At 42.0% G+C, this 71,494-nt stretch overlaps 4 protein-coding genes across 7 annotated transcripts; 2 read left to right on the top strand and 2 right to left on the bottom strand.

The window, feature by feature from the left end:
* Positions 1 to 14,677: 14,677 nt before the first annotated feature.
* LOC108674682 (dynein axonemal assembly factor 11) lies at positions 14,678 to 23,022 on the top strand. The gene is made up of 9 exons (XM_018162653.2): positions 14,678 to 14,877; positions 15,564 to 15,731; positions 16,596 to 16,776; positions 17,964 to 18,031; positions 18,732 to 18,842; positions 20,198 to 20,294; positions 21,110 to 21,218; positions 21,556 to 21,677; positions 22,774 to 23,022. Exons 1-9 carry the CDS (start codon positions 14,868 to 14,870, stop codon positions 22,943 to 22,945), a joined length of 1,038 nt encoding a protein of 345 aa, XP_018018142.1. The 5' UTR covers positions 14,678 to 14,867; the 3' UTR covers positions 22,946 to 23,022.
* A 3,614-nt stretch (positions 23,023 to 26,636) lies between these two features.
* On the top strand, positions 26,637 to 45,443 carry LOC108674736 (ubiquitin carboxyl-terminal hydrolase 36). 2 transcript variants are annotated; one of them, XM_018162706.2, is made up of 13 exons: positions 26,637 to 27,117; positions 30,346 to 30,526; positions 30,825 to 31,175; positions 31,619 to 31,808; positions 33,841 to 34,017; positions 34,879 to 35,023; positions 35,602 to 35,688; positions 36,187 to 36,406; positions 37,483 to 37,646; positions 40,274 to 40,399; positions 40,967 to 42,747; positions 43,026 to 43,141; positions 43,689 to 45,443. In XM_018162706.2, the coding sequence occupies exons 2-13, from the start codon at positions 30,356 to 30,358 to the stop codon at positions 44,028 to 44,030; spliced, it is 3,870 nt and encodes a 1,289-aa protein (XP_018018195.1). In that variant the 5' UTR covers positions 26,637 to 27,117; positions 30,346 to 30,355; the 3' UTR covers positions 44,031 to 45,443. The 2 variants fall into 2 exon arrangements, with proteins under 2 accessions (XP_018018195.1, XP_018018204.1); XM_018162715.2 differs by lacking the exon at positions 26,637 to 27,117 and having other exon boundaries at positions 29,178 to 30,526.
* A 5,795-nt stretch (positions 45,444 to 51,238) lies between these two features.
* LOC108674675 lies at positions 51,239 to 61,527 on the bottom strand. 3 transcript variants are annotated; one of them, XM_018162640.2, is made up of 3 exons: positions 61,070 to 61,527; positions 56,768 to 58,494; positions 51,239 to 53,325 (listed from the first exon to the last, which is right to left on the bottom strand). In XM_018162640.2, exons 2-3 carry the CDS (start codon positions 58,302 to 58,304, stop codon positions 52,352 to 52,354), a joined length of 2,511 nt encoding a protein of 836 aa, XP_018018129.1. In that variant the 5' UTR covers positions 58,305 to 58,494; positions 61,070 to 61,527; the 3' UTR covers positions 51,239 to 52,351. The 3 variants fall into 3 exon arrangements, with proteins under 3 accessions (XP_018018129.1, XP_047737565.1, XP_047737564.1); XM_047881609.1 differs by having other exon boundaries at positions 61,243 to 61,527; XM_047881608.1 differs by lacking the exon at positions 61,070 to 61,527 and adding an exon at positions 59,243 to 59,904.
* Positions 61,528 to 64,796: 3,269 nt separating this feature from the next.
* LOC108674725 lies at positions 64,797 to 68,113 on the bottom strand. Its single transcript, XM_018162695.2, has 4 exons — positions 68,057 to 68,113; positions 67,280 to 67,344; positions 66,127 to 66,312; positions 64,797 to 65,362 (listed from the first exon to the last, which is right to left on the bottom strand). The coding sequence occupies exons 1-4, from the start codon at positions 68,088 to 68,090 to the stop codon at positions 65,171 to 65,173; spliced, it is 477 nt and encodes a 158-aa protein (XP_018018184.2). The 5' UTR covers positions 68,091 to 68,113; the 3' UTR covers positions 64,797 to 65,170.
* Positions 68,114 to 71,494: the final 3,381 nt, after the last annotated feature.

The raw sequence follows: 71,494 nt of genomic DNA, 5'->3' as shown, positions 1-71,494 counted from the left end.
TCTCTGTTTTGTGCTTGATCTCTGTTTTGTGCTTGATCTCTGTTTTGTACTTGATTTCTGTTTTGTGCTTGATCTTTGTTTTGTGCTTGATCTCTGTTTGTTTTATTTTAAATTTTCCCGATAAATTATACTTTAAATGTTCTGCCATTTCCGCTGATGATTGTAATTTGCTTGACAGTTAGAGTTAATGATGAAGGCATGGCATCTGAAACATTGTAAATACGGCACATTTTTTATCGTTTTCTTTGCTATAAATTCTTCATTTGATTTTCCTTACAATTTTTTTATCATGAGAAAACCCATGGTAGTTTCCCCTAAAAAAAAAGTTTAAAATTTGTTTAGTATTAGGTGACTTGGAGCTTCATTAAAATGTTAACTTTCCGTCTACATCTGAGATTTAAATTTTCACTGCCTTAAACTTATCGACTGATCACCTTAAGCTCATATTATTTTTTGAACAGCTCTAGCATAATAATTATAATATTAGAGTATCAATGCCTGTCATGAATCAATCACCAAGTTATTGTAAAAATATATGCTTCGTCCGAAATAAAAGTTAGGCATTTTGGACTAAACCACTTAACATTTCAATGGAACTAATTTCGTAATTACTTGATGACAAATCCAAGCAATTCTGTTAAAAATTTCGAAGAAATAAAATCGGCCTCACATCATATAATATGGACGCGGTTAAGATTAAGGATAAAATGCAGAGACATTTCAAGAAGGATAGTCAATAGAATATCATCATCAGCTCTGCCATGAAGGATAGTCAATAGACTATCATCATCAGCTCTGCCATGAAGGATAGTCAATAGACTATCATCATCAGCTCTGCCATGAAGGATAGTCAATAGACTATCATCATTAACTCTGCCATGAAGCTCATTGATGCCGCGCGTGACTCGGCGATTCGTTGCGCGGATCAAGACTGAAATAATTCAACTAAAATCTCAACGATACATGCATTCATATTTGAACATGTATTCATATTTGAACATGTATTCATATTTGAACATGTATTCATATTTGAATATTTTACCACCATAAAGTTCTAGTTAGCGTCACGGGGCTCAAATTTTGAGTAGCTTGTTTATTATTCAGCACGAAGGAACGGAAGACATTTTGTCGATAAATTACAAGGGATTTCAATGCATGGATTTTCTAATAAATTATGTCGGTTGGTGGCATTCAATTTCGAGAAATAACAAATCATTCCAACGTTGAGTTAAACTCAACTTCATATGAATTTAAATTGAAATAAAAATGGTCTTTGTCTTTAATGAAGCGCGTCCTGCATTTGAGTGGACTGGTAATGTTATAATAACAGGCTAGAGAAAGGTTCATTAGGATTGTGAGTTGAATCAACCGGGATTAAATCAAAGTATTTATCAAATTGAGATTCAATCTCTTGCGGATTGAAATTTATCTTTAGTGAAATTGGAAATATGAAGCTTGACAAATTTAAAATGGGTTCTGTCTAAATTCAAGTCCATCTGCCTCTATTTAGAAATTTAAATTTTGGAACAACGAAAAACTATCCCTAATTGAATTTCCTCCTTCCAACACTGGTGAATTTTGCGGGAATTTGAATTTTACTTAAATTTTAATATACAAATTTAATTTTAAATTTCGAATTTTACGTATTATAACTTTCCGCAATCAATCTAAACCAATTCGCGAAGAAAGCATCAGAAATTCAAGCGTGAAGCTACGGCCAAATTGCAGGCAGAACGCAAATATTCTCGCGCGCCTCGAGTATTGAAGCTGCCGGGCGGCGCTCGATCCGGTGGCAGCATTCCAGGGTTGGCGCCCGTGCGCAATGGCACCGAACTTTGGGTCCTCTGAACTTAATAAGAAACTTATCGTTTTTGAGTTTCCAATTTTGAGTTCGTCGTATTTTACCTATTGTTGAACGCCTGTACATACGACATATACATAAGACATACATAAGACATGTTGCACGCCTGTACATAATTACATTCTCCTCTGAACTTAATAGGAAACTTATCATTTTTTGAGTTTTCTATTGAAATCATCAATTACGAGTTTCCGATTTTGAGTTCGTCGTATTTTACCTGTTGTTGCATTCCTCTTCATAAAGTGATTTGTATGCTTTATATTATATATTTACATGCTTCTCAGAACTAAATAGGAAACTCATCAATTTTGATCGTCGTATTTTACTCTCTCGAATGGCTCGAATTATTACACGCATGTACATAAAGTGATTTAATGCAGGTTTCTTTGAAGACCAGAGAGTATTTCTTATTGACAATTTTCTTATTGTTTTTCTCTATTCGGCGAATTATATAGGCTCTTGATAGGAAGTGAAAATCCAAATATCAGGTTTCCAAGGGACATTTTATTATAATTTTAATTTTACGACGTTTCGAATGCAACTTCATTCATTATCAAGTATAGGAAGAGTTTCGCAACAACGGAATTTGAAATTTTGAAATGACATTAGTACAAACATAGGTGGTATTATGGATACAGATTGGATTCAAAGCTTAAATTACGAGAACAGTTTCAACGTCCTGACAAATCCGGTAGTTTGTAAATTAATAGCTGGAGACTCCTGCTTGATGATGAGAGCCTCAGTTATGGCCAGTCTCGTGGCGTCTGGGCATCTCATGATGATTCTGGTGTGGGTCTCCAATGTCGCGCGAGTGAGGGTCTCATTATGAGACTCTCTCATGATGAGACAGGGGCTCTTGTCTCTTGTAATGGGCTCGACTAATGTTATTTACAAGAAACTAATGTTATTTACAAATATTCCTGCCACAAAGAAGGTTGTAGACTTCTCCAGAACGTAAATTACATTGGTTTGACCAGCACGACTTTGAGCCGCCGCCTATCATGCCACCTCCAGACCGGAGGACCGAAGAACCACATGAGGGAGGCTCATAATGAGACCCTCACTCGCGCGACATTGGAGACCCACACCAAAATCGTCATGAGATGCCCAGACGCCACGAGACTGGCCATAGCTGAGGCTCTCATCATCAAGCAGGAGTCTCCAGCTATTAATTTGCAAACTACCGGATTTGTCAGGACGTTGAAACTGTTCTCGTAATTTAAGCTTTAAATCCAATCTGTATCCATAATACCACCTATGTTTGTACTAATGTAATTTCAAAATTTCAAATTCAGTTGTTGCAAAACTCTTCCTATACTTGATAATGAATGAAGTTGCATTCGAAACGTCGTAAAATTAAAATTATAATAAAATGTCCCTTAGAAACTTTATATTTGGATTTTCACTTCCTATCAAGAGCCTAATTCGCCGAATAGAGAAAAACAATAAAAAAATTGTCAATAATAAATACTCTCTGGTCTTCAATGAAACCTGCATTAAAGAACAGCTTCTGCCAAACTACACACACACAAAAAAGTGATTTTTATGCTTTATATTATATTTTTAGATGCTTCTCAGAACTTAATAGGAAACTCATCAATAATGATCGTCGTATTTTACCTATTGTTGCACGCCTGTTCATAAAGTGATTTATATGCTTTGTATTGTTTATATACATTCTAATCAGCATTTCTTTTTCAACTCAAATTACAGTAAGCAACTTTTTGTATGTCTAGCCGTTTATAATTAGACACTCTAACTCTCACAAGAAATAGACACTCTAACTCTCACAAGAAATAGACACTCTAACTCTCACAAGAAATAGACACTCTAACTCACAAGAACGCTGGACTTAATCTTGAGATAATTCAAAAGTGCAATACCTCTATGCCATTTTTATATACATTCTAATCAGCATTTCTTTTTCAACTCAAATTACAGTAAGCAACTTTTTGTATGTCTAGCCGTTTATAAATAGACACTCTAACTCTCACAAGAAATAGACACTCTAACTCTCACAAGAAATAGACACTCTAACTCTCACAAGAAATAGACACTCTAACTCACAAGAACGCTGGACTTAATCTTGAGATAATTCAAAAGTGCAATACCTCTATGCCATTTTTTTCTCCTCTTCAATAAAAGTAATGACACTGAACATGATTCAATCAGCCTGACTGAAGCAACGATTTAAATACAACACAATCCGATAAGATGTCTTATAACTGATGAGATGACTAACATCATTGGTAGATAGCAAAGTTTTCGCTAGACGGCATGGGGCCCATCATTTGATAATAATAATTGTAAAAGAATAATAATAGATACATTTTTAAATAGTTTAATAAATATAAAAAATAATAATAATAAGATAATAACGCTTTATTACTTCAGATATCAGATCAGTAATCGTCCGGCAAGCTCATAAATTATTAGAAGAGACAAGATTTCAGAGCCTCCCTTCCAAGTACAAGTCGTATGAATTTGGAACTAATGATAAAGCAGAAGTAAATAAAGTAGATACGAGACATTGGCAAATAATCTCAGTCAAGCAAAAAACTTGCGCAAAATAAAAATTTTCCTGATCACGTAAAAAGTCCGCTGAATAACCACGGACCTACGTGCACGTAACGGTGACAGTTGAGTCAAAGTTTGCTAACAGCCTAAACGAGGAAACATTGATACCTTAATCATGTGTAGTAAACGTATATATACGTATTCTGTTTATCTTACAATACTGACAATGTTCATTATTTTAATGTTAGATTAGCTACAAATTATGCCACTATCAAACGAAATAATGACATTGAACCTGTTAAAGCAGTAGGAAACAAAGATATAAGAAATAATGGTAGCATGAGGCAAAAGTTTCCTCGTGTTAATGTCCGCATCAGGGCGAACGACTGAGCTATACCGCGCACTTCTAGCCTCATGCAAGGTCTTACCAAATCAGGACTCTATACCCTATAGTGCCTAATTTGTAAGATAACTTCACATATTAAAGTTAGTAAATTTCCTTAGATCTAATAGTTGGATAAAATGTTTACCAAACTACCACATAAGCATGAATACAGATTTCTTTTGATCATTGTCAGAGAATCCATGACGGAACTTTCCATGAAAAAAAACATAATTTTATTCATAATTTTTTTCAGAATTCATCTATCCTTCTATAGAGACAACGGTGATAAAATAACTTTCGTTGAATACTAATAAAATTAAAATGCTTCTTACTAAAGTGATAACATTCACTATGCTTGCAGCGGTCCAAGAGACTCGCGCCACGTCTATTATGTATAGGTCGGTGCCTGTGCCCGTGTCCACGCTTCTTGACATCGGCGTGGCATCGAAGGCCATCTCGACCACGCGCGCCTTCCGCTGTGCTCTCAGCGCCTCCTTAGCCTCCTTCCCTACCTTCTGCCTGCTCAAAACAAGCGGCGATTGTTTGATTCTGAACGCCACGTACCCGGCCTTGTTCAACCGAACTTATAACAACGATGACGATTACAACTGCTACATCCGCACAGATTATCCTCGGCTGGCTGGCGTGTGTGAGTATTTTGAATTTCATGCAACTCTGATTTCATGTAGTCTTGAATCTGTTCAATACTTAAATCTATTTCCCGTTGATACATTAATACGTCGGTCCATTTTACGCCTCTGTATTTGTTACGTATTGCAGGCAGTACTGTAAATTAACACAAACATTTGATAACTGAAAATTTCCTTGTTGCTTTCTGTGTTAAAGTTGTTAGTCTTATTGGAAATATATTTGATAATCACATTAATGTATGTAGATCATAATTTTCACTTAGCAAGCAATTTACCCTCTGACAGCATCGAAATAAATCCACAATGCATGGACGTTCAACCCAAAGATGGTTTAAATCCACGTGTTGCACTCAATAAGGCGTTGCGAACCTCTTACGGTCTCTAAATACGATATAAATGACATACAGATTGATTTATTTCAGCCTTTGCGATCTCTATGTTTAGGTTATATAAGAATAAATAAAGTTAGAATTCGAATGTATTGCGGGATGCAATATGTAACTAGTGAACATAAAATTAATTTGTCGCGTGTAGGTATTTATTCTTTGTTTTCTATATATTTTTAAGGATCACGAGCTCTATCTCGAGAACCTTCTTCTAGTTCTCTCTTCACGCATCAGTTTTGTCTTAGTTCTCGATTTGTCAATTAGTAGCTTTCTCTTGTGTCCAATTTGCGAGTAATTGTTCCGAGCTTCTGATTTGTTGATTTTCAGTTTTCAATTTCGTTTCGGATTTGTTAAGACTACTTGTTCTGATTGGTTACCTATATAGTTTGCCGTTAATTTTAAATTTATTAAAATTTAGTTGCTGCGTTTAGACCCCGTCCAGCCTATAAGCTTTGCTTGATAAACCGAAAGGGATGCTTGTTTTAAATAACTTCCGGTCATTGGTGGGCGTGACGAGAAGACCATCCGAACTTTTGACGTGACATTTCTGGTCATTTCGAATACCTGAGACTAGTGCGCGTCAGTTTCTGGTCAGAATCGGCAAGGAATCTGGGAGCAGAATTGTAGCAGTGAGTTGTGAGTTCGAGACCGCAACAAGCTGTGAATGTTCTGCGATGTCAAGAATCGGCGACAGGCCTACGGCCTAATAAACGCTGATACAGCTACATTACATAATGTCAGATCCTGGTTTTTATACAGGCGGAAACTTTCAAATGCGGGGAGCTTCGATGTGATCGTTCTTTGTTACAGGCTTTTTTGACCAGGACACAAACTCTTTCCTCAAACATGAAAATTTAAAAACATCAGGCTGATTATACGCACCTTCATATTTAATAACAAATTGTTGCAAAACTCTTTCTATGAATTCCGCAGTTGTGGTCTTGCCGTATGGAATTGAATTGGATAAAATAGCTAATAAATTATTTTATTTTTTAAAAAGTTGTATAAACACGAATAATACATTTTATAGCATGTACAGTTTAAATTTTATCCATCATTTGCTGATGGACCAAATTTAATCCTCTGCTGCAAATTGAATCTCAAATGTTTGACTTAACAGTAAAAAAAAATTAAATTGTCTCAAACATTTCTCTGTGCCTTTCCTCCAGCCCAACCCTGCCCGGCCTCTTTCGACTGGGTTGAGGGCGTCGGTTGTGTGGTTGTGGTTGAGAACCAAGTGCTGTATGGGGTCGCCCTTAAATCGTGCCCTGGAGGCTCCCAGCTCGTCTCTTTGTACCACGACAACTTGAGGAAACTTTCAGACTACGTCAGGAAAATTTCAGTACTGCCAAGTGAGCAATTATGCTATTAATATTCTTATGAATACGCATCATATTAAATAGAAGATTACACTTTAAAAACTATGTTAAATTTGATTTTGAAAATTAATTTCCCGTTCCTGTTCGTTCTTATTTGATTAGAGAAATTATCGTGTGTTTTCTATTGATATCTTCCATATTATATAGCACTTGCATTCCCATACGACAGCTAACATAACGGGCCACATATGGTACCACGTGGGGGTTCACCGCTACAACGGCGTGTGGACTTGGCGGTCAGGCCAAGTCATGTCCGGACTGCCTGGATCAGTAGGCTGGAGACCCGGAGACCCAAACGATAACTCTGACTGTGGATTGTTGCTGTACAGCTGGCAAAACCTGGATGGTGTAGCGGACACTACCTGTGCGCGGCCTGCACGGTATGTGTGTGCTCTGCAGTGACTCCAGGTACAATGAGCACCTCGTGGTCTGTGATGGTTAATGCACCTCATGGTCTGTGGAAAATGTGGCGATGGGTAAAACAACATTAGATTGGTAGTTGGTAAAGTAATGCAGTGATGACACGTACACTTGTACGGAGATGACCGATTTAGTGGGGCTTTACTTCAATGCAAATTGGCATGGTGACTTAGATACTTAATTACCTCTTGCAGCGATGGAGGAATAACAGTTACAAAAATCTATTAGAACCAAAAATGCAACGCAGTGATTGTGGAGGAAATAACGCAGTAATAACAACTGCTAGCTGGCAGTAAGCTACTGTTAGTCAACGCAGGCCTGGTGACGCAGTGTTAGTGCAGTAAGGGAAATTACCGTGAATTTAACGATAATTGGAAAACAGTAATGTAGTATTTGACGATTAAAATCAGAGTTTGCAAATTGCAATGATGCGCTTGGCTCTCCTGAGCGGGATCTTTTTAAGAGTTACTATTGAATCACAAAAAATAACTCCTCAGTTTTCTTGTCTAGCCTAATGTGCAAATTATCTGAAGAGTTGAGAGTAACAACTATGGATAGTTTTGAGTTCAATTCCACGAAAGGAGACCTAAGCTAAACGAAATAGAAATTACCATCCGAAATGGAAGGAATATGACGACCCTTGTAACACTAATTTCTATCATTACTTTTCGGTGCAACAAAATTTTCATGTATTAGTGCATCGATGTAACATGATCAAGTAAAATAAGGTGTCTGTGTAGTAATCTAAGTTCTTATTTCAAGAGTCCGTGTTGCTGAATATATCAGCTTGGTTGAGGAGCTCGCTATCCGTTTTGACAGTTCACATACGTATTACTTCGCGCGTACAGTTTCAATATTTGGATGTAGCAACTTGTAAGGAAGACGCAGAGTTTAGTATAGTATAGTATAGTACAGTATAGTATAGTATAGTATAGTATAGTATAGTATAGTATAGTATAGTATAGTATAGTATAGTATAGTATAGTATAGTATAGTATAGTATAGTATAGTATGGTATAGTATAGTATAGTATAGTATCTTCGGCATTAAAGAATAGGCCTGGATAAGCCTGTCGCCGATTCTTGTACTTTTCTTGACTAGACTGGCCTTTTGATCAGATCTTTTCAACGGACGGTAGATTAAAAATCGCTTCTAGATATCAGTTGTTCCGTAGGGTACGAGGCATTTTAAGACTAAACATATGCTCATGCAAGGCCTTGTCTAGTCTCTTCTTGAACGTTTGTCTTGAAGTTTGTCGATCTTCGACAGCTCATGTCAATGCCGAGGCTGATGCCTCAGCCGATATCTTGGCGTTTTTTGGACGCCAGAGTGCAGGATGTTATTACAATGCCTTCACCTTCATGCATTCCTGTATTCGTTTGAGCTTGCTAAAATATTTGATATGCTATTACGAGCAGGCGTCATTAGAATTGTATTTATGGAATTGTATGTATTGTATGGAATTGTATGGAATTGTATGAATTGTATGTATTGAATTGTATGTATTGACATCATAAGCATCACTTCAACACTTGTATAACAGCTTCCGCATTGTGTGTATTTGATGAAGTTTCATCAAAGAAGTCAAGATAAGTCGCGTTTTATATGGTACACCACATGCTTTTTTTGTATCATCATGTGATGCAAGCATGTGATGGTACATCACATGCTTTTATATATAGTGCTTCATCTGCGTTTATGGTATTGCCAGTTTATATGGTACTTCACATACTTTTATGGCATTGCCAGTTTATATAGTACTTCACATACTTTTATGGCATTGCCAGTTTATATGGTACTTCACATACTTTTATGGTATTGCTTGTTTTTATAGTACTTCTCATGATTTTATGGTATTGCCAGTTTATATAGTACTTCACATGCATTTATTGTATTGCCAGTTTAAATAGTACTTCACATGCTTCTATTGTATTGCCAGTTTATATAGTACTTCACATGCTTCTATTGAATTGCCAGTTTAAATAGTACTTCACATGCTTCTATTGAATTGCCAGTTTAAATAGTACTTCACATGCTTCTATTGTATTGCCAGTTTATATAGTACTTCACATGCTTCTATTGTATTGCCAGTTTATATAGTACTTCACATGCTTCTATTGTATTGCCAGTTTATATAGTACTTCACATGCTTTTATGGTATTGCCAGTTTATATAGTACTTCTAATGCTTTTATGGTATTGCCAGTTTATATAGTACTTCTAATGCTTTTATGGTATTGCCAGTTTATATAGTTCTTCACATGCTTTTATGGTATTGCCAGTTTATATAGTTCTTCACATGCTTTTATGGTATTGCCAGTTTATATAGTACTTCTCATGCTTTTATGGTATTACCAGTTTATATAGTACTTCTCATGCTTTTATGGTATTACCAGTTTATATAGTACTTCTCATGCTTTTATGGTACTACTAGATTATATAGAGCCCTTTTAAGGATTTATATCAGCATTTTTGTAGCTACGTACACCGAATTTTAATATATTGATTCAATTTTCTCTATTCACGTTACTTGCTATAAAATGAATGACCATATTAGGGGTAGAAATTTACACAATAGAGATGTGGTAAACTTAAGATTTGTGCGCGTGTATATATTTGAATACATTGAAAACTATTAAAATTCATTCAATATTTCATTACATTGGAAGAGTTAATTGTTGGAACTTCGAAATTTTCGCTCATGGTAAATTGCTTACCTAAATACCTAACAAACTGAAATTTTAGTTTGTATTTTTTTTTTTTTTGTTCCTATACAAATGTACATTTTTGATGTTGAGAAAGACGTTTCAATAAACGAGTCAGTGGCGAACTCACGTGGTAAATTTCCGAGCAGATGATTACCCCCAGGCAGGGGTAATAGGGTACGATGTGCAATATGAACGTTTATTACCTCGTGGGTATAGATCCAAACATGAGTAATAGAGTAGAATGTGCAATATCAACGCTTATTACCTCGTGGGTATAGATCCAAACATGAGTAATAGAGTAGAATGTTCAATATCAACGTTTATTACCTCGTGGGTATAGATCCAAACATGAGTAATATAGAGTAGAATGTGCAATATCAACGTTTATTACCTCATATTACCTCATGGGACTGAAACCAAGTGAAATTTTCGGTTCCATAAAGTTTTGAGGAGATGCTGCCTCATACTCGCTACAGATAGAATTGTTAGTTACATGTTACACTTATACGAGCTTGTTTCTAATTCATTTTTCAACGCGAGCTCGTTTGTAATTCCTTATTCAACACGAGCTTGTTTGTAATTCCTTATTCAACACGAGCTTGTTTCTAATTCCTTATTCAACACGAGCTTGTTCGTAATTCATTATTCAACACGAGCTTATTTATAATTCCTTATTCAACACGAGCTTGTTTGTAATTCATTATTCAACACGAGCTTGTTTGTAATTCATTATTCAGCTAGAGCTTGTTTCTAATTCTTTATTCAACACGAGCTTGTTTATATTTCTCCAGCAATTTCCTAATCTTGTAAGTCACATGTAGCAGCAATATGTTTCAATGTTTTCTGGACAGACAAAATAAGATAGGTATTATTGGCCGGTTGTTGCCGGGTCGAGTAGCCTTGCTTCTCTGCGTGATGCTGTTCCTAATTAAGTGGAGCTCGTTATATTTCTTTAGATATGATTATTTGTTATGTTAGTTTCAGAGATATTAGTGTTACACTTTGAATTGCTCATGTATTCAATATATTTTGATATGATTGCAATTCGCGCTCAAATGAGTCGTCTCATATATGAAGCCATATTGCTCTCGTCTCAATTAGACTAATTTGCATATGCTATAGACACTTTTTGCATTTGCACTCTAATGTAGCGTGTTCACCTAAAAAGTCACTCTAATGTAGCATGTTCGCATAAATAGTCACTCTAATGTAGCGTGTTCGCCTAAAGAGTCACTCTAATGTAGCGTGTTCACCTAAAGAGTCACTCTAATGTAGCGTGTTCACCTAAAGAGTCACTCTAATGTAGCGTGTTCGTCTAAAGAGTCACTCTAATGTAGCGTGTCTGCCTAAAGAATCACTCTAATGTAGCGTGTTTGCCTAATGAATCACTCTAATGTAGCGTGTTTGCCTAAAAAGTCACTCGAATGTAGCGTGTTTGCCTAAAGAGTCACTCTAATGTAGCGTGTTTGCCTAAAGAGTCACTCTAATGTAGCATGTTTGCCTAAAGAGTCACTCTAATGTAGCGTGTTCGCCTAAAGAGTCACTCTAATGTAGCGTGTTGCCCTAAATAAAATATAATTGTATTTTCTTGGACAAATAATCATGTATTTACGCAAAATATACATACTCCCATCTTCACCTCTCTTTATTTCCGCAATTTCGTGTCTTAATTGCAATGAAGAACCCAAATTTTGTAATTTTAAATAACATAACATAACATATAGTGATGCCGGCGCTGAAGTGTAGGCCTGATGTGGCCTGTCGCCGATTCTTTTCCTTTTCGTGCCTTGTTCACAGATCTAAAATCGTGTCATTTGACCGTATTTTTTCATGACTGACGAAAGTTTGAAATAGCTACTAGACTTCCACCGGGTTCGATATGGTGCTAGGCATTTCAAATCTGAACATATAGTTTTCCATAGCTTTATCTAGTCTGTTCTTGAACGCGTTCCTACTTGGAGCGCCAACGATGTCATCGGGGAGGCTGTTCCACATGTCGGTGATTCGAAGCGGGAAGTTGTCCAGCTAGGAAGCTATCTCTGAGTTTTTTTTTTTGAAAGCACGGTAAATCATGAAATTTTCAAATGAATGAAAAATTTTCTGAAGTTATTGGCCATGAATCAGTTTGGAACAGTTTTCAGGTAAGACAGGTAAGAGTGCTGGAAGTGAACGAAGTTAGCCCGGACACTTGGTAATCCGTCTTGCGGTTCTGTAAGTACAACTGTCGTGCCATGTCATATCTCGCACGTAAGTCATCCCTCGTTACCAGTGAACATTCAACAGTGACATATCAATAAACATACGAGATAGTGAAGCTTCTTCTCTAAGTTATTTAGTTGGCCATAACACTGCATTTGTAGAAAACTTCTCATGTCAAGATCGTCATTCGGTCGTCAAGATGTCATGATTGAGGCGAATTAAACAAATTTTATTTCTGAAATTAGTTAGTAACGCGTTACTGGCACATAAGAAGTAACGCGTTACTGGCACATGAGAAGTAACGCGTTACTGGCACATAAGAAGTAACGCGTTACTGGCACATGGCACATAAGAAGTAACGCGCTACTGGCACATAAGAAGTAACGCGTTACTGGCACATAAGAAGTAACGCGTTACTGGCACATAAGAAGTAACGCGTTACTGGCACATAAGAAGTAACGTGTTACTGGCACATTAGAAGTAACGCGTTACTGGCACATACGAGCCAGTAAGGAGCTACCAGCCGTACTGATTCCATAGAGTTTCTCATAAAAGATGGCAACCGAGCTGAAATGCAGCAACAATTTATTGTTGTTAACGAATTCAAATTAAAATTTACAACAACGGAATTATTATTCGACCAACTTGATGGTAAGAAAATCACGCAATATTGAGCATAGTCATTTTACCCAAGATGACATTAATGTAGATTGTGAGCGAACCAATGCACTGTATGGCTTTAATTTCAAAATAATGAATCTCTTGAATACATTATAAAAGTTTGAATGGCTGTATTGAAATAAAAATTCTGATAAAGTTATATTGTTTCATGCTCACTCTCTAGCTGAGCTTTTAACGGCTCTATGTAACTTTTTACCGCATGTCGTTTAGCCCTGGCCAAGCCTGGAAAATTTTAGATTTTCCACTCAAAAACGTATATTTCAATGTGAGGTCTAAAAAACCTCATCGTCCTTGATCGCCTAACAATTTATTGACCTCTTGATGGTATATGTATATGGTATATGGTATATGTTATAAGGTATATGGTATATGTTATATGGTATATGGTATATTGTATATTATATTCATCAGCTACCTGGTGATCGATAACGACTCTTAGGTCAGAAAGTATATACAAGTTCGTATCCCTAATACCATGTAAAATATGTAAAAATCTACCATGTAGTCAGTGTATACACAACGGCGTCATGGTCGTGATAAATATTGAATATTTTATTTTGCCTACGCTATTGAAACTCTGGCTGGCGCACAGAGCGAATATGAACTTTTTAACCATTGGTCAAATAAATGTCTATTGTAGTTTTTTTTACCAAGATTGCATGTTTTTAATAGCTTTAATTGAGTGAGTTGGTGGCCATGGCAGCGCGTCGCCGCGAGACGCTGGCTGCCATGGCAACGTTCGACGCCCAGTCTATTTAGGACGGGTTCCTATAGCAACTGATATCTGAGGGGCCAGTCACTCAATTACTATCACTTATATAGCAACTTATATATATTTATTTGGAGCCCGAAATATAGCTATAACAGACAAATAGTCCAGTCACTGCTTCGTATTGATAATAGAGGGAAATTATTCCGTGACAAAAGGTTCATCAAGAATTGAGAGAAACTCGAGAGCAATCGAGGTTACCATTTCAATTATGCTGTAAAGTGTAAACCATCAATTATTGACGAATCTTGATAAGGTTGTAGTTGTCCTAAAGGATTCCAAGGCGATGTAGGATCAGTACACACGCTCCTCGGCACCGATGGTTGCTCTAAAAAAATTACCGTTTATAATGGAAGCACGAAAATAGATTTTTTTACCCCTGATAGAGAACCGATTATTTCTCTAAAACTAAAGAATATGTTTTTGGTTGAGTAATAAATTGCATATAAGCAGATTTCGTTGACAACCAGAGAATTTGTTTAGTGACGAATTTCTTAATCGTTTTTTTCTATAAATCGAACAATATTTTTTGTTTGCACTGGTAAATCGAAAATCAGGGTACTTATGGACATTTTTAATTCGTTAACAACGTTTCGAATGTGTCAATCATTCATTGGCAAGTTACAAGACGCATTTAGCGATGAAATTTGGATCGACATAAGTACTAAATTATATAAATAGGATCCTGCTCAAAAAACCGAATTTGATTATAAATAATTACAGAATCACGATAATATGACGATGAACAGCATTTAAAACACCTAAAATTACCCGAAAAACAGTCTCAATGTTCTCACAAACTTCCTAACACTGTTCAAGTAAAGCGTGAAGCGTACCTTAACTTGATTTTATAGCTAATAGGCAACTGCCGTAACCGTGAAGAGACAGCAGCTCAAAGTTCTTTTTCATCACTATGGTGAAAGGTGAGTTTATTCTATAATTTTGTCATCGTCGTAATACAAGCATATCGGTCTTTAAATATTTTTATTTTTATTCAACGCTTATGCCAGTTTCCGCCCCGCACCGATTTTTCTCTTAATTTTTCACAACTTCAACATTCTCTACGGCTGTTGTGGACTTCGAAATTAGCTCACGAGTACAGTTCAAGTGTGTTTTGCATGAGATTGTGTGTTTTGGTATAACTATTCCAGTATAACTATTCCAGTACTAGAGCAATGAATTTGCTTTAGTTTTTGAGATTCTTCTCTTAACTATAAGAAATGCACGAATTACTTACTGGTGCATACTATATTGATATTCCGACACGTAAGAGAACGGTTCTCACATCGTCGACGCAGTAGACAAGTCGTTGGCACCTGGGACGTGTTGGTCGGTCCAATGACCACATTATTTTAACGTGTTTTAACATATTACTTATTGTCGCGTTTCAATATATTGCTCATTGCCATGTTTTACTATATTACTTATTGCCGTGTTTTGATAGGTTACTTATTGCCGTGTTTTGATAGATTTCTTATTGCCGTGTTTTGATATATTACTTATTGCCGTGTTTTAATATATCACTTATTGCCGTGTTTTGATATATTACTTATTGCCGTGTTTAGATATATTACTTATTGCCGTGTTTAGATAGATTACTTATTGCCAGTGACGCTGGAGTTGCTGCGGCGCAGGTCTGAGCACAACGACGGTCTGGTGACCAGTCTGGAGGAGCTGGCGCTGCACCAGCTGGGCATCACAGACCTCGGCCAACTGCCGGTGTGGTGTCCCAGACTCAGGATACTCCTGCTGCAGGGCAACCTGCTCAGCCACCTGGGTAATTATTGCTGCTGCAGGGCAACCTGCTCAGCCACCTGGGTAATTATTGCTGCTGCAGGGCAACCTGCTCAGCCACCTGGGTAATTATTGCTGCTGCAGGGCAACCTGCTCAGCCACCTGGGTAATTATTGCTGCTGCATGGCAACCTGCTCAGCCACCTGGGTAATTATTGCTGCTGCAGGGCAACCTGCTCAGCCACCTGGGTAATTATTACTGCTGCAGGGCAACCTGCTCAGCCACCTGGGTAATTATTGCTGCTGCAGGCAACCTGCTCAGCCTCCTGGGTAATTATGGCTGCTGCAGGCCGCACAGTTGCTAATTACTGTCAGGAGAACCAGCCCAGCGCCTATACTTTGAAAAAAAAGTAAAGAGATCGTATGTTCATCAGCCAATCATTGACGGCCTTTCAAGCCAAATCCACCAATCATAGTGAAGAAAATAGAGCGTAAGTACTTACGTTCACTTAGCGAGTTTTGAAAGTATAGGCTCAGGAGCAGCGGTAATGCTTAATTAATGTGTCAAGACAGTCTGCTCATCAACCTAGACCTTTGTTCTGCTATTTTACTGCTGAAGAGAGGCGCTTCCTCAGCAGCCTGAATGATCCTTTTGTTTTTGCCAGTAACCAAGGACAACTTGTTATGTGGATAAAAAAAATGTATATTTCATTCCAGCACGGTCGACACAGATGTGTTGATTATGCGAAGTAGGATGTGCCGGCAAATATTTATTCAAATCGCAGTTACATATGAATCCCTTCTCATCCACATAGTTTCACTCTACAGTTTATTATCTAGGTTTTATCTCTACAATTCTCCAGCCGTAAATAAATATCGAAGATTCTGAACTTGTTGTTCACATACAGGGAAGATCGGGCGGCTGAAGGAACTTGTGTATCTGAACTTAGCCTTGAACAACTTGGAGCTGCTGCCATCAAGTTTATGGCAGTGCGAATCTCTGAATAAACTTGACCTCACCGCCAACTTCATCAGAGATCTTCACCACACAGTGGGTGTGCTACAGAACCTTCCATGCCTCACCGAACTGTGAGTGATGACTTCATGGCAATAACTGACATCGATAGCTTGTATTTTCGCTTTTTAGCGAATTTTCTCTTTTATGGAAAAAATGCACTATTGTGCTCGCCATGTCCATCCGTCCGTCTGTCCGTCCGTCCGTCCGTCCGTGACTTCACGTTTTCGTCGACGAGAAAATTATATTTTTTTAGGTCTTGGCTGCCACAGTTTATTTGGCGCTTCATATTGGTATGAAGAACAAAGTTACGGCATATGTAACATAATTGAAAACATTTGCATAACATCTTCTGGAAACGGAGGATCAGGCCTCTGTATCCCGTTAATGAGAAGCTTTGATATATTAAAGCAACACACATATCATGGGACCGGAAAAGGATTTTTTTTGAAACATGCTCCTTTATTTACCGATTTTATTCAATAATGGGTGCTCTGTGGATTAGGTAATATTCACTCGGGAAGATATTGGTCATGAGTTGTATCTGTTCAAGATACCAAAAGATTGAATTGTGTTTAAATAATAACTTTCGCCTGGATTGGCATTTGGCGTTGTAAACAGTGTTTTTATTAAAGTATTTTTTTTGTGGTATTTGGTGATAGAAGCTACGGGATTACTCCTAAGCTTCGATCGTTTGGAAAAAGTCTGTGCGATCAGACTTATATTTTATGACAATTACGATAAATCTTCTAACAAAAATATATAAAAAGTAATTTTCAAAGAGCGTAACTATATTATATTGGTCTAAACTATTGGAACATTGCCGAGTATTATTGATTGAATTGTATAGTTTGTTCAACATACGGTAGTGACGGCTGGTAAACCAACGACCCATTTATTAATAATAATAATAATAGCGGTTTCAGCGTTTATTAGGCCTTAGGCCTGTCGCCGATTCTTAACATCGCAGAACATTCACAGTATTTTGCGGTCTCGAACTCGCAACTCGCTGCTACAATTCTGCTGTGCTTAACCGCCCGGCCTCCTCGCCGATTCTGACCAGAAACTGGCGCACAGAGCTGGGATCGAACCCGCGCCTCTCTGCTCCAATCTTGGTACTGTGAACTGTAACCACTGGGCCACCCTGCCATCATGTTTAACTTCTACAAAGCATACTAAGTAATGAGCTCGTCATCATTTATTAGTATATGGGAACTTTTAATGATATTTATTGTTGAGCATATTTGTCCCCTCTATATAGATACCTGATGGGCAACCCTGTGAGCTCCTACGAAGGCTACAGGAGCTACGTCGTCGCTTCTCTGCCAGGTGGACAACAACTAGACACTATCAGCTGGCGGGAACTTGAATTTTTCTTATCATTAAATTCAGATTCAAGTTTTTATAACCTAGTATATAGTTGTTATCACTAAATCTAACGAGTAAAATGACCACGTTTTTGTCTATGAGTCACATTGCGTTCATATCGTTCGTGAGGGAAGTTGTAGTATCTTGAGGAACCGAAGAGAGGCGAAATTTTGTGCACTCCACCTAGAGACGATAATCGTGATATACGTTATTGTGAAGATTATTATTAATAAGAAATCTTGCAGTATTTATATAAACTGTTGAGCTTTCGGCCTTAGTCAGGGCACATTTTGTGATGCCATGCCCCATATCGGGTCTAACACTGGTAGTCAGGGCACGTTTTGTGATGCCATGCCCCATATCGGGTCTAACACTGGTAGTCAGGGCACATTTTGTGATTATTACATTCCATTTAAATAAGAGTTTATCAAATCAGATCCCCAATTGAGTGCGCTCCTTGCTAGACGAGTCATAACGTCACCCTCATGCAGGACTCAGCGACATGGATGGCGTGCTAGGTGATAATTGCTGGTATTATTGGCTTTATTGCAACTATATATTTGTCCACTTTAGGCCACATGAGACATTTCTGGCACTGAAAATTGCTTCGAGTCGTATTAATGAGATTCATAAGCAAGATAGAATAATTTTCCTCCCGCAGGTCTCCTCGAGCTGGACGGCATTACCATCCTGCGCCACGAGCGCATCAAAGCCCTGCAAGAACGCGAGGTCTCGGACGCCGCAGTCGCGCGGGGCTACAAGACTGAGAGCCGTGAGTTACTTCCACTTTGGCAATCTCGCCAAAAAGTTGCCACTAAACCAGGCCCCATACTTTCAAAAAAAGTTAAGAGATCGTAAGTTTGTCAGCCAATCATTGACGGCCTTTCAAGCAAAATCCACCAATCGTAGACAAGAAATTAGAGCGTAAGTACTTACGTTCACTTAGCGAGTTTTGAAAATATACTTTACAGGACGATTTTTAGAGGCTGATTTTGCCCGGCCAGAGCCGAGGTTTTGCCACCACCAGTTTTAGACAGACGCATACTTCAGTACCTCTCAAGATGTATCACTGGTGAAAACTGAAACCTAAATGTAATTCAAGGCTAATATAATTTGTTGTACGTGAAAATTGTTTGGGTCTCATTTAGTGATATTCGTGTGTGTTATTCCATTCCTTCAAAATGGCAACGTGTACACAAATATCTCCGTGCGTCAGCAGCTAAGAAGGAATTATCCGAATTAAGATCTTCTTCGGTTATGTTGTAAAGCTACGGATGTGAAGACGTATAAATTCAAGCATGTTATTGCGTTAGAAAAAGATCCTATGTACTGTATTTGTCCACCCTCCTCAGTAGAAATATATTTTAAAAATTATACGTTGCTAACAACATGGCAGGTCTATTTATTTTTCGCGTAGTATGCAGATTTTCACGCAAGGATGCGGATTAATAAATGATGTTTACCGTTGCGATAACTTGGACCAAACTGACACACGTAAAAGCAACTCTAATTAGGGTTAAACTTCAATTTCGAGTATTCTGAACTATTTGACCCAAGGATAGATCTGGCAGGGTTGAATATAAAATAAAACGTGCAAGATCTCCGATCGAGCTGTGATTATTTGAAGGCCATTGTAGAAGAATTTTTGAGCCGGGGTGTCCCGAGTTCTGCCATGCTGAGATAACCGTGAAATATAGGGCGTTAATTTAACGGTTAACTGTACGTACTCAATTGTACTACATGGCTTCCGAACTGTCGGCGAAGCGCGCAGGTTAAACTAGAAAATGTAGTGTATTCCAATTTTGAATACATAGCCTTGATTCAGTACTTGGATTCTAAATAGCGTATATAGTGATTCATATATAGAAGCCACGGAATGTGCATCCCGACAATCCGAAGTATCCAGCCTGGTATCTGAATTCTGCTGAACTGACTTCGCGGTGAACACAGTAAAGGATAATCTATTTAAAACTTCAACATAGTTATGTCACAACTTCAATTTATATTTCAATATATCATAATTTTTATTCATACATATAATAATTCATAATTATGATAATTCGTAATTACTACTCTAATTAATAATTAATTGATTCATAAGTTATGAATTAAATTGTACATTTGAAGGCTCACGCGCACAGCAAAAGGCCGCTCATGAGAACTTACGTGAAGCTGCAGCCCAGATGAGCGATCATTCTGAGGACGACGAGGAGTTCAGCGTCAGGTAAAACATTCTGATGATAACTCGAGGTAGGAGCTGTGGTGGTGCAGTGGTGAGAGACTCTGTCTCTCGCACCCAGCTCCCGGGTCGAGTCCCACTAGGACAAGTTCTTCCGGGAAGCTCAGCTCATGGTCAACTCAGCCATTCATCCAACTCTGGTTGATAAATGAGTACCTGGCTTGTCCAGGGTGTTGTGTAATGCAATCAAAATGGTTCTGGCGGGTCAGGGAGCCAGTGATGGTCGTAGAACTACCAGTGGCACCGAGTGCCCGGAAAAACTGACCTATCACCCCCCCTCCCCCCCCCTCTCTAGTCGCCACTGCCAGGATGGGCAATTACAACAACAACAACATAACTCGAGGTCCGTGACGCATGAGTTCAAAGTCATTCTCACTCAAAAATTCACATGCAAGAAGTAGTAAATAAATGCAAACTTGATTCTGTTATGATTATTGAAGAACATATTAAGCTCACTATTTTTTGACTCCAATTAGTCCTGCCAGAGATTCACCATCAGACAACTCTTATTTTTCACGGTATTCACTAATATATCGATAAATTTGATCTAGTAATGATAACATATAGAAACTTGAAATGATTCAGCTTGCATAACTGGTCAGTATATTAATTGTAGTATGTGAGGTGTGGGCACTATGAGTTGGAGCGAGTACAAGCTACTAACTTCTGGAAATGACGTCGTCAGGTGGAGCCAGGAGGCGACTTATCTTAGTGAATGACTAATGGTAAAGTTATTGCCAGGTGGAGCCCTGAAGCGACTTATTATTTCAGTGAATGGCTAATGGTAAAGTTATTGCCAGGTGGAGCCAGGAGGCGAGCGACCACTGCCCTGAGACGCGCCTGTCCATGCACGAGGAGCTGGAGCGGCGCAGGCGTAGACAAGCAGAGAAGGACGGACCGCCGGTGAAGGTGGGACGACAGGCCTCAATGTTGCTCGAATCTGGTCATTTTTGTACGCATTTCAAGCTTATTTAAAAGATATGAATAAATGTGTCTGAATTGCTCACTTTAAAACAGATTACTTTTGAATTATGCATGAGTACGATAGATTTAACTTTGGGGAATATCGATCTCAAAATCTGATAAGTTATCACTGTGGAACACAAAAAGCATTTTAGTTTTGGTATGTTATTTATGTTACATTTCCTGATAAAAACGGAAAATTTATGTCCGCTTCTTTGGAATTTCAAACCCAACAGCTTAGAAATTAAAGTAACAGGCATTAAAGAAAGGCTGCCATTTCCAGAAAGAAGTGCGTCTGTATGCCAAAGATGGGCGGGCTCTGAACGTCAACGAGGCTAAAATTAATTTCAAATTCACAGACGACGAAGAGCACAACAACTACAAGCTGGAAGTGCACACCTACAAGTGGGTCTCAAAGTAACAATTATTGCATTCTATTTATGAGCGTCGTTTTCAGAATAAAAATCTAGTTTCTATTTGGTAAATTGTACTGTGTTTTGGCTCCAATTTAATTCAATTTTTGTTCTACCTGCATCGGGTCTAACGAAGTTTCGCCTAATTCATTTGTTCGAATTCTAATACTGCTCGGAAGTTGTTTCGGTTTCTCTTGCAAAACATTTAGCAAATGTATCATCTTAGCTTGAGTATTGTGTGTATGTGTGACATACTGCTTTAAGAGAATATCGCCATAGGTCTTCAGCCAATATTTAAGAATGCTCGATAATAAGCAGTCAGTTCCGCATCTGGACCGGTCCCTTCCTAGCCTCTACGACATAATCCATGCATGCTTCACCTACTCAAACCCTTCTTTCAGCCAATGACTGGCTCTCCCTTCTCACTTGCCTCGCCTCTCTAGCTTCCTGCGCAAATTAGGTTAAATGAAGTATTGCTCAGGTTTCATTTTTGGAGGAAAATTCTTGCTAAGTGTGAAGGTTAGGCCAGGTGCAGTGTGACCATGTTTAACTTAAGCTTGCTTTAGTGACGGAACGCGCTGCAGCGGAAATGAACATATGGAACGCGCTTTTACTCCAACGCGCTTATACGGAAATGAATAGGAACTAAAGTGAAAACTTTGGCTAAGTTGGACTTCGACATGCGCCTCGCTCATATCAATAGTTCTGCAAGCAACATATTTCTTGCTTTTTTTATTTGCCCCACACACTTGGTACATACAAGTTTGGCTGGCTATTTTCATTCCCTTCATCGCAACCACCTATTGCAGATTTGCAGCTACTACCACCAACTATTTAGCCCCCTCCCTGCAACGCCGTATGCCATGACTCGCTACTCAACATGGACTCAAGTACATTTCCATATCCTGTGGTAATTAAGCTACATCTCATACATCCAGCCACATAGCTACACCTACTTCCTTCATCCAAAGACACATGGGCAAATCAGTACACCCTTTCTCCTTTGCGTAGGTTCCTGGACCCGCTATAACCACGTTTTCTCACATGAGGACCAAAACCTATTTTCCCCGTCACCCTCTTATCTATAGGCACCTGGACCCATCGCTACTGCAGTGCGAGGTGCAGCCGCTGCTGGTGCGAGTCGTCGTCTGCGGAAAGACCCTGCAGCTCGTGTTGCCTGGTGAGGTGCGTTGTCTGGAAGCCACAGCCCAGCGCTCTAGCACCACCGGACATCTGCTCGTAGTCATGCCCAAGGCGTGAAACGCCCCAATCATTTCTTCTTCTAATAATTTGTTTGGCAACCAACTGCTGCTGTCCCGGTGGTTATACAACTGAGTCTGTTGTCGTATTCTGCTGTTACGGTCTATAATTATTAATTATTACGCCAGCTAAAGTGTATTGGCTGCCTCATAATAAACCATTCCAACTTAATTAAGGAGAACTTATTTCATCTTTAATTGCTTCAAATCTCTTACATATTTGTTTGTGTGTTTGATGCCTGGTGCAGAGAGGGTTAGGACAAAACTTCAAATTTGATTTTTAAATTTACATATGTAAAATTATTTAATGAACAGCAAGTAATTTTTATATACAGGGTGCATTATGAAAGTAATAAGCATTTTCTGGTGGATAACATTTATTGATCGTAATTTGTACATATGTTCAATATTCTTCAAAATACATTCCTCCTGCATCAATACACTTGCGGAGACGTGTTTGCCACGCCTGAGAGGCACCCAGATTAACACCTCGACGGGAATGCCTCTCAGGAACGATGTAACATGGTGTTGGATGTGGAAAAGGCTGAGTTTACAGTTTTTCCTTGCGGTACAAACTCACAATGGACTATTCCTCGGATGTCAAAGAAGACATTGATCATCGTTTTGATCGCAAAACTTCGCGCGCACGATCCACGTTCTCTTCAGTTTGGGTTGTTGGGCGTCCAGAGCGGGGTTCGTCGGCGACCTCCTCCCGGCCCTCCCTGAACGCCTTGTGCCACTTTCCAGATTGTGATGTTGAAATGCATTCGTCGTTGAAGGCTTCTCGCAGCATCTGGAATGTTTCGGTTGCATTTCTTCCAAGCATCACGCAAAAATTTATGGAGTATCGTTGTTCCAGCTAACGCTCCATCGCGCTATGTTACAAAAGTCGAAAACACACTTCACGCGGAGGCTCGCTTCTCCGCTCATACTGTTCGAACTCAACTTACGACCGGATGCACTACAGCACTGAAAGGGCATATCCCCCACCACATTCCCCAGCCGGTTTGACCGCGCTGCCATCTATCGTCGCGACACAATAACATCATGCTCATTACTTTCATAATGGACTCTGTATATGACGGAATAAAGATTTTAGTTGGTGTTGAAAAAGCATTAGATATCTTCGACCTTGGAGTCCGTAGTAGCCCCTAAAGTCCTAAACAGAACGCTGGTTTTGCAGGTGCGAAACTTTTCTCGACCTCTGTTTCATGTAAGAACTTGGCCAAACTTCAGAGAAATTGCATTGAAGGAGAAATTAACTTGCGTCAGAATTCTATATATCAAATATCACAGCTGAGCTGTGCTAGATGAGGCATTGAGGAGATGGTAACACCACGCGTCTTAAACCTAACTTAAAAAATAATTAAAATGAGCTGCAATTGATAGCCCGTGCTCCAGAGCCCCGATGAAATATATGAAAGAAACGAGTGTACAAGCAGGAGAGGTTGTGTAAGCAATACTTCTGCAAGTAATACATGTGAAAATAACTCTTGAAACAGAAAATAATAGGTTGAGTCTGCGATTGATTTCTGTCACGACCGCTGTTAGGAGTTTTCGGCCGTTTCTTCTGCTCTTCTTTTAAGCAGCAAAATATATTTAATATTGACGAGATCATTTTTTTACATATAATATTCATAACTCAAAAAAAATTGAATAAAACATAAGACTCATTGTGTTCAAGCGAGTATTTACAATGAAAACTGTAAATTTCCTGGACCTATGCTCCTTATTTTTTATTTTACAGAACGCAAGATGTCTAGCAAATCAAATCTCGAGTAAATTTTCACAAGCTACTTACAATTACAATTTAATTTCATTTCAAATTTCAATGTCAATTTTCAAACAGATAAATGTCCTAAATTTTTTCAAACCAAGGGTTGAGTTATGGTTTGTACGGGCCTACAAGTTTGTTGTCCGTCCAGTGTCAATCAAGGGGCGCAGCCGGAGGCCACAAATTCTACTTCTAAATAAGCCCTGGAGCCAACGCCTAGCTTCACCATGAATTAACTTTACTCAGCCTCAGAGCTAGAAGCCGCGCAGATTGCTCCTAAACTCCATAATTCAGACAAGTGACTCACTGCCAAAAGAAAGTAACGCAGTAGGTCTTCAGTCAATGCTTGTATGCTGGCTCATAAGCAGGCAGTTCCTCATCCGGCTGTACCCACTCCGGCCTAACCTCTTCTGGCCGAACCTATTCACGCTGTAGTGCATCACAACCTTCTTGCAGCCAATGACTGGCTCTACCAGCACACTTGAACTGCCTTTCTAACTTTCTGCAGCCAATGAGGTTAGGTTAGGTCCTCTCAAGTTTGTTTAGGGTGGAGAAATGTTGCAACTTGTTTAGGTTAGGCTTGGCGAGGTTAGCCCGGAAGAGGTTTGGCTAGGTGTTGTATGGTCCTGCTTACCTTTGGCACGCTTATTTTATTGCTGTGGAAATCCGGCGCTATGGCTTTGAGCACTTGACTTCATAGGATGTTATGCCATCTAGCGTTTTTACCTACGGAAAATAATATGAACTAAGTATGAACTTTGGCAAAGCTAGCCTCCGGCATGCGCCCCTGCTTGGTATACTAATGTTTATATCTTGTATACTATAATACTTATAATATATCTTGTATACTTATGTTCAGATTTGAACGAAACTATTGATACCAATTCTAATTATTTAACAGGGATTTTCAGTGTGTTCATTAGTTGGGACATGAAGTTGGGAGATATTCCATGCTCACTGAATATTGGAGACCGGCCGGTCTCTTGAGAGGTGATATCATCGTTAGGCTCTATTGAAAATGTATGAGAAGTTTCATCGAACTACGTTTACTAGTTTGGTAAATATTTTAGGCTCGCTGAACCTAGGAGACCGGCCGGAAACGTGCCCGGTAGGTGGCATGAAAAGTGTCGGCGGTAAAGGACCGAATCGACACTTCAGCGTACTCGAATGCAAAACCTAACTTCACGTTCAACTCTGCCAGGCATAAATCTATCAATACTGAACGGATTTCATTCAAATTTGAAAAAAATAGGTAGATATTATCAATGCGCTGTGGATGGAATTATTTCAGATTTTTACATCAATTCTTTTTTTATTAATACGGAAAACCTAAATTCAGTGCAACTTGAAGTGTCGAATCGGTGCGGAAAGGTCGAATTCACGAATATCTTTTCAAATATTGGAACCAAATTTTTTTTACATTTTTACAAAATCTTTCGTTTATGGAAGTGAAAAGTTATATATAGTATTCTGCATCTGCGTGAAAAATATGTATGGTTTCCATATAATGTCGGGTTAGGAAGGTGTTCATAAAGAGTTAGATTCCTTTAAATATTCCTATTTTGTTTCATGAAACACTCAAATTCGAAAAAATAATCAGATCCATATTGCATGATAATTTAGCAACGAGTTTTACCGACAATTTTTAGATTTTAATTACATTTTTCAACAAAATTTTTCATAAAGTATATACACAAATTGTATATATATATCGGATTAAGTGCTATCAAATCGGAATAAGTAAGCACATATGTTCACAAAATAATTGATTATTCAGCTTCATATGTCCCCCCAATAAAGCTTTATTCGTCCATGTATGTACAATTTGTATAGATTTTGTCTAACTTGTGTAAATGTAAAAATAGTATGAATTTCATTTTTGCATTTTCCTATTTTATGCGCCCTAGGTTTCGGAACGTGTTTATGACCACGAGAATTTTGTGTTGCATACTTGCCGCGCGTGGTTTTCAGTCTTGTAGTAATCCGTACACGGAAGCAGTACTAGTATGTGAACCACATACCTATTGCTCTGCACGTGTTCACCTCATCACCTGTAATGTTTTAAATAATTTTCAAATTAGGTTTTAAGACTTGAGAAAAATTTGTTGAGAAATCAAATGAAATTCAGTGCAAAAATGGGAGAAACCATATCTAATGATAATTAATCTAATCTCTGGGCTCTGGCCTCTGCTGGCTAATTTGAGCTTAGTTGTAACTTGTATGAAATAGCAATTGTCTGAAAGTCGTAGAAATTATTGACTTGTGCATCTAACATGTCAATACAGTGGTACTTTAGTGCAACAAAATGCTTTGATTGCTTTCCATTGTTTAAAAATATTTATTCATTTCAAGTCTTCTTATTTGGGGACACTTAAATTTTTGACCACGTCCACTGCTTGGTAAGTATATACGGCAAGTAGTACCTAGCCAGTAGGCTTACCATTGTGATGATGGTTCTATTATACTTCTATAACTTCCATTATTTGTAATTAGGTAGCTAACATTCTGTCCAAATCCAATTGCCTGCAACATTTCTAGCTATATCAAAGTTGTGAAAGTACAAATTTATCACTTCAAGTTTGAAAATTTGTTACTTGTTAGTAGCCTAGGCCCTAGAGTCATTCATAGTGGCCAGTGGGTTAAAAATATTTTATAAAACAGTTTCTTTTTAATTCCCTCATGGCTGATCCACTGATGATTAGACAGGGTATAGACTGTGAGAGTGTGAGTTACTGTGATAAGTGTGATTTATTATTATGATCACTATTCACTATCATGACTGAGTAGGAGTAGCTAGGGTAAACGCGGTATATTCCGACACTTTAAGGACGCATCGAAAAATGAAAAACTATAAAAAAAAAACGTATGCGTTACGTAAGTTCTGTTGCCTTCACATGACTCTCAAAACACTTCACTACGCGTCAGCAACGATGAAACGTCACAAAATGTTTCGCATGGAACTAAAACAAAGCTTAATATAAAGGAAAAACTAGAGAAGTGACGGAATTACCTACGATGTCGGAATATACCGCGTTTACCCTATGGCCCGATTGGAAAAAACGGGATATCAGACGAACTAGTACGTTTGTTAATGAACTCTGCAGGATGTTTAGGCTGCTAAAATTGTCTCTAAATTCCGCAGGAAGCTTAAAATATAATTCTAACTCAACTCCATCGCGCAATCCGGGAAACGAAATCCACAGAAAGTTCCAAGCGAGAGCTATGGCAATTGGCATTTGGCAAGGCAGCCAAGCCTGCCAAGGCCAATGCGGCAATGCCTGATCATCATCGCCCTGATGATTGGCAATTTGGCACAGACTGCCAGTGCCAGACTGATCACTGATATGTGCATTCTGTTGGAACTTGGAAAGTTGGAATATGGATATGTCTGGCCTGCAATTTTTGTGCTCAAAGTCAAAAATAGTTTTCAATGGACTGGAAAGTAAATTTACAGGTCCAAATTACAATAAACAACTTGTGTTGAAATTTGAAAAATGCTGAAATTGCACATTTTTCTGTATGAGTTGCAATCTTTCAAATTCATGTAAGTTTTACTATTTGAGTTGAGTGCCACACTGAGGATGATGTATGTTTTTGGTGAATTTTCCCGCGCATTTTCACTTTTTTAAGCTATTGCTGTGCACAGTTGGCGCAATGTAATGAAAATTGATTCTCTTTGCGCACATGTTCGCGCAATCCCGGCCATCAATTCTACGTGGTTAAAAAATTAAAAATGTGACCCACAAAAAAAAACTATTATTCAAAGCCTGTCAGAGTACCCCCTCCAATTTTTTTTATTTTTTGGTTAAATAACTCCAGGTTTTGATGCATTGTAGTAGAACTCTTCTAGTTACATATGCAAATGACAAATTTTAGGGAAGTGTCATAGTTTGCAAATGGAGGGCGCCGCCCCCAAATGGGGTAACTTAGACCACCTAATGTCAGCCCTGACGGGGTAACATAGACCGGCTTGGAAGTTAATATAAAATTACCATATATAACATATTTTATGTTTGACAGCCTATTTATGTTTTTTCTTTATGTTTCAGACTCTACAGAGTATTATATATGGTAATTTTAACTTAATTTCCAAGCCAGTCAATAATACCCCATCAGGGCTGCCATTAGGTAGTCACATTTCCCTTATTATGGGGAGGTGCCCCCCATTTGCAAACTATGACACTTTCCTCAAGTTTGTCATTTGCATATGTAACTAGAAGAGTTCTACTACAATGCACCAAAACCTGGAGTTATTTGGAGTTATTTTACCAAAAAATATAATTGATTTTACCACCCGGTCTAAGTTACCCCAAGAGCTGGGGTAACTAAGACCACCACTTTTTTTGAAATTACATAAAGACTATGAGAGGCAGGAGCCAGCAATTTATGGTGAGTGAAGCTAGAGTATAGACCTGTATTTTGCATATTTCAATTCAAGTTTAATTTAGCTAGTAAAAAAATGGCATCATTTATAATAAAAAAAGTGGTCTAAGTTACCCCATTTTACGATAGCCTTAGGAACTCTTCCTGCAATGTTCAAGTTTTGTTGAAGTAAATAGTTCCTTAGTCTTCAGAAGCTTTTGTAGGCGCAAATCTATTATCTAGCATCTACCCAACAGCCTAGAAAGTGAATTTTGAATTTGAATTGTATTAGAGCAGTTAACTTGTATTTAACTTGACAATAGTACAGAAATGAATGCAATACTCTACTCATTGCAAAACTAGTTTTTAGAGAAGTACAGATGGTGATATATGGTACTTGCAGCCACAGCAAAATAAGTTATAAACAGGCATGCACTGCTGCTCCAAAACATGATGCTGTGCAAGCTAAATGTATCAAACAAAATCTTCATGTAACATCTGCACTTCACTCAATAACATATGATTGGTCTTTGATAGTGGAATAGTAATGTAGCTCTAACACAAACTGGTGGATGTGATGAGTCATTTTGGTCAGAGATTTACTGAACATGGAGTTGTCATATGGCAGCTTGGAAGTTGGAGCTTGCCCCCTATATGTTTAAACTTGCTTTTGCATTGACCCAACCTAAACAGCATCACTGTCAGTGGTATCTTCTCCTGCTAGTGAAGTGATGATAAAGAATGAAAGTATGGGTGATGGTGTACAAGATAGAAAGATGGTTCATTAAAGAGGTCATTTTGAATAAGATGGTAAGGGTAAGGTTAAGTTAGATAATTGAATAGCATTTGGAGGCTTAGACAAAGTATCTGAATGACAAAACTATCATATCATTGTCATTAGTAATGATACTGAAGGTCAGTGGTCAAACTCATTCACTGTAAGTCATGAGTGGATCTCCAATTCCTTTTGGATACAGATTTAATTTATAACTGTAGCACTCTGTCAGCACACCTGTGTCGTAATGACCCTCATTGTTTCAATTGTAATCAATATGTATTTCTTATAAGTGTCTGAGTTATTCACAGTCATAGCCACACACATATTTTTAACAGTTTTATAACTTTATGATGAGCTTATGATAATGATGATACAAACATACAGCTTGTCATGTGCCAAAGAAATTCTTGATTCTAAATTTGATCTGAATGTATCTTATTAAGTGTGTTGCCTTGTAGACATGCACTTAAAAGTTCCCCATGCTCAGGAGATAAGGAATGCCAGCCTCATACACTGCGGACGTGTCAGGCATTGCAGCTGCACTCGAGAGCAACTTCAAGCAGCAGCTGCACCGCGAGGCAGCCAGCGGAACATTAGTTCCAAGCAGCAACAACTCACAGGAAGATGCAGTCACTGATTCATGGGTGGACCAGATACTAGGCAATGAGGTGGGTTATCCTGTGACTAATGATTGAGTTGTTTGTGGTGAGTGTAGTGTGATGTGTTCACAATGTTATGATGAGGTATACTCATGTGTATATGGTGTGAGCTCAGTAGCTAGTTGGGCATCTGAGCAATGTGCTCTTATGAAGCACTGCAAAAGATAAATGTGAATACTTTTTTATTCAGTGAGTTTTTTTTTCTAATAACCAGTTATTCACATATTAAATACAATTTCCAATGTTAATGTTCAATTCCCTTATAATAATTTATTATGATGGAATTGAACATTTATTTTTTTCTCAGTTATTCACCAAGAAGATTGAGTACACGTGCCAGAAGGAACAGCAGTTCAATCGCCGCTGGTCTCTACCCAACCTCATGCATCTCAAGAAGGAAACTTGCCCCCAGAATGGGGTGCTATGCAACAACAACTACAAGAAAAATAATATACAGACTCCAGGCAAGACAAATAACAACAATATCATAAAGACTGGTGACATGAATAGAGTGTGCAAGAAGGATGATGAGCTGGAGGAGCCACGGACAGTGCTTTACAAGAAAGAGCGAGTACGCCTTGGATGGCTGCGGCCACCCACCCACCACTCCGGCCTGGCTAACCTTGGCAACACCTGTTACCTCAACTCATCCCTGCAGGTGTGTGGGGTGTTGGGTAGCCTGCTACCTTAACGCCTCCCTGAAAGTGTAAGACAGTGGATAGCCTGATACCTCAATGCATCCCTGCAAATGTGTGGGTTCCTTAATCAAAAAGACTATGGTTAAGCCTGTATAAAAGCTGATGATGCAAAGCATGATGTGGGGGGCAGGGGTTGTATGTAGAAGAGCTGTGTGGGGTGCAGGGGTTGTATGTAGAAGATCCCTGTGGTGTGGGGTGCAGGGGTTGTATGTAGAAGAGCTTGTTGCAGGGGTTGTATGTAGAAAAGCTGTGTGGTGTGGGTTGCAGGGGTTGTATGTAGAAGAGCTGTGTGGTGTGGGGTGCAAAGGTTGTGTGTTGGAACCTAAAGGGACAAAACGAACTTCTGCAGGTGCTGTTAAGGATTCAAAATTAAGCCCAATTCATTACAAGTTTAACCCTACAGGCGCTCTTCCACATCCCTGCACTGGGCAACTGGCTGGAGGAGGAGCGTGGTCAGCACCTGCAGCAGTGTCAGCAGTCTGGCATCAGCGCCTCCTTCTGCTCCCTCTGTGCTGTCATCTCCACCTACGTGCTCACACGTCAGCCCAGTCAGCAAGTCATCAAGCCCAACCTCATTGTCAGCAAGCTGAAGTGTCAGTATAGTAAATAATAATCAGCAGTTCAGGTGTTGTAACAATGTCAGGCACCTCGCCTCTCAGCAGTTCAGGTGTTGATACAATGTCAGGCACCTCGCCCCTCAGCAGTTCAGGTGTTGATACAATGTCAGGCACCTCGCCCCTCAGCAGTTCAGGTGAGGCACCTCGCCTCTCAGCAGTTCAGGTGTTGATACAATGTCAGGCAGCTCGCCTCTCAGCAGTTCAGGTGTTGATACAATGTCAGGCACCTCGCCCCTCAGCAGTTCAGGTGTTGATACAATGTCAGGCACCTCGCCCCTCAGCAGTTCAGGTGTTGATACAATGTCAGGCACCTCGCCCCTCAGCAGTTCAGGTCANCAGTCACGTTCCCCTCCCGTTTCAGTCACGTTCCCCTCCCGTTTCAGTCACGTTCCCCTCCCGTTTCAGTCACGTTCCCCTCCCGTTTCAGTCACGTTCCCCTCCCGTTTCAGTCACGTTCCCCTCCCGTTTCAGTCACGTTCCCCTCCCGTTTCAGTCACGTTCCCCTCCCGTTTCAGTCACGTTCCCCTCCCGTTTCAGTCACGTTCCCCTCCCGTTTCAGTCACGTTCCCCTCCCGTTTCAGTCACGTTCCCCTCCCGTTTCAGTCACGTTCCCCTCCCGTTTCAGTCACGTTCCCCTCCCGTTTCAGTCACGTTCCCCTCCCGTTTCAGTCACGTTCCCCTCCCGTTTCAGTCACGTTCCCCTCCCATTTCAGTCACGTTCCCCTCCCGTTTCAGTCACGTTCCCTTCCCGTTTCAGTCACGTTCCCCTCCCGTTTCAGTCACGTTTCCCTCCCATTTTAGTGACGTTTGCCTACCGTTTCAGTGACGTTCCCATCCCGTTTCAGTGACGTTCCACTCCCGTTTCAGTGACGTTCCTCTCCCGTTTCAGTGACGTTTCCCTCCCGTTCAGTGACGTTTGCCTCCCGTTTCAGTGACGTTCCTGTCCCGTTTCAGTGACGTTCCCCTCCCGTTTCAGTGACGTTCCCCTCCCGTTTCAGTGACGTTCCTATCCCGTTTCAGTGACGTTTGCCTCCCGTTTCAGTGACGTTTGCCTCCCGTTTCAGTGACGTTCCCGTCCCGTTTCAGTGACGTTCCCCTCCCGTTTCAGTGACATTCCCCTCCCGTTTCAGTGACATTCCCCTCCCGTTTCAGTGACGTTCCCCTCCCGTTTCAGTGTCGTTCCTCTTCCGTTTCAGTGACGTGCCCCTCCCGTTTCAGTGACGTTCCCCTCCCATTTCAGAGACGTTCCCATCCCGTTTCAGTGACGTTCCTCTCCCATTTCAGTGTCGTTTCCCTCCCGTTTCAGTGACGTTTGCCTCCGGTTTCAGTGACGTTCCCGTCCCGTTTCAGTGATGTTCCCCTCCCGTTTCAGTGATGTTCCCCTCCTGTTTCAGTGACGTTCCCTCCCGTTTCAGTGACGTTCCCCTCCCGTTTCAGTGACGTGCCCCTCCCGTTTCAGTGACGTTCCCCTCCCATTTCAGAAACGGTCCCCGCCCGTTTCAGTGACGTTCCTCTCCCGTTTCAGTGACGTTTCCCTCCCGTTTCAGTGACGTTTCCCTCCCGTTTCAGTGACGTTCCCCTCCCATTTCAGTGACGTTTTCCTCCCGTTTCAGTGACGTTTCTCTCCCTTTTCAGTGACGTTTCCATCCCGTTTCAGTGACGTTTCCCTCCTCAGGCACCTCGCCTCTCAGCAGTTCAGGTGTTGATACAATGTCAGGCACCTCGCCTCTCAGCAGTTCAGGTGTTGATACAATGGCAGGCACCTCGCCTCTCAGCAGTTCAGGTGTTGATACAATGTCAGGCACCTCGTCACTTAGCATTCCGTTGTCCTAGCATCGGCTTGTCGAGGTCTAGGAATAAAATTTATGGATCTTTTTTTTCAATTCAGAAATAAAATCCTTCTGTTCTGTCTTTCTCAATCCATAATTATTATGTATAAATATTGCTATTAATATGTCCTATATTTTCTGTATTTTGTCAACATAGTTAAGCGTTCTATGTATTGCAGGTATTGGCAAGACCTTCACGCTGGGCAGACAGGAGGACGCCCACGAGTTCATCAAGCTGCTGCTGGAGCACATGGAGCGCTCCTACCTCCTCTACAGGAGAGCCACCAAGCTGGACCACCTCTCCCGTCAGACCACGCCGCTCAATCAGATATTTGGAGGCTACCTCAGGCAGCAAGGTGGGTGCCTCTGCCCCTCATCCAGATATTTGAAGGATGTCCTCCGTTTCAGTGTGACGCTTCAGTCACACTTCTAACTGTGTCAGCTTATAACTGTGTCTAACTAACCATTTGCAGTGTCAGCTTCTTGTTATTTGTCCACCACGGCGTCATCCCGTTTCAGTGACGTTTCCCTCCCATTTCAGCGACGTTCTACTCCCATTTCAGTGACGTTCTACTCCCGTTTCAGCGACGTTCTACTCCCGTTCCCCTCCCGTTTCAGTGACGATCCCCTCCCGTTTCAGTCACGTTCCCCTCCCGTTTCAGTCACGTTCCCCTCCCGTTTCAGTCACGTTCCCCTCCCGTTGCAGTCACGTTCCCCTCCCGTTTCAGTCACTTGACGTTTCCCTCCCGTTTCAGTGACGTTCCCCTCCCATTTCAGTGACGTTTTCCTCCCGTTTCAGTGACGTTTCTCTCTCTTTTCAGTGACGTTTCGCTCCCGTTTCAGTGACGTTTCCCTCCCATTTCAGTGACGTTCCTCTCCCGCTTCAGTGACGTTTCCCTCCCGTTTCAGTGACGTTCCCCTCCCATTTCAGTGACGTTTTCCTCCCGGTTCAGTGACGTTTCTCTCCCTTTTCAGTGACGTTTCCATCCCGTTTCAGTGACGTTTCCCTCCAATTTCAGTGACGTTTCCCTCCCATTTCAGTGACGTTTCCCTCCCATTTCAGTGACGTTCCTCTCCCGTTTCAATGACGTTTCCCTCCCGTTTCAGTCACGTTCCCCTCTCGTTTCAGTCACGTTCTCCTCCCGTTTCAGTCACGTTCCCCTCCCGTTTCAGTCACGTTCCCCTCTCGTTTCACTTACGTTCCCCTCCCGTTTCAGTGACATGCCCGGCGTGCGGCCACGTCTCGACGACGTTCTCACATTTCCAAGACCTGGTGCTGGACATACGCTCCTCCGCCAGCCTCGACCAGGCGCTCGACCAATACTTCCGTCAGGAGACTCTCGACGCCCACAACTGCTACAGGTGCTGTTGACAGACTAGGGCATCTGTTGACAGGGGCTAGGGCATCTGTTGACAGGGGCTAGGGCACCTGCTGACAGGGGCTGTTGCACCTGTTGACAGGGGCTGGCTGTGGGTTCGAGCCTCGGGAAGCTCAGCTCATTTCTGGTGTCGCTAGTGAGCGGTGCTTGCTCATCGTCGAGGGTGATGCTAGCAGCGTGGCCTAGGGCTGGTATCCCTAAATCCCTAGAACTCTAGCAGGCTGCAATTCTAGGATAGTGCATAAAGTTACTTTACTATTTGGAGGGAGACATGTCCCTTTCCTGCTGTGATTTGTTGAGATGTCTTCCTCTCCAGAGTGTGATTGGTTATGTGATGGCCTTTTCAATATACGCCATGTGTCTTTGGTCAATTAAAACCCCGCTAGAATTCTAAAATGAACTCTGGGTACCTGTTACCTGGAGGATCTTAAGGGTTTTATTTGCCTTTATTCCAACAACCGCCACAATAATTTGGGTACCTGTTACCTGGAGGATCTTAAGGTTTTTATTTGCCTTTATTGCAACGACCGCCACAATAATTTCTATGCTCTATTGTCACAGGTGTGAGCGCTGCAAGAAGAAAGTCCCTGCCACCAAGGGCTCGCTGATAGAGCGCCCGCCCAACGTGCTGCTGCTGCAGCTGAAGAGGTGGGGGTGAAGGGGGTTCTGGACTAAGGCGCTGGGCGGGGACTCTGGTGGCTTGACAGGGAGCTGGGGCGTTCTGGAAATTTGGGGTGGGGTTTGAGGGGTTCTGGGGGGGGGGCTGCTCGAGTGTGAGTTGAGGGTTTGAGTGGGAACTACGCTTGGGTGGGCGCTGGGATGAACTTTGGCTTATAATGGGAAGAACTGGGGGAGCTTAACGTTCTGCTGGCACCGTTCGGCTTAACGTTCTGCTTCAATTAGGTGGTGATCTTAGGGACTAATGTCTCGGCGGGTGTGTGGCTGTGAGGGCGTGGCACCTGATAGATGTAACTCTCTAATGATCTAGTTCATTACCTCCATAACCTCTTACCCTCATGCCCCTCACCACCCTTCATTGCCCCCCTCACCACCCTTCATTGCCTCCTCACCACCCTTCATTCCCCCCCTCTCCCCCTCACCACCCTTCATTGCCCCCTCACCACCCTTTACCACCCCTCACCACAGGTTCACGTTCAACGGCTGCAAGATCGGCAAGCACATCAACATAGACCGCGTAGTGGACCTGACGCGTTTCCTGACGCGACGGGGGGGCGGCGCCCCTGGGGCGTTGAGGTACCGCCTGGTGTCGATGGTGGTGCACTTGGGAGGGTCGCAGCACGGGGGGCACTACATCGCCTGTGCTGAAGGAGGCGCCGGACACATGCTCGAGTTCGACGACTGCTCAGTCAGTGGCTGCTCACATTCTCTTACTTTGTTTCCTGAGGCTTTTTTTTCCTACTTCGAACGTTATTTTATTGTCAGTTATTTCTCCTTGTTTTCTGTCTGGTGAAGCTAATACCTCTTCCTTGTGGAGTTAATTAGCTTTGTTTCATTTACTTTAGCAATTATTCCCTCTTATTCTCTTCTTGTGAAGTTACCTAACTTTGTTACATTTACTTCAGCAGGTATTCCCTGTTGTTCACTTTAATTTTTCAGCCACTCTTCCCCATTTCCAGCTTGGCAGTTGTAGCCGACTTGTGCTCGTTGTAGCCGATCCTGAATGACAGCGTTTGACAAGTTGGTTGTTGTTCTACGTAGAACTTTTCCCACACTCTCAAAACTTATTTAGGTATATACATATTGTGACCTAAGTACACATAACAAACTAAGTACAAGTAGTGACCTTGTTTCATGTAGGGGACTAATTACTCGTAGCTGCCTTAGCAAATACGGTGGCCTACATAGTCTTATAGGCGAATTTCCATCAGAGTGCCGTCAAACTCTTCACTATTTTTGACACCTATTTTAAAGGCCCCAGGACACGAGAAAAATCCACTTTTATCTGGCCTTCAATAAATAGCTACCCATTGTAAGTGTTATTAACATGACAGATCCTCTGACTTGTTCTACATTCATTCATGACACATAACAATATTAAATAAATAAAAAGACCTCAACAGACATCTTCATTCCAAAGTCCATATTATGATTTATGCAATGTCACCTAAAGTGCTGATTACCTTTTTTGTCTTTCATATCGAATCTGTATTTGAGGAATCTTCTTCACATAGGTTAGAAGTGTCAATTTTATTATAGTCATGTATCAACTCTATGTTTAGCATCAGTATCAATACTACTGTTGCTTTAATCTACTTTTACTGTAGTACTCTCTCCGAGTGAATATCAGGAAAAAGCACATTGGTCTTAAAAACCCGTACTTTTTCAGAGAGATTCACATGTACAATGCTGATTGCTGGCGAATCAAATCCCTCCAGTTGGTTTATAGGCACCGTGTTGACCACAAATATCCCTCTTCCCCAGGTCCGTTCTGTGGGGCTACAGTCGGTGCTGCTCCGCAACCCCTACATCCTCTTCTACGAGCTCATCAAGCAGCCTCAACAACCCCAGTCTTCTCCAGTGGGCAGCAAGGACGTCGTGCGTCCCTGCAACAACGCCACTCTAACCAGGCCCATCGTCCTCACCAGGCAGGTGGCCCCAGAGCCTTTTTAGAGCCCCAACATGCTGGTCCAGGCCAGGGTTGGCGATTTTTTTGATTTTTTTAAAAAAATCAAAAAAATCAAAAATCAATGATTTTTTTGATTTTTTCATGATTTTTTTGATTTATTTGATTTTTTTGATTTTTTCAGCTTTTTTGTATTTTTTGAGGTGTTATTTTTTATGTTGCAATTATAAGTCTATTCATTAGCTTTGTCAAGTTTGTATGGAGCAAGGTAATGAGCTAAATATTGACCATTTAACTGGCTTCAATATGCAAAAACACTTCAGGAATGCAGATCTTCTAAACATTGAACAGTCACATAACAGATAGGTAGCTGATAGCTCAGTGCACAGCACTATCAATAGATCCACTAGTTTTATGTCCTATAAATCTACCAGACTCTACCCTCTATACACACCGACTAGTAGTGACTGTAGCTGATAGCACAGTGCACAGCACTATCAATAGATCCACTAGTTTTATGTCCTATAAATCTACCAGACTCTACCCTCTATACACACCGACTAGTAGTGACTGAGTGACTGACTGCACTATTCCCATTTAATTCAGACAAATAAACCAATACTAAAAATAAACTGAACGATGACCAAACAAACCTCATACGACTTGAAACGAGACTTAAGTTATGAGAAAAGCTAACACTGTTTGAAATAAACATGTGCACAATTCAAATATTTTATATCCATTCACTGCATTTAATTATTTTATATATCGTCTTATAATTGTAATTGTTTCTAGTTTTAAATTCACACATTTAACGATTGAAATTAAATATTTCAATTAGAATACTCGTATTAGGGTGGAAAATCTTTCTATTTGCCTAAAAGTTCAATACAATCTCAACCTCTCAATGTACAGGGTGGAGCAGAACCGATTGAGTAGTTTTGAGGTAAAATAAAAGAGTAATGGAAGTACATAAAGAAGAAAGTTTATTTTCCTAGAGGTTAGCATAACATACCATTTAGAATACTTATGTTTCGAAAACAATATCTGGAAGATGGGGGCTGTTAGCTGCAACACACTGTTGGGAGTCGTTCTCAGAGGAGGGAGTAACCTTAAGGGGAGCGTCTACCCTAAAATTGAAAATTTTTACTTTTTCGGTTTTTATACTAATTTTAAAGCTGACATTCTGCCCTATCCAACGGTACCACTGCCATCTCTCTACGTTGATCTATGATTTCACGACATTTCATGAAAGGGGGGCGGGTGGGGGAGTTCTTTAAGTAATTAGATAGGAACTAATTAGCTGCTGAGCTCTTTAAATATAGTGTCCACTTGAGTTGTGCTGCAGTTACGTGTTTAGTCTCATCTTAAAGCTGACATTCTGGCCTATCCAATGGTACCACTACCATCTCTGTACGTCGATTTTCACGTACACGACACTTCATGAAAGGGGGGCGGGGGGAGGAGTTCTTTCAGTTATTAGATACGAGATAATTAGCTGTCCACCACTACAAATATAGTGTTTTTGTGAGGTCTGACTCAGTGTGCCTCCGGGCTTTGTAGTTAGAGATGCGCATGTAGTTGCTCCCATCATCCTTGAGTGGAATCAAGCTCCAGAAACGTTTAGTTTGGAATCTATGCTACATTGAGCGCATATTGTGGCGCGCGCGGGACTTTGTCGCGCTCTCCTCAACATTCACACTTATTGTCACGGAAAACCTATCTCCTAGAGTTTTGAAGCTACAACAATGAGACATATACCATTCGATTTGCAATTGAAATATCTAGAGATTCGTCGTAGCTTTTTTTAAATTTCATTATAGTTTCGAAAATATTTTGAAAAAAGGGAAGGGAAATTGGGGAAAATCGAAAAATTTTTGAAAATTTTGGGAAAAATGCTCCCACATCCACAAAAATTCGAAATTCGAAAAAAGCTACGACGAATCGATAGATATGGTCCTTACGCATCGAATGATATGCGTCTCGATGTTGTAGCTTGAAAATTCTAGGAGGAGATAGATTTCTACAGTACCCCCTTTTTTGGCCGTTTTCTAAGAATTTCACGTTTTCTTTNTTATGAACCCTCCTTAGTGCCCCAACATGCTGGTCCAGGCAATTATGAACCCTCCTTAGTGCCCCAACATGCTGGTCCAGGCAATTATGAACCCTCCTTAGTGCCCCAACATGCTGGTCCAGGCAATTATGAACCCTCCTTAGTGCCCCAACATGCTGGTCCAGGCAATTATGAACCCTCCTTAGTGCCCCAACATGCTGGTCCAGGCAATTATGAACCCTCCTTAGTGCCCCAACGTGCTGGTCCAGGCAATTATGAACCCTCCTTAGTGCCCCAACATGCTGGTCCAGGCAATTATGAACCCTCCTTAGTGCCCCAACATGCTGGTCCAGGCAATTATGAACCCTCCTTAGTGCCCCAACATGCTGGTCCATGTCATTCATGGTCTACTTAATGTTCCATCGTGATTGTTTAGGCCGTTCGTGAAGCCTGGTTTGAGTCCAATATGTTCTACATTGAAATCATGTTGTTGTGCACCTTAGTTATGATGAAATTGACAAAATATTGCGTTAATGACGTCTTAGTCCCTATCGTGTTTTTATGTGCCACTTGTTTATTGAATTTTGTATTTTCAGCAAAATTAATTGTAAAAAGTCATCACCATTGAGCAACGGAACCAACGACTTGGGTGAAGTCGTGCCAAGAACTCCTACCTCACCTGCTGCAGCTTCTGTAGCAGTCTTACCTCCTCCCAAACAAAGGTCGGTTCATTGCAGCAATGAACTTAATTTACAATTGTGTCTAATGGCGAGTGTTGGTGCATCAGTCCAATATCAGGTCACTCATTAATGTGCATTGTCTTGCTGACGGCAAAGATCTGAGAGTGTATGGTTTGTATCAGGCTTTTTTGCCCTGTTCTGAAACGCGAGTGGTTCTGTCATTGAGTGGTGAGAGCGCCATTCACTGATGGCCTCTGCAATGCTGCCCTTCAATGAGTGGTGCTTTCACCGCCTGTGAGTGGTGCTGTCACCGCCTGTGAGTGGTGCTGTCACCGCCTGTGAGTGGTGCTGTCACCGCCGGTGAGTGGTGCTGTCACAGCTGGTGAGTGGTGCTGTCACCGTCTGTGAGTGGTGCTGTCACCGCCTGTGAGTGGTGCTGTCACCGCCGGTGAGTGGTGCTGTCACAGCTGGTGAGTGGTGCTGTCACCGTCTGTGAGTGGTGCTGTCATGTGTAACGTTTGCTGTCATGTGTGACGTCTGCTGTCATGTGTGACGTCTGCTGTCACGTATGACGTTTTCTGTTATATGTAACGTTTTCTGTTCTTTCAGAGAGCGCATCACATTTGACATGAAGGCAGCTCCCCTCGCCCGAAACAAAATGATCGTAAGAACCAACGTCCCGCTGCTCAACCCCAAACTCCTTTCCTCCAGTTCTGCGACCTCCTCATCCCCGACCTCGTCTACTCATTCTCTTTCTTTAGCAGTTTCTAATACTTCTACGTCCCTCATCTCCTCCACCACTCCTTCCACCACCAACTCCTCCTCAACTCCTTCCACCTCCTCCGTTTATTCAGCTTCCGCTTCCTCCGCTCTTCTCGCATCCTCCTCTTGTGTTCCTTCCATCTCCACCCACACTCCTTCCACTTCCTCCTCTTCCACCCCTTCCACCTCCACCTCCTCCAAGACATTCAGCCCTCCAGTCAAGAGCTGCAACTCCGTGAGCAAGCTTAACTCCATAGGTTATTTACTGTCTACTCAAAAGAAAGTTCTGACTTCAATAAAAGCCGTCGATGCAGTAGAGAACAAAAGCCTGGTTCCCTATGTCGATGATTCGGATGCTTCTGAGAATGATGATGTAAGCATTGATGATAAATGCCAAGTTTCAAGTTCAGAAAAATCTCAACCTGCACCGAGTGCTGATGTTTCAAGGCTTCCCTCTAAAGATGATAAAACTCCCAAGCTAACTTGTACTAAACAGAAGAACTCTCAGGTATCCTCCTCCAGTTCTGCCACTCCTGTGAAGATGAACCAAACGTTGTGCAAGAATCAGTTATTAATTAGAAAGAAAATCCAGAGTAATTTCACTGAACCATATCCTGAAACTCAGACTCAGGTTTCATTGCCCATGAATGGCAAGGTCAAGTCAAAGACCAAAGCAGAAGTGGTGAGCTCAAGCAACAAGACTAGCGATGGTTGGGTCGTGTCAGACTCCAGCGACGACGGCAGTAACGCTTCCAACTCCTCAACCTGTTCAGGGAGCACTAACTTCACAGTCACTGAAAACCGCCCTACAAACGTCGCCAAGAAGATCGTAGAGTCGGCGGACTGCAATGGCTGGAAGGTTACTAAAAGAAAAGAGATTAATGATAAAGATGTTAATCAAACTACACAGCCTGATAAAAACGGCAAGGCGTCCAAGGGCCTCATGTCTTATATTTCGTGCATCTCAGGTACTGAGGACTCCCCCTTGAATGCCTCTGAAAACAGAGGGTCTGCAACTGCGACCAAAAAACCTCATGCTTTCTCAAACATTCTAAAAAATTCTCTTTGTAATGGAACAAGTACACAGTCTCCCGCCAACACTTCAGTGAAATTGAAATTAAATGGCTCCAAAAAGCTTATTCATTGTAACGGCACAAGCGGGTCTTCTCTTTCTGAAGAAGGCGCTGCGCCTTCTATGTCTAATGGTGGTGGTATTTTGGCCTCAATTAATGGAGATTCTACTGCTACCAGTAATGGCACCAGTATTCCTGCTATCAGAAATGGTGTCAGTTCTTCCACTAATGGCGCTGATGGGTCATCACCCTCCTCCCATAGTATAGACAAAAGAAAAAGCGGCGATGTTAGCACGAGAAACGAAACGGCGGCCTGCGTTCACCAGGACGCCCCTGCCAAGACCAAGCTTGCCTGGGACCGCCACGTGAAAGGCGACCTCGCCTACACCCTGACGAGCCACAGAAACAAACACGACACACAAGACGACAAGAGCGACGTGCAAAGCAGCAAACACAAGGCAGCACTGCAGGTCGTGTGGCATCCCGAAGGAGATGAGGGCGAGCGCGCTCTGCATGCGCTTAAGTCGTCCTCCTCCTATGTCTTTGGCGCTAAGGGTGAGTCTTGACTACGTGTAGGTGGGTCTCGACTGCTGATAAGTGGGCCTTGGCAGCGGTTAGGTGGGCCTTGGCTGCGAGTAGGTGGGTTATGAGCTTTTTTAGGAGCTCACTGCTGCGTGTAGGTCTTAGGTTTCTGAAGCCTTATGTCGCTTGCAGGGAAGTCATTGCTTTCATTATTTTAAGTTACTGAGGCACGGGTGTTGGGTTACTGTGGCACGGTTGTAGGAGTTACAGTAAGCACAGCAGTAAGACTTCATTATTTAATGCCTGTGCAGTGAGCACCTGGGACGGTGGGGACAGCGAGCTGGACGTACAGAAGAGCCGCGACGTGGCGGCGGCACTGAGGAGGACGGAGCATGAGCGCTACAACGACCAGCTCGACGAGGAGCGGGTGAGTGCGGGGCAAACGGCGCGTGTGGTGGCAGGAGGAGTGAGGCGGGGCAAACGGCGCGTGTGGTGGCAGGAGGGGTGAGTGTGGGGCAAACGGCGCGTGTGGTGGCAGGAGGAGTGAGTGCGGGGCAAACGGCCGGCGCGTGTGGTGGCAGGAGGGGTGAGTGTGGGGCAAACGGCGCGTGTGGTGGCAGGAGCAGTGAGTGCGGGGCAAACGGCCGGCGCGTGTGGTGGCAGGAGGGGTGAGTGTAGGGCAAACGGCGCGTGTGGTGGCAGGAGGGGTGAGTGCGGGGCAAACGGCGCTTCTAATGGAAGAATTGTGCCCCCATGAAACGCTGTTCTATTGGAGTGTTGCTCTTCATTTCCCGCTTTTTGGGGTATTGCAGTGTTTGCAAAAATTCATGTTAAAGCTCTCACTCGGGTAAGGTCTTTATCGAGCCGATAACAACCTAAACAAGTTATCATTTTATAAGTTGCTGCAACAATGCAAAACATGAAACACAATATAGCCACACTTTTTCATACTAAGTTGTTTATTTGTTGTGCAGCAGCGAAAGCGCAAGACGCCCTTCGACCTGGAGGCGACGCAGCACAAGAAGCGGCGTTTCGACACCTACGTCCGCCACTCCGCCGTCAGTGACGGCGGCGGCGGCGGTGGGAATCCCAATCTCATACGGTTGGGTGGCGGGGCTAATGGTAATGGCTGGAACGCTGGGTACGGTGGCGACAAAAAACGCTTCAATGGCGGATTTCATTACGGCCATGGCGGCGGCGAGTACCGGGGCTCCGGTAGACGTGGTTTTGACGGTCACCGCAGAGGCGGCGGTCGACCGTGGCGGGGTGGCGGTGGCAAGAGGTGGGGTGGTGGGCCTTTCAACCTCAGGCGGTGAGGCGCTTATAAGCTCAGCGTCAGGAGCTGAGAGCGATTTATTTATTTGCTGACGACATTTGTTACGAGAGGATGACAGTCGTCTGTGTCTTGCTGTGTGAGGCTCACTGTTGCTGTGTGAGGCTCACTGTCTTGCTGTGTGAAGACCGTGTGAGGCTCACTGTTGCTGTGTGAGGCTCACTGTCTTGCTGTGTGAGGCTCACTGTCTTACTGTGTGAGGCTCTCTGTCTTGCTGTGTGAGGGCCGCGTGAGGCTCACTGTCTCGCTGTGTGAGGGCCGTGTGAGGCTCACTGTCTCGCTGTGTGAGGGCCGTGTGAGGCTCACTGTCTCGCTGTGTGAGGGCCGTATGAGGCTCACTGTCTCGCTGTGTGAGGCTCACAGTCTCGCTTTGTGAGGGCCGTGTGAGGCTCACTGTCTTGCTGTGTGAGGCTCAATGTCTTGCTGTGTGAGGGCCGTGTGAGGCTCACCGTCTCGCAGTGTGAGGGCCGTTTGATGCTCACTGTCTCCCTGTGTGAGGCTCACTGTCTCGCTGTGTGAGGCTCACTGTCTTGCTGTGTGAGGGCCGTGTGAGGCTCACTGTCTTGCTGTGTGAGGACCGTGTGAGGCTCACTGTATTACTCTATCGCTCTTCTGCGATTATGATTGCATTTATAGCGAGTGTTTGTAGACGCGTATCATCTCTTTCTATTAACTCAAATTAATTTAATGTTCAGTTTTTTATTCTTTGCTTCATTGTTGACGTTTTGCCCCACGTGTGATACATTTGTACAGTTCACTTCACCTCCCTGGTGCTACTTTGTACATAGCTGCAATTATGTTCGTACGGATAAACAGACATTTAAATGGAGGGTAACTATGTTTACTATGTAGAAAAACATCTTGTGCCCTGACACTAGTGTATACACTCGGCTATGTAGGTACTGTGTACACTGTACAGGCCTCTTATTTCAGGGTAACGATGTAGGCACGAGTGTTACTTCAGGTCACGTGTGTTATTTATTCTAGGCGTCATCGTCGTTACCAGTTGTTACCGTTATCATGTCACTTTTTAATAGCTTCAGTTTCTACGGATAACTTTGTAAATCAACTTTGGCGGAAACTTCTAAGAAGTATTGCAGTTTGTTGCCATTGAATCGTTTGGTTGTATAGTTCATATTGATTACTTTGAAGCGAGTGTCCACTCATGAGGTGATAGTATCAGCAAGTGTGCGCTGTGCGCGTTGAAAGAGTTTCTGTGAAGCCGGTGCGCATAATGACTGTACAATACAGTGTGTTCAGTGCCACCAGGCTGTACAATGTGACATGGCTTTACAGTCACTGTACAGCGCCAGAGGTTGTATAGTCACGGTACACTGGAAAAAGGCAAACTATATTTTGTACACCCAATGCCTGCTCGAATAAACGTGCATTGTAACTTTTGTTTCTTTGTGATCGTCCTTATATAGGCGCAGGTTGCGTGTAATCCAAGTTGGATATATCGTCTCAGCGGCGTGTCACACTTGACGGCTCGCATCCAAACAACGTACGGTATTGCATCTAATAACTTTACCTTACCCAATCATACTCAACAAATATATGGTAATAAATCCCTACAAATCGTAACGTCTGACCAGTTTTAACTGACAAGCGGCGAGTACGGAATGCGACCTTTGTTATCGACGGTCCATGCCAGAATATTGTAATGTAGACTATCCTTCATCGGGTTCGTTTTCTTCTCGCGGATACTTCAAACGTTAATGAACGCGAACAATTTACCTAACATAACATAGCGATGTCGACACTGAAGAGTGGGCCAGTTGTGGCCTGTCGCCGATTCTTGCACTTATCGTTCACGGAAGATCCAAAAGCATGTCCATTGACCGGTCCGGTATTTTTCAAGACTGTCGATAGTTTGAAATAGCTACTAGACTTCCACCGGGATATGGTGCTAGGCATTTCAAGTCTGAACATATATTCTTTCATAGCTTTAGTCTGTTCTTGAACGCGCTTATACTCGGAGCGTCAATAATGTAATCGGGGAGGCTGTTCCACATGTCAGTGACTCGGAGAGAAGAAATGTTGTCGCGTGGACGAGTTGCAACGCAGTTTTTTTACTTTACTGTCGTGGCCCCTGGTGTTGGTTCTTGTTTCAAATTATTGTAATCCTTCTTGGACCTTGTACAAACTATGAATATACTTCAATGAGGTTCCCACGCAGACTTTGAGAACAGAGGCTTGGAAGCTTCGTAATCTTTACTCTTTTTTCATAGGACCTGCCCTTCAAGCCTGAAATTATCCTTTTTGCACGTCTTTGAGCGCTATTAAATTTTTTTCCTTTTCAAGTCTCGGTGACCACTCGGCGTTTCCAAACTCTAGGTTCGGGAGCACGACAGCAACTAACAACCGTTTCATCGCTTCTGCATCTAGGAACTCGTACGAGCGTCTGATCAGACCAAGAAGTTTGTTGGATTTATTAACATGCGTTTCAACATGCTTAGAAAATTTCAGCTACTTATCGACATAAACTCCGAGATCTTTTCCCATACTAGAATTTTCAATCATTGCTCTCTCGTTGCAACCATGTCTTCTCATACTGTAATCTTGCTGTTCATTTTTCTTCCCGAGGTGAAGTACTTTACAGTTTACACTTGTCTGCATTAAAACGCAGCTTCCACCTATCAGCCCAGTTAACCAAACTGTCGAGATCATCTTGTAATTGCGCTTTATTTATCGCATCCTTCCCTGTATTATAAACTTTTGTGTCGTCGGCATACATTGAGCACACGCTGGACACTACTTCTGGTAGATCATTTATAAAAGTAACGAACAAAATAGGCCCCAGGACGCTTCCTTGTGGCACGCCACTGCGCACTGAATCCCAGTCTGATCACGGTTCCGTTAATACTGACACGTTGTCGTCTTCACTCGTCTATCGCTGATCCATTGGAGTACGTTTCCCTCAATTCCCAAAGACTTCACTTTACGTAACAGCCGCTCATGCGGAACACTGTCAAATGCTTTGGCAAAATCGAGGTACAATGCATCCACTGGCTCCCTTTCGTCCAACAGGCGAGTCCAATCGTTCAACGTAGATAATAAGTTAGTGGTGCACGATCTACCGGCAATAAAACCATGTTGACAATCTGATAGATGGCGAACAGTCAAGTAATCAATAATCCTATATCTCACAAGTCACAACAGAGTCAATTATCTTACAAACAACACTTGTCAGACTGAAAGTGGAACGTGGAATTCGACGATAAGTTTTCACACTTCTCTTTTTATGTGAGCAGATGAAGTTGTGAGAATGGGTACAGGGGTAAGTCCTCCGACCAGAAGACCGGCGTGCGGCTTCGGCAGTGACTAAGTGTTACTACGAACAGCCTATAATGTTACATACTAATGAAGCCTTCAGCCTCCAGTGGTGAGGCTGAGTGGCACCACTTATCGACGCCCATCCCATGCTTAATTCAACCATGGCCCATGGCCCATCCTACGAATGTATTTCAGAATATAAAAGTTATTCCTTTGATAAAGTCGTTTTCTTAAGTAGACTCGTTCAAGAAAAAAAGTTTTATGGTTAACAATTTTATTTATTGACCTATCCGTGTACTTTGCGAGAATATAATCGCTGACCTAAGGTTTACTCTGCCTGCAATCTCGCTCCACAATGTCATTTAATTGCATCAATTTTGACATTTACTACCAATTGTTTCATTAACTTGGTGGTTGGTACTTAAGGCTAGGTATTTTTTTGGTTAACTTTGGTTTCAACCCATCATTTACGGACAAAAATGCTGGGCCTCTACGTCGGTTAGGTTGGGCGCTATAAATAATAATAATAATAGCGGTTTCAGCGCGTCATAGGCAGTAGCCCTCTCCCCGATTCTTAACATATAGAACATTCTCAGTTTGTTCCGGCCTAGAACATGCAACTCAGCTCCAATTTTGCTGTGCTTAAATGCCCGGCCACCACACTGATTTGACCATAACGCTGTCGCAGATAGCTGGTATCGAACCCACAACTTACTGCACCAATCCTGTTACTCTGAAATGTAGTTACTGGGCGACCCTTTCTTAAAATATAGTCACAACTGGCTCACTAAGTCCTCGATGAATAGCATATGCAAGACGACATTGTGCGCCATAATCTCTGGCGATGGCTGCAGTTTCTGAACAAAGCGTGTCGGAGTAGACGCTATATTTTATGAATGAAGCTCGCTAAGGAATACGGGTGCAGAATTTCAAGAATAGCAACAACATATGTAAAGAATTTTTGTAGATAATCTCGAATATTGTCTGAGTTTATGATGAATATATCTGGTGGACCTTCCTGAAACAGAACCTCTTGAATTGATTTATATGGAAACATCACTCAAGTAATATTAAAATATCAACAAGAAGGCAAATAAAAAACCAGCTCACAATATCATATATTTTTTAGCACAGTCATTATGTTGAAATGTTTCTACTGACTGAATGTTGATAAATGCCTCCATTTACATTGTGTTAATAAATGCCTTCACGTATAATCTAATTTTGCACTTTCTTTATTACACCCGTTGGCTTAAGACAATGCCTAATACGCCCATTGGCATTGACCTTCTTGTTAGATAAACTACTTGTATGACACGACAGCTTGCTGGAACATGTCCTCAGTGGTGCTGCAGTACCCTGAGGTACACGCCCCACTGGAACATGTCCTCAGTGGTACTGCAGTACCCTGAGGTACTCTCATCTAGTCAATCATCGATCCTGTAGTCAAGCGTTTATAGTCAAGTAGTCAAGTCAATTATGTATAGTCTGATAAAATCTTTGCTCACTAGTCAGCCTTGACTATCTAGTGAACTCCTTACAGCTCACTAGTCAGCCTTGACTAACTAGTGAACTCTTTACAGCTTTCTAGCCAACCTTGATTATCTAGTGAACTCTTTACAGCTCACTAGTCAGCCTTGACTGTCTAGTGAACTCCTTACAGCTCACTAGTCAGCCTTGACTAACTAGTGAACTCTTTACAGCTTTCTAGCCAACCTCGATTATCTAGTGAACTCTTTACAGCTCACTAGTCAGCCTTGACTGTCTAGTGAACTCCTTACAGCTCACTAGTCAGCCTAGACTATCTAGTGAACACTTTACAGCTCTCTACAAAACTTAGCTACTCTCTTCTTTCTGCCTAACTCATGGAACTCATTACATTAGGTTAATCCTTAACTCTACCTAACTTTATTTAAACCTTTACCCCTGGTAGGGCAGTAGGAACGTTTTCTAATTAGTATCGATTGCTGAACTCATTTATTGTATATTAATATTGTGTTCATCCATGAAATAAAAAAGGTTTGGCTAAAATTGGCTTAGTAAGTCCGTGACAAATTATTAATTTACACAAATTCTGTTCAGAATTTTAGGCTGAGCCTAAAATTCTGACTGCCAAATCATTTAGCCGACATCTTTTATATTTTAACGCTGGCAATAGCTACCGTGCATACCTAAATATTTTAATGTCTGTAGTAGTGGTAGAAGTAGTGGTAGTAGTAGAAGTAGTGGTAGTAGTAGAAGTAGTGGTAGTAGTAGAAGTAGTGATAGTAGTAGGAGTAGTGGTAGTAGTGGAAGTAGTGGTAGTAGTGGAAGTAGTGGTAGTAGTAAAAGTAGTAGAAGTAGTGGTAGTAGTAGTAGTAGTGGTAGTAATAGAAGTAGTGGAAGTAGTGGTAGTAGTAGAAGTAGTGGTAGTAGTAGATGTAGTGGTAGTAATAGAAGTAGTGGTGGTAGTAGATGTAGTGGTGGTAGCAGAAGTAGTGTTTGTAGTGGCAGTAGTGGTAGTAGTGTAGTAGTGGCAGTAGTAGTAGTGTTAGAAGTAGTGGCAGTAGTGTAGTAGTAGAGTAGTGGTAGTAGTGGTAGTAGTAGAAGTAGTGGTGTAGTAGTGGTAGTAGTAGAAGTAGTTGTGATAGTAGTGATAGAAGTGATAGTAGTGGCAGTAGAGTAGTAGTGGTACGAGTACCGCAGGAGAGAAACCACTGCCCGAAAAGATTATCCCGAAATGCCACTTCTGAATTGTGGTTGGACGTCGGTGCTCCGGCTAGTAGCGCAGGCATACTCGCAGTGGAGGATATATAGGTTATTAGTACACTTATTAAGCACATACATCGAGCTTACATTCAGCTGCAACAAGTCGAACAAAATATGTCCACGAAGCACATGGCAAACCTGTACACGTCTACACAGTACTTGTAAACACAGCACATGTCAAAAATATGCGAAGCAGGCTTATAATATTATTGAATTACACTTCATCTATTTGTAGCTTAGCACATTCTATCTAATTTCAGTTTAAATTAGTTACTCTTAAGCATGGTTGTATTGTTATTGTTGATGTAATTTCACTCATTGTCATGAATAATTTGATTGTATTATCAAATTGATACAAAATATTAGTTAGAATTTTTTTTTATAATTTTACATAAAAAACAAGCTTTGTTTTAAACGAAGTTATTTCTTTGTAAAATTTATGTACACAATTATAGATACCTACCAGAGTAGGAGAGTAGGATAATAATGATAATAATGACAAAGAAATGCGCGATGCCCTGTTAAAGGCACCGCGATCCGAGGCGCCAGAGAGACTACGACAGCATATCTTACCACTGGTGACCTCAACCTTGCCCCAACGCATTAACTGGGTTGCAACCACTACACTCCTGCAGAGACAACACTCCACCGCATAACAGATGTCATAACCGCTATTTGTCGCAATATCACAGCATAATACGGGTTGTAACACCTACGCTGTTGCAGAGACGACACTCCACCGCATAACACATGTTATAACCGCTATTCGTCGTAATATCACAGCATGACACGGGTTGTAACACCTACGCTGCTGCAGCATCGTAAAGCTAACTTTAAACACGGGTAGGAATCTCTGGCCGTGTCGCTATTATACATGTTAAGACCACCTGGGCCCGTTGTAAATGCTTCCATGTTCTACATTAGCGCAATTTCTGACACTAAGCAGTCTTGCCCAGCCGAAGAGTTCTTTGCAAACGGGCCAACTTAGTTTACCAGTTTAGTTTAGTCACCAGTCACCATAAAACGATAAAAAACAAGATTAGTCAGTTCCCCCTTACTGCATGTGGCACCATAATAATATCAGTGAGTTACCCTTACTGTTTGAGACATCATAATAATAATTTTAGTGAGTTACCCCTTACTGTTTGAGGCATCATAATAATAATATNAATAATATTGGCGAGTTATCCCTTACTGCATGTAGCATCATAATAATAATATTAGTGAGTTTCCCTTACTGCATGTAGCATCAGAATTATATAAGTTCGTAACCCTTTACCTTTACTTCATGTGGCAAGCTAATAATATTAACGAGTTACCCCTTTAGAGCGTCTTCGAAACAAACTTTACTTTTTGCTCCGTTAACCTGCTACATATAAATTCTTAATTATGATGTCGATTTATTTATCATCAATTGTGAGACATAAAAAAATTGAAAAATGTTAACAAAATACTTTTTTCTGAATGCCCTTTATCAATCTGCTTGACGTAGTAACATTAACCCAGCTCTGTATTTATTGGATTTATCCACTCTGTGAGGCTGAAATGATAAATAAATTTCATCATCACGTTCATTGTTACTCAGATATTTATAGAGGGCCTGTAGCTAGCTGTGTTTCTTCCTCTCGTACAATGATTATGCATAATACGCTAATCCCACACAGTAATAATACGCTATTTCTATACAGTAATGCTATAGTGTTATATTACGAAAGTTACACCGCGTTAATCGAAGTAACGTAAAACGCGTGGGACGAAGCAACGTCAGCTCGAGTTTATCTGACGGAACAAATTCGCGTCATATAATTATAACGTCTTACAATGGCAACGCTTCGTTATAAAGGTTAACGCTTCCTCATACAATGGCAACGCGTCCTCGTACAATGGCAGCGCTCCGTTAAATTGGACTGCAACTGCTCGCCACACCAGTAACTACGGGCCACACCAGTAACTGCTCGCCACACCAGTAACTACGGGCCACACCAGTAACTACGGGCCACACCAGTAACTACGGGCCACACCAGTAACTGCACGCCACACCAGAACTACTGGCCACACCAGTAACTGCTCGCCACACCAGTAACTTCGGGCCACACCAGTAACTGTACGCTACACCAGTAACTGCAGGCCACACCAGTAACTACGCGCCACACCAGTAACTGCAGGCCACACCAGACACCTGTAACTTTATGTGAACTTAATTAACTTCTCTTCAGCTTTACCCGCTTCTTGAAAAACTTTACCAGCATACAAAATCGATGCAATTGATAGTGTAAAAATTCAGAGTTCGTAGATTTCGTTTTTATTTGTTGACTTGTGGCGGCGGTCCTTGGATCTTGAGGGCTTGCTCGAGCTGTACTGTGCCACTGGCAGAGCCTTGGACTGGGAGTACATGTTGTAGGGCGGCAGTACATGTACCCTCACGTGCTCTGTGGTGCTACGAGCAGTACTTGTGGACGCGTACCCTGCGTACAACTCCATGGGCGTCTCGCTCCTGCCCCTGCGCGCCATACTGACGGTGGTTTTGCAGCAGCAGTAGTTGAAGAGCTGGTAGTAGGCGTCCCTGAAGGGCCGATGTACCGCGTACAGGAACCCGCATGACGAAGCAGCGATGGATGGCAACCACGTTAAACTTCCCTCTGAACTTCCCCACCAGTCCACTGCCACGCCCCCCGCCCAAAGCCCTCCTGTGATCACCCCCACTGCAAGGTTTGTGGCGACCAAAGCGAGGTCTTTCTGTGGACATGTTTTCTTGAGAGCGATGTTGGCCTCAGAAGAGTCTTCCTCTGAACACCGTTTGTTGGCAGGTACGGAGCTGGGGGTGTGCAGGAGGGTATGTGAGTGAACAACCACCATCATCAGCAATGGGATCACTACCAGAGGCACCCCCACAACCGCTGTCATCGAGGCCTGTGTAGCCAATCCCGAACTCAGTACACAATGAGTGGGCCCAAAGCCACCCGCCCATTGGGCTGCGGTTAGGCTGAAGGCTGCACACCAGGAAGCAATGACCATGGCCACCAAAACCCCTCCTGGCAGTGGTCGAGTTGAGTGTTGTCTTGCATGGTTCTCCCAAGCAAGGCACGGCAGTGTTAAAAGCGCCGTATGGGCAGCCAGAATAGTGAGCACCCACGCAGGCTTGCACACCGGGGAAGGGTGCGTCCAGCCCGCCAGCAGCTCGATCAGGTCCGTGGGCAGCACCCCTGCCGTCACCAGCAGGCACGCCACCATCAGGTTCGCCAGCAGGATGTTACCTGCAACACAAGTCATACCGTAAAATTCTATAATACCTTATGATCAATCACTCCTAACCAGACCCAATTCTTTGGATGTAGCCATTCCCTTCTCTCACCCTTAATGGTGCTCTGATGGGTACATTCGTGTGAGTAGTCAGTCATATCAAAGTTCCAGCATTTGATTATCGTTTCAAAGTTTCAGTCATTATTCACTGTACAGTCGTTAGTCACTGGTACTGTGGTTCTAGTCGTTGGTCATCGTGTCCAAATACAAATCGTTGGCCACCGTGTCCACCCAAGTTCAAGTAGTTGGTCTCCATATTCACGTTCCAGTCGTTGATCACAGTGCCCAGGTTCCAGTCGTTGGTCAGAGTATCCAGGTTCCAGTCGTTGGGCACAGTGTTTTCGGGTAACAGTCGTTTGTCACTTTATTAAGGTTAGGTCGTTGGTCGGAAATATGATCCCTATTAGGATCGTACAAATCATCCAAGTCACACTACTGGGGTCTAGTATAGGACAGCACTTTCATCGCCAAGCTGTAAACACTGCCTACGGCCGACATTGCAGAATATTTGCAGCTTGCCGGGCTTTGAACTCGCAACACGTTAGCTGCTACGTCCTTGGTTCCCTTGACCACTGAAAGTGCGGTATTCACATTACAGTCGACGGAATTGTCATCATGCCAAATATGCTACAAAGGTGAGAATGACGCTGCGTAAATAAGCCACTTCCGTTTAGGAGCGTACATAAGTGCCAAAAGTATCAGCTTTGATACATTGATAGGATCTTGCACAGAATCAGCACCCCAGACGTAAATGGGGTGCATACTCTATACTAGAACATTACTGATGTGCTTATTCACAGGGCGAATTGAATAAAACAAACAAATTAGGTTGGTTAGGTTGATAACAAGGTAATTAGGTTAGGTTGACTGACACCTTGTTTGTCAACCTAACCTATTTATGTTAGGTGGACAAACCAGGTCATACTGGGGTGCTTATTCTTTACAATATCCCATTGATAAAGGCCTTAGTGACAGTTGCAAGTGCCAGCGCCTTTTTGTCGACCATTAGTGTCAAATATTAGCGTCAGCCCTTAGCATAAACTACAGGGTGCGGCAGAGAGGACGGTCGGTTTTAAAAACGTCATAAAACTGTACATTTTTACTGAAAAACAACTTTATTGATGCAATCAGATTCACAAAGAAATAGCATTTCACACAGTTAAGTGTGAAAAACAACATCTGGCATGTGGTGGCCGAAATTGTTGATGCAGGGCTGCAGGCGTTCTTGAATGTTTGCGTAGACTCCCTTCAACACCGCTTTCTCAACTTGCGCGACTTCCACGCGAATTGCTTCCATTAATTCGTCCAGAGTTCGGAGCTTGTGATGTCCCCATCAGAACTCTAGCCTTGAGATGTCCCCATCAGAAAAATCGCATAGGGATAAATCTGGGGACCGAGGAGGCCAATGAACATCGCCAAACCTGAATATAAGACGACCAGGGAAGAGAGGGCGGACGACGTCCATTGATGATCTGGCTGTGTGGGCGGTCGCCCCATCCTGCTGGAACCACACACGTCGGGCTGGAACACGACGCCGTCGTAATTCAGGGACAAAGAAGTTGGTCATCATTTCTGTGTAGCGCTCTGAGTTCACTGTAACAGCACAACCATTACCGTCTTCAAAGAAGTAAGGGCCAATGATGCACGTTTGCGATGCAGCACACCAAACCCTTACTTCTGGGCTGTGCAGCGGTCTTTCGTGTAACTGTTGCGGATTCTCATTAGCCCAATAATGGAAATTCTGCTGGTAGACCATTCCGTTTAGGTGAAAGTGGGCTTCGTCACTCATAAACAATATGAGGTGTTGAGCGGTGTTGGAGGGAGTAACAATTTGTGCGGTGTTAGAGGGAGTCTACGTAAATTTCATGAGCGCTGACAGCACGTACTGCATCAACGATTTTGGCCACCACATGCCAGATGTTATTTTTCACACTTAACTGTCTGAAATGCTATTTCTTTGTGAACCTAATTGCATCAATAAAGTTGTTTTTCAGTAGAAATGTACTGTTTTATGACGTTTTTAAAACCGTCCGTCCTCTCTGCCGAACCCGGTATTTGTGTTGGCATCAAGCATCAGCCATTAGCCAATCTTGTAGTCGTCCAAATAATGGATTAATAGAAATAAATAAATAACCCCTGATGCAATATAATAGACGAGCTCAGAAAAGAAGAAAAAGAGCTCAAAAATGATGAGACGAACTGTGCCAATGGTATCATGCAGGCGTATACTCGAAAGCTGCGATCGTAAGTTCGTGGTTCGTCGTAACTTCAAATTACTGTATTGCAATGCACTGACTTTTCTGCTCTTCTACTGTAGTTTCCTGGCTATTCGATTCATAGTGGCTAATAAGTAATATCAGAGACGACAAATGCGCCGGATACGCAACACATCATCCTTCACTGTAAACATCTCGGCCAAGCAGCTCTTTTCGAGCTAGCCGTCAATCATAGATCATTAGAAAAACCAACATTATTTGGAACTTTACGATCGCCATTAAGCCATGTCAGTATGTAGAATTTAACTTGAAGAAATCCAGTAGAACATTCAATTTTGAGTGAAAAGTACCTCAGTTTGTTCACAGGAACCTGCCTCTGCCGGAACTGGGGAGAAAGTAACAGGTAAAACACAGTGGTAGAGAAAATATCAATTCAACAAAAGCAATTACTCCATGGTCTCCTAGTGTCCAGTCACCCTCGCCCCATCGATTGCTGGAAAGCTCAACAGTAAAATTCCAGTATAGGTCGAGTTGTCCTGCTATGGTTACAATAGTTTAACACCGCTTTGACTGATTGACTGAAGGGTCTGTCCAAGACAACTTATCCCGTTCAAATTTCAACAAAATAGAAAGTGCTGTGTTTGAAATATCAGTCTCTGGCCAGAGACCGCTGTGGTTAGAATGTTAGCTGGCTATGACAACTTTCCCTGCCTGGGTCCCAACAATATAGCAACTGCAGTGACTGAAGTATCAGCCTCTGTCATATTGCACTGTCTGGGTTCCAACAATAGGACGTTCACAATAGAGGAAGTTGTTCCTGCTAACTTGTCCAGCCTGATTCCCAAAAGTATGGCAAAAAAATTAGTAAGTACTTGCCTCTGTTAAACTTCCCCAGTTTTAATTAATGAAATATGGCAAACACAATATTGAAAGTTCCAAAAAGATGATAACCTCAGAGATATAAATACCTTCGTCTCTTAACTTGCCTTGGCTGGGCACCGCCAGGAAGACAACTGTTACGAGAGAAAGTACCGAACCTCTGTCAAATTTTCCTACGTGATTTTCAACAATATGAAAAGTACAGTGCAAGAAAAACCTGCCTCCGGCATTCGCTCAGCCTATGTTATAACGATATGACAACACTCGAGGCAGTAGTACCTGCATTTGTGCGGAAACTCACCCGCTTTTCGTAAGCTGGCCTCGGTGATGAGGGCGGCTATGGCAAAGATGTTGCCCACCGTCCCGAGGGCTGCCATGGACACTACGACGATCAATTGGCCTAACCTATCCCACTCTTTTTTGGCTTCTTCGTCATCCTCCTCCCCACCAGGAGAGTCTTCTCCGTGCTTCCCTTTTTTTCTAGGGAAGATAGGATCGTTGATTTGTGTCTTTTGGGGTATGGTGATCTGCTCTTCTTTAGTCTTCAAAAAAATGAGTCTCTCCTCTTCTTCTTCAGGGTCCAGAGTGGGGATGCTGTTCTGTGAGATTTTATTATTGAAGTTAATTTCATTAGCATTCTCAGCATCTATTTCCCCATCTTCTCTCACTTGCGAACGTTCATTGCCACGAACGCTATGGTGCAAAGTGAAGTTAACTACATCGACATGCCTGCTTCTTAGCACACCACTCCAGATGTCAGTTGGACGGGTCCTATCAACATTTTGATTTCTGGAGTTATATGTTCTTGCATCTCTGTCCAGGTTTGCAAAACCATTCATCTGACCCTGCGATGAGAGCATCGATTGCTTCTGCGTATCTTCCAATGCCCGCGCATGAAAAAATTCACGGTGAGCTAAGAAATCCTCTAATGCAGATGAATCTTCAATCCGTGAATCAGCGTTACCTGGAACGTCAAGCTTGCCCAATTCATCCCCAGGACTCCCCTCAGATTCGGATGGCAGGTGTTTGTCAGGATGGTAACCAGATTTAAGTTCATCCATTGAACGAGCCATCGAGCTTTGGAGTTTTTGAGTTTTGATGTTTTTTCGGACTTCAATATTGTTCCTACGAATATCTTGAGAAATTAACGCAGGTAATACTTCATTTGGTTGTAAGTCTTTAGTACTTTTGATCGTTCGAATGAAAGGTACCAGTCTAGGTGTACTCCAGTTGCTGGGACTAACCTGAGTCGGTGAGTAAGGTTCTTGAGATGCTGTTTCGTCATCGAATACGATAGCGCTCTCCCATAGCGAGTCGTTGCTCCCGATGAAATTAATAGTTGCTTTTAGGGGTATAGAAATACTTGATGTTTCGCTAGACTTATGAGATAGACGTTTCAAAGCTACACTCTCTAAGGCAAGTTTCTGCCTGTTAGGCTCGATGGAGGGCAACAGCATGGCAAAGAATTGGTAATATTGGACACCGTGGGAATCAAGGGTCGGCAGCTTAGGTTGTAAGTGAGGTTCGACGGTGGACATCTTTGCTTCGTTGTTACGTAGCGTACCTCTCCTGTGTGTGTTGTTGTGTTTTCTTTTGCGTTTGTGGTGTTCAGAAAACAACTTGTGTTTTCGGCCATTTTGCCGGCTGACCAAACCTCGTCTGGTACCAACGTTGTGACATCCCGAATTGTTCCTTCCACCGCTCGACGAGCAGCCTAATCCAAATTGCGTGTGGTTAGGAACAATGTAAGAAGAGGCTAGGGTGGACCAAGTGGGGGGAATGTTAGAGATTAGGAAGGGGGCTACCGAGGAAAAGGGTTGGCTTGTCCACTCCATCATCTCGGGTACAGCATCACTTGCCGCTAATAACCAAATCTCCGTTCAAATTGAGGCAGCTTGTGGTTTTCTATGAAATTCCACAAAGAATGCGAAGTATAGCAGCCAGTTTGAATGTCGTGGTCTAAAGTCGCGGTCTCCGGTGCAGTTACGATCAGCTGGAAGGATGTCTAAGATGAACGAGCAACAGAATCTGAAGAGAGAAAAAATATATGTCAATGCCTCGAAGCTGCTAAATTCACGTTCATATTAGTTAAAAACATTGCATGAATGTTAGTAATTTAATTTTATACTAACCATTGATAATTAATCATAATGCATGTTTAAGTTTATTAATGTATGATAGTTGATGTTAACGCGTATCAATTAATCATATACTGAGAGAAATAAGTGAGACTTATTGCAAACCAAATAGCGATGAATTATTTGCTAGATGTAATTCATCATGAGTCCCCTCCCGTCGTTCCCCTTGCCCCTCTCTTTCCCCTTGTCCCTCCATCTTTCCTCTAGCCATCATTTTTCCCTTTTTCCCTCTCTCCGGTTGTCACTCCTCTTTCCCTCTTGTTTCCTCTCTTTCCCCTTGTTCCCCCTCTTTCCCCTTGTTCCCCCTCTTTCCCGTTGTCCCTCCTCGTCCTCCTAAGAGTCGCCCTCAAAATGTCGCTATGGCAACGGAAGGACACAGACGACCTATATATAGACGTGCGCGCGTATATACGTGCAGATGTGCGCGCAAATAGCGTGACTTGCGTGCGTGCTAATTTTTAGCGTTTCCTCATGATTACAATGTATGAGCAAACAGCGAAGGTTCCGTAGTAAATATTGATTACATCATTTTATTCGCTTTTCTGCTTAAATGAAATAACAAAATACACTTCAACCCTTTCATATTAAGTGCACTGACAAGACTGGAGGCCGGAAGGTTTATTGTATATTCAACCAACGTCTTATGACAGCTCAGGAGATCGTGGCCCGTATTATACGGCAGTCAGCGCCTGGCTCAACAAGTGGCTGCACGTGCAGAGGTACGACAACTCGGACTTTTGGCCGCGCTGCCAGGGGATCGATTCCAGCTCCACGCGGTGCCTGACGTACAGTAAAAAAAAGTGGAATTTTGCATTAAAACGAGACCATTTTATTTCACAACGTTAAAAATATCGATGAAATGTACGCTACAGTATTTCAGGGGCACGTTCCGAAAACGTACACTTCAAACTGGACTTTCAATGAAACGCGACATTCACCCTAATTGAGTCAAGGTCGAGGATTGGCTTGAGGACATTTGCGTCCAATATCCTATGAAGGATTTTTCTATTATTTTCCTCGTCAATTCACGATCGATAACTTTAACATGCATCACAAGAAGTGATCTGTTGGTTGCTGTAGAATTTATCAATGTAGATGGTTTCATATTAGACTTAGTCTCGGAGATTTATTGCTTTACTGGATTTAATGAATCCAACTGAAATAATAGATAAATCTAGCTAATTTCACAGATTTACACTGCACGACAACATAGTCGCCGTCTCTAAGTTGCAGGTGGTTTTGGTCGCCATGGAAGACGTAAAATACTGGAAGAAGCAGCAGCATTACAACGGCCGCCTGATCAGCCTCGACATCCCATCATGGAAGTCCAGAGAGACTGACGCAGGCCTTGGCAGGCTTTATTTGGCTGGCCTTACAGGGCTGGCCTTAATTGGCTGGCCTTATTTGGCTGGCCTTGCTGGGCTGGCCTTACTTGCCAGGCCTTACTTGGCAGGTCTTATTCGGCAGGCCTTACTGGGCTAGCCTTGTTTGCCAGGCCTTACTTGGCAGGCCTTATTTGGCTGGCCTTACTTGGCAAGCCTTTCTTGGCAGGCCTTACGCATGCAGTAACCACCTGATTTTAATCTACTTTTTTACAAACCAATAATTCAATTCAGTCTGACTAGACGTAGCTAGCGAGCACTTTATTGATAAAAGATTGCAAAATTATGTCCTTCTACAGAAATAATGCAGAATAACTCAACGAATAAATAATAATATTCTGTATAATACAGAATAACTCAACGTTTCAACGCTCGCACGGTGGACTCTACGCTCAGAAAAATGTGTGTGCCTTTTGTTCAAATGAACGCTTATGAGCGTGTGGACGGAAAATGCGTGTGTACGGGCGGGCGTGTGGAAGAATTGTGCGTGTGGACGGGCGGGCGTGTGGACGGAAAATGCGTGTACGGGCGGGCGTGTGGAAAAATTGTGCGTGTGGACGAGGCGTGCGTGTGGACGGGGCGTGCGTGTGGACGGAAAATGCATGTGTATAGGCGGGCGTGTGGACGGGCCGTGCGTGTTGACGGGGCGGGCGTGTGGAAGAATTGTGCGTGTGGACGGGCCGTGCGTGTGGACGGAGTGTGCGTGTGGACGGGGCCATTACGCTTTTACGTCGCTCCTCACACCATTCACTTATTAATTCTTTTTAAAAACGCTTCAAATATTTACGAAGCTTCCTTAGCTAATAATAAATGTTCTTAACTCTCTAATGACACCTGTACACGTACACACACGTGAAGCAAGCTTCATTTACACTAAAGCTATTTTCTTATTGTAAATAACCTCATTCATCACTTCGGCGAGAGGCGCTCAGGCTGCCGCTCTCTTACTCTCTAATTGCCCAAGTTCCCTCCGCTCCTGACACGATCTTCCCAAAATTTTCCCTCTTTATCGGAAACAAGAGTACCTGCTTCAAGTTCTCAATTTTACATTAGATCCTTAATTTATTTGCACTCATTTCTTACTTCTGCGAATTTTTCACGACTGGAAATATGGAAACCAGAGGACGGGTTACGCGACTAGCCACCAACGTGGGCGTTGGGCGACCTAACCTGGCGTTCGCTCTCTTAACTCTTGTGATCTTCACGCCGTTAGTTTCCTAATAAAAAACAATGAAAAGCACTTCAGTAGCAAGCACCTGGTCCATTAGTGGCAAGTAATTGAGCTGGACAGCGAGTTCTCGTGAGGTAAGTCATGCCAAAAAGAGTCAGGTGGGCCGAGGGCGGCGGCCGCGGGTTTAGCGCAGCGGCCACAAACATCCTCACTCAACCATGGCCAGGCAAACACTGAGCCGCGGCTCCGGCTGGCGGCTCCCGGGCTCAGCCTGAGAGGCCAGAGCCTCAGAGGCTCAGCCTAGTGAGCCTACACCCCCTGCACGGCTGCATCAGCACACTCCCCACCTGCATTAGCACACTCCCCACCTGCATCTGCACCCTCCCAGCACCAGGAAACTTCCCACCTGCATCTGCACACTCCCCACCTGCATCTGCACCCTCCCAGCACCAGGAAACTTCCCACCTGCATCAATATCATCCCCTGCATCAGACACCCTCGTCATCAGGACCCTCCTCCCCCTCACCTACAAGGCTACAACAGACACCAATAAAGGTAAGATAACGCAGGCAGTCGAGCGCATCTTAATCGCTAATGACATTTAAAGACAAGCAGTAAAGAGTTAACATATTTTCATTTATAAGAGTAATTTGAAACCAAGTAAATATGCTTTGCTTTTTTTCCTGTGTTGTGGATTATTACACATCACAGATTATTCAAACGGACATTTGACGCACTAAGCTCGTCGCACAGACACACACTCTCAGGTAGAGCTTGGTCTAAATTCCATTACTTTATTGCAGACAAATTTCATTAACCTTCAGGGACAATGTCGGTAAATAAAGTAACGCTCATATTTTACGATGAAATCAATCCTTTATATGGTTAGACAAAATTGTTCCGAAATCCATTTACCATAACATATGTTATTCATGAATAATATTCGCAATATTCAACTTAGCGAAGAACTTCAATTGTTGCTAATACCTCGTCGACCTGCGTGACTTGGGGGCAGCCCATTGTGCTATTCCTACGAGCGTGACGTAAGGAGCAGCCCTTTGTGCTATTCCTACGAGCGGAACGTAAGGAGCAGTCCTTTGTGCTATTCCTACGAGCGTGACGTAAGGAGCAGTCCTTTGTGCTATTCCTACGAGCGTGACGTAAGGAGCAGCCCTTTGTGCTATCCCTACGAGCGTGACGTAAGGAGCAGTCCTATGTGCTATTCCTACGAGCGGAACGTAAGGAGCAGCCCATTGTGCTATTCCTACGAGCGTGACTTAAGGAGCAGCCTTTGTGCCATTCTTACGAAAACATCGTAATTCGAAGCTCTAAATACTTATTGCACCATTTTCAGCCAGTCAATCGCTAGAAAAATTTCTACAATTTTTAGCTCCAATGATCAATCCATTATCGTTGGCTTTAATTTCTTAAGGGTGTTTTGGAAGAAGGATGAAGGTTACGGAATATAGTGCGGGGCTAGTAAAGTCCCGCAGCTGGTCTGGAGTACGTTAATGTTTTTTTTAATGCACTAAATAATTAAGCGCACAAAAAAAGCCGAGATCAAAGCCGTACTAGAGCGCACAACCGCCCGTATCAACTGAAGGAAGACAGGTGGCTGCAGGCGCTGTAAAGTAATTGAGCGAGACGCGTGGCTGCAGGCGCTGTAAACTAATTGTGCGAGACGCGTGGCTGCAGGCGCTGTAAACTAATTGAGCGAGACGCGTGGCTGCAGGCGCTGTAAAGTAATTGAGCGAGACGCGTGGCTGCAGGCGCTGTAAACTTATTAGTTGCGACGCGTGGCTGCAGGCGCTGTAAAGTAATTGAGCGAGACGCGTGGCTGCAGGAGCTGTAAACTAATTAGTCGAGGCGCGTGGCTGCAGGCGATGCAAACTCTAATTAGTCGTAACTAACGAGCAGTGCATGTGGCTAACGATATTCCGGTTGCATCACCTCGCAAGTTATGATTGGCGCCCTCGCCACGTCCACCAATCACCTGATCCTGATTGTAATGAAGTACTATGCAAATTTGCCACCACTGACTATCAGACTGCAAAGATTAAGTACGATCAGCTCTGAGGTGGGCGTTAAATTGGTTGCAGCCGTCAGATAAGCTGCCGATCCCGACTTGCGTACTGGTTTCGTTCTTAAAGGATTTTGACTCAGACGCCTGGGTGAGTTGTGTGCGGTAGTGGTGAGATTTGAATTTGATTGCTTGGTTAAATATCGTGAATTGTGTGATTATAATGACTTGTCATGTATAGGTGTTTACTTTTGTTTTCTGTTGTAGGATCGTGAGTTTATTCTCAGACCTCCATGCTCTAGTTCTCTCCTCGCATTTTGCTCTCCGCGCATATTAACTCTCTTCGCACTCAACTTCGCTTAGTACTTATTTCGCATCTCTGTATAATCGTTAGTTTTTATTTGTTTTGTTTCAATTTGCCGTTTATCTATAATACAATTAATTAAGCTTTTTTTGAGTTATCAATCCGTCCAGTCCAATCTATTGCTAATCAAGCCAATATAGGGAAGTATCTTTCAATTTCCGGTCATTGGTAAGCGTGACAATTGAAGCCATCCGAACTTTGAGGTGACGCAATTGGTTAGTCAGGAATTTAAGACTAGTTCATCACACTGATCGTAATGAGCTTTCCTATTGGCTAGTAAGCAAAGCTTTTAGCTGAACGGAAATATAAAATACAATAATATAATAGCTAAATTGAAGGAATATAGTTAATTGAATGTATATTTAAACATAATATTTATTATATTTAAGGAATAACGGCGTACAACAATATGATTAATCGAATGTTGAAAGTGAGAGCTTGAGCTGAGAGCGAGATTGAATACGTGATTTTAAAATGGAAAATATGTATGAGTATCTTAACAAAGCAAAACAAATATTTCGTTCAGATATAACATAGTTTTGAATAATTGAACAATGTACAACCTTAGCACTATCAACCGCCATGACGCAGATCAACCGATCTGCGTCGATCTATATTCCTTCAATTTAGCTTTTGTTATTGGATTCTATAAGAGCAAAATCTTATAGACAGACAGAGGAACCATGCAGTGCCCAGACCGAGATCAAGCAGCTCCTACTGATGGTGCCTACAAATCATACCCATGTCAGGGCTGGTCAAGCTTTATCTTCGGTGTCTGAAGGCAAGTATGATATTTTCAACAGACTACATCACAGTGTGCGTTAGGTTAGGTTAGACGCTCAAACTATGAATACCTTCACGAACAGACTAGAGTCACTAGACGAAGCTATGCAGGAGCATATGTTCAGTCTTAAAATACCTAGCAAATTACGGACCAGGCTGCCAGGCAATACAGTAAGTCCAGCAGCTATCTAAATCAATCGTCAGTTATTGAAAGATCGGGTTCCAAAGGCCGGATCCCTTGTGAATCAAGTCACGAAAAGTATAAGAATCGGCAACAGGCCATGGGCCTATTTCTTCAGTGTCGACACTTCTATTCTATGACGAGACACGCACGAGTTACAACCCGCGTGCTGATTAACCCGCAAGAAGAGTGTGAATGCATTCCACGAGACAGCAGCAGACTACATAATACGAGATAAGAGCAGCCTTCATTTAACAGATTGCAGGCGCATCAGGATAACAATCAATCAGCTCAAAAACTCATTTCAACTGACACTTCAGAAAAAATTTACACATTCATGTAAAATCCTACTAGTTTACTCTATTTTACGCCATTTAATTACCTCATTTTTCAAGAGTAGGAACGCGAGAATGACATGAAGGGTTTACTGGCGTAACAATCAATAAATACAATACTGACGAATTTGAATCTTTTTACCCACTATCCACTGACAGTAACAGACTAACAGGCCTTATGGTGCGAATAACATTGACAACGGGTAATGTATGATTTCTAGGTCTACTGAAAGTCTCCCTCGTTACCAAGCCGTTAGGTACAAATAGCATTGACGATAATAAATGTATTAGTAGACATATATGATATAGTTATTAGTTAATGTAGAGTCTCTATGAGCGCATGGCTTTTATGGCAAAGAAGAGGTCGGCGAGGTAAGCAAAGCCAGCGATGAGGCTGAGGCTGCCCATGGCCAGGCCGTAGTCCCTGATGGTAATGATTGTCGACATTTTCCTGTAGAAATCGATGGCGAGACAGCCGTACACGAAGAGGCTGGCGCCGAAGAAGGCGTTGATCACAGGCTCCTGTTGACACATGAAATTTATGAGCGCGTGTCGTCTTTAATGATAGTAACTTGTGTTAAAAATTACCATATTTCTGGCATAAGAGCATCCAGAGCAATGTGAGCTCCAAATATATAAATTTTTTGTCTATGTTTACCTATCTCATGCACCTCATTCCTTGAGACACTAACAGCCCAATGTTTGTTCGATTCAAATCATTGGCTGATGCTGGTTATCTGTCTTCCCATTAATGTTTTTGTCTACGAAACTATTTAGTGATCGCCAACTTTCACGTATAATTGGGCAACTGAACTATTCGGCAGTCAGAACTGGTGTCCTGCTGAAGAAATGCAACTAACAGAGAACAACCAGTCAATCAGATGGACAACATAATGCCATAATTTCAAAACTCGCACAAGTACACGTAGCGGCCTATGTTACTGTAGCGGCCTAAGTAAACATACAGGCCTAAGTACATATAGCGACCGATTTTTCGTTTTGATCGGTGGAGGTAGCTTGAAAAGTCATCATTGAATGATCGAATGACCGAGCAACGATCTATTAACTATTCTCATTCGTACGTTTACTGAATCTTAGATAACCTAGAGTTATGATAATAATGCACCCAAGCTGTTCGCACTATCATTAAATTGCAGTACGTTGCGCACAGCTTGAGCTCAGAAGGCTAAGTTCTAACCTTAGCATTAAATAATTAAGGCCGGGGTTGGAACCATCCAAAAATTCATCATTAAACTGTAAGCTACTATTTTGAAGGAGATACTGACGAAGAAACTTTTCTGGATATTCATGTTCCCCGCCAGGTAGACGGCCAGCAGAAGGGGCGTCACAATTAGGGCGGCGATGGGGACGCTGGCGCCGAAGTATGAGTTGTTCGTAATAGCCGCCGGTGTACCGCCGAAGCCGCCGACGCCCTGGTGTCGTAGTATGACAACGTCTGCGACCACCAGTGCCTGCATGCAGGAGGCCCGTGAGGATCTTGAATCACTAGTAAATGTGATTCTTGTGTAAGTATTTTGGGATACAATTTGTTCGCGAGAGGTTCCTTAACTACATTAGTACTCAAGGTCTGCACTCGTGCTCAAGAGCTACAATAACCTACTCACGCACTCAAAAACTATACCTACCCTTCACCAACCACCTCCCTCACCTACCATCTCCCTACCTACCTCCCTTCTTACCTATATCACTGAGAGAAATGGGTGGGTCTGGTTGACCTACTTTGGTAAGTCAACCGCGTCAGAATATCGATCATAATCGATGCACTTTTTTAATTCACTTGCCCCATTTGTGGGTCATATACTGATCTATTACTGGCCATTTATATTTCAAGGTAAGACTAACTTTTGGCATCGCTCTGACGCCCAAATGCTCCCTACGTATCCGTGCTACGGGTGGCGTCAAAAGCGATTTGACACAAGAGTCATACCTGAAATTTAAAGGGCCAGTAATAGGTCAGTATGATCCACAAATGAGGCAAGTGAGTTCAAAAAGTGCATCGCTAGCGAGTCGGACGCGGTTGACTCATCAAAGTGACTCATCCAGACCCACCAATTTCTCTCGGTTTACCATCTCCATAACTTACCAAATCCCTCCTTATTATCATCTCTACTAACGATCTCTCTGACTTAACCCTGACCTACCATCTATACGCTCTAAAATGTCTTGTCCTCATGATCTCTTCAACTTAACCCTGACCTACCATCTACCCTCTCTAAAATGTCCCGTGCTCACGATCTCTTCAACTTAACCCTGACCTACCATCTACCCTCTCTAAAATGTCCCGTACTCATGATCTCTTCAACTTAACCCTGACCTACCATCTACCCTCTCTAAAATGTCCCGTACTCATGATCTTTTCAACTTAACCCTCACTACTTTGACCTACCATCTACCTTCTTTAATATCTCCCGTACTCACAATCTCGAAGAGCTTGAGGATGCCTGAGGGCGTCTTGAGGTACGAAAAGTTCATCGCGGCGGCTTCTGCAACAGCGAGCTTCCATTTAAAAGCGGAATATGATAATAATTCTGATAACAATTATATAATAGTGTTGGCGCCAATGTTAATGTTGTTGATTACGTCATTAATGATGTCCAAGGCAATGATCAATGTATTGATGGCAGTGATCTTGTTGTTGGTTATGATATCTTGAAACATTGCTAGTTATTTGAATACATTGCTTGTCCTGCAAGGGTCTCTTTCTCTGCAACGCATGTCCATGAGAGAAGGTGAGTTACAGATCTAGCTGAATGAATGAGTAGTTATAACTCACAATGACTATATTTAGTCGAAAAGCTTCGGCAGCTCGGTTAACATACGACGGTATGTTGCGTATGCGTATTGTGGTATCTTAAATTGGACCACGAGATGGAATTTTATGAGGAAATTGGCCTCGAGATGGCCCGGTATGTAACTGTCAGGAGAACACAGAGCTCCAAACATTCCAAATGGAGTTGAATATGTCGTAAGTGATTGAAACAATATGAATGGTCCTGATGGCTATGTGAACAATGACGATGATTTTGATAACAACGCCAACTGTCTCGATGACAATAACAATGATTTTCAAAACATAGATCATTTAAACGTTCTAGTAGAAAAACTATTCACTGATCATAAATCAAATAAATTAACCTGAAAACCCGAGTTTTACTAAATAATGACTAAAATCAGTGCTTCGTCAATAACACAAACCTGAGAGTCTCGGTTGTAAGAGAGGTGTGAACATGGACAGGATCGATAGAGCATTTATGAAGCTCTTATCTCGTCAAGCTCTTATCTGACTGTTATCTGCCTTTTATGCCCCTAGCTATCTGATCCTACTTGTGAGTCACTCAACCATCGCGAGTAATGGTACGTCATCCGATGCATACGTAAACATTTTGCTGCGCTCTAGATTAATTCTTAACTCCGAATAACATTGACGTCACTTCTCACCACAGATAACAGTTACGTCACCCCTCACCTCAGGTAGCGTTGACGTCACAATGAGCAGTTACCCTAACACCCTCACCATAGATAACATTTACGTCACCCCTCACCTCAGGTAGCGTTGACGTCACAATGAGCAGTTACCCTAACACCCTCACCACAGATAACAGTTACGTCACCCCTCACCTCAGGTAGCGTTGACGTCACCCCTACCGCAGAAAATATCGTCGTCACCCCTCACCACAGATAACGTTTGCGTCAGCTCACTCCACTTCAGATAACGTTGACGTCATGAAAGGAAATTCGTCAGCGGTTGACGAAGTTCAGTGAAATTTCCGGGCACTGCTTCCTTGATCTACCAATGCTATAATAAGATCAATAAAACCATAAGAAAAGTGCTAATAATAATAACAAAATAGTAAATCTGAAGAGACATTTACAACAGCCACTCCCTACACCGTGTCTTTTCAAGGCGCATCTTTTGCACGGCCGCTTATGTTCACTCTAAGCTAATTTAACCCTCTCCGCCTGACATGAGTAACCAGGGAGCAATATTGTCACAAGCCTACTTAGCAAAAAATATAACTCAGTACTCACTGCAGTGAGCGCATTTTCTCGGCGACGAAAACTTGAGGTCTCGGACAGACGGACGGACAGACAGACAGACAGACGGACATGGCGAGCACAATAGTGCATTTTTTCCATAAATGAGAAAATGCGCTAAAAAGGTACCTTCTAGCGAGCGCAAAATGACTTGCACTGATGGTTGCCGCCACGTACACCTTTAAAATGTTCTCTGTTGCGTACAAACGTCCTCTGGTTGCTGCACTCAATAATTTACGTATAATTGTTTATTCCCGTTAGATACGACGGTAGAGGATTAAATCATCTATATACAAATGCTTGCAAGATTCCTACTCCCGAAAACCTTACTAATTGCGACTGTAGGAGACACCATCGGTCGGCGCATATCCCCACTAACGACCACGCCATTCCAGTGCGCTCCAAGTATACAGTAATATTGTGAGAGCAATAATTGACCAGGGCCTATAGCCCTATACCTTCAAAAAAAAGTTAAGAGATCGTAAGTTCATCAGCCAATCATTGACGGCCTTTCGAGCAAAATCTACCAATCATAGACAAGAAAATAGAGCGTAAGTACTTACGTTCACTTAGCGAGTTTTGAAAGTATGGCCCCTGATGTGTGCATTCCATTGTGCATCTGGTATACCTGATACCTGCAGGATGGTCTCGGTGTAGCAGGCACTCAGGCCTGTTGACTCGACCTGGATGCTTTCAGGTTATATGTTCCTTCACTTGATTGCATGCTTGGGAAAAGACGCAGCAATAATTGTAAATAATATACGTTTAAAAATTATCTTTTTAAAGACAACACTTCTAAATAATCCAGTGTCTCCAATGTTAAAGATGTACAATGAATTTCTCATTTTATTTTCGAACATTAAAAAAATTAATTTTTCAAATTTTTTTTTAATTTATAATTTTTTATTTCAAAATTATTTATTCTGTCAATTGATTCATGCATTGCCTCCGACTCCACACAAGTGTGCAAAATTTCAGATCAATTGGACAGGTAAAAGTGTGTCAAATATCAGTTAGGTATAAGATTTGTAGCTGATAAAATTATTTTTTCAATTTTTTAATATTGAAAAAACAATTCTACTTTTTTAAAATTATTCATTTTGTTAATTGATTCATGCATTGTTTCCAACTTTACGCAAGTGTGCAAAATTTCAGATCGATAGGATAAGTAGAAGTGTGTTAAATTTTAATTATAAGATTTGTAGCAGACAGACAGACAGACAAACAAACAAGAAGTGAAGTTAAAGAGAAGTGTTGTAAAAATAGTTAGCCACTGGTAATTCTCAGGATCAAAGAGGCCTAGTCTGTCCGCCCAGAATTTTTCAAGCCTATTAAATACGGAATTCAGGGATGGGGCAGTTACGATGCGTTTGAAAGACCATTCCGTGAGGATTCGACCCTCTGAGAAAAGAAGCTTGATCTTATAAGTTTCTTCTACTCCTCTCTCTCTGGCGAACTTCATATACTGTATGTATACCTCTTGTGACCCTGCCTCTTTGAAGGTGCATTTGCTACAGGTCTGCATCAAACGCCCCTGAGCATATGTCCAGGGGTTAGACAAAAGAAGGGAAATACAAGAGCAATCCACAAAATATATTTTAGTGTGGTGTAGGTCTACCTTTATGCGGCAATTCTCCGAGGTGTTGATACATACAAATTGTGAATTGTTTCAAAAGGAATTTTAACCAATTCTTCAGTTAAAACTGCGCCCGAATCTAGAGTTTGGAAACGTTGTGTGGTCACCCAGACTTTAAAAGTACAAAAATTTAGTTGAGAGTGTTCAAAGACGTGCAACAAGGATAATTCCAGGCTTAAAGCGCAAGTCTTATGAAGAAAGATTGAAGATTATGAAGCTTCCCAGTCTCCGTTATCGTCGCCTGCGTGGTGACCTCATTGAAGTATACAAGTATACTCATGGTTTGTACAAGGTCCCAGAAGGATTACTTGAATTTGAAACAAGAACCAACACCAGGGGCCACAGCTATAAACTAAAAAAACTGCTCTGCAACTTAACCACGCGACGACATTTCTTCTCGCTTCGAGTCACCGACAAGTGGAACAGCCATATACCATATACCAAATGCCATACACCATATACAATATACCATGTACTATGTACCATATACCATATCATACCATACCATACCATACCATACTATACCATATTATACCATACTATACTATACTATACTATATACTATACTATACTATACTATACTATGCTATACTATACTATACTATACTATACTATACTATACTATGCTATACTATACTATACTATACTATACTATACTATACTATACTATACTATACTATACTATACTATACTATACTATACTATACTAAAACTCCCTATAGCCTTTTAAAGACGATGTCGGCGGAAATCGACTTCTGACTTGCATCTCTTAAATCGACCATAAGTGCTCGATAATATTCGGGTGTGGTGGCCAAATTAGATGCTTAACTTCATTAGAATGTTCGTCGTGCCATTTTTTAACAATTACAGCTGTATGGATCAAGGCATTATCATCTTGAAATATGGTGTTCCCCACTAAAAACCGAGCTGGTTTTTTGGTTCCTGAACCATTGAATGAACTT

This window comes from Hyalella azteca, unplaced genomic scaffold (assembly GCF_000764305.2).
Source record: "Hyalella azteca isolate HAZT.00-mixed unplaced genomic scaffold, Hazt_2.0.2 contig8367, whole genome shotgun sequence".
Lineage (NCBI taxonomy): Eukaryota > Metazoa > Arthropoda > Malacostraca > Amphipoda > Hyalellidae > Hyalella > Hyalella azteca.
This window is presented reverse-complemented; position numbering and strand designations above follow the sequence as displayed.

Coding starts and splice junctions, on each gene's coding strand:
- LOC108674682 (XM_018162653.2), top strand. Junction 16,777..17,963: donor CTTCCATGCCTCACCGAACT/GTGAGTGATGAC, acceptor CCCTCTATATAG/ATACCTGATGGGCAACCCTG. Junction 18,032..18,731: donor CGTCGTCGCTTCTCTGCCAG/GTGGACAACAAC, acceptor TTCCTCCCGCAG/GTCTCCTCGAGCTGGACGGC.
- LOC108674736 (XM_018162706.2), top strand. CDS start 30,356: ATGCCAGCCTCATACACTGCGGACGTGTCAGGCATTGCAGCTGCACTC. Junction 34,018..34,878: donor AGGCTACCTCAGGCAGCAAG/GTGGGTGCCTCT, acceptor CTCCCGTTTCAG/TGACATGCCCGGCGTGCGGC. Junction 35,024..35,601: donor GACGCCCACAACTGCTACAG/GTGCTGTTGACA, acceptor CTATTGTCACAG/GTGTGAGCGCTGCAAGAAGA.
- LOC108674675 (XM_018162640.2), bottom strand. CDS start 58,304: ATGATGGAGTGGACAAGCCAACCCTTTTCCTCGGTAGCCCCCTTCCTA. Junction 53,326..56,767: donor GGCCAGCTTACGAAAAGCGG/GTGAGTTTCCGC, acceptor CTTGTGTTGCAG/GTAACATCCTGCTGGCGAAC.
- LOC108674725 (XM_018162695.2), bottom strand. CDS start 68,090: ATGTTCACACCTCTCTTACAACCGAGACTCTCAG. Junction 67,345..68,056: donor CTTACAACCGAGACTCTCAG/GTTTGTGTTATT, acceptor TCGCTGTTGCAG/AAGCCGCCGCGATGAACTTT. Junction 66,313..67,279: donor TCCTCAAGCTCTTCGAGATT/GTGAGTACGGGA, acceptor TCCTGCATGCAG/GCACTGGTGGTCGCAGACGT.